This window comes from Bidens hawaiensis, unplaced genomic scaffold (assembly GCF_021521415.1).
Source record: "Bidens hawaiensis isolate Kalapana, Puna unplaced genomic scaffold, B.hawaiensis_p1.1 tig00016475_1, whole genome shotgun sequence".
In the NCBI taxonomy this organism is placed as follows: Eukaryota; Viridiplantae; Streptophyta; class Magnoliopsida; order Asterales; family Asteraceae; genus Bidens; species Bidens hawaiensis.
The window spans coordinates 25,225-97,313 of NW_027492515.1; the positions used below are offsets into that span (position 1 = coordinate 25,225).

Genomic DNA, 72,089 nt, shown 5'->3' on the forward strand with positions numbered 1-72,089 from the left:
AGTCAATATGGAATTCAACCTGTCGGTTCGGTGGTAATCCAGGTAGATCATCGGGAAAGACATCGGGGTATTCACGTACAACGAGGATATCTTCTATGCGTTTCTCATCAGGGTTCTTTATAGTCACGTTTGCCAAAAATTCCATACAACCTTGGCGTAAACATTTCAACGCTTTAAGATGAGACATGAGAGGTAAAATCGAACCAGACTTCTCTCCCTGTACCATAATCATTTCACCATTCGAAAAGGGAATTTTAACTGTCTTGTCGTTACACACAATCTCTGCCTTATTCTTGGTTAACCAGTCCATGCCGACAATAACATCAAAACTTCCTAACTCTACCGGGAGTAGGTCAATAAGGAATGGGTGGTAGGTCATTAAGAATAATGGAACAGTTTTGGACTATTTGGTTGACGGTTATAGAGTTACCATTAGCGAGTTCTATAGTATAGGGATTTGTTAGTTCACTAACTGGCATATTACCCAGGGCTACAAAGCTAGTGGAAACAAAGCTTCTATCGGCACCCGTGTCAAATAATACAGAAGCATATTGATCAGAAACAACAAATGTACCTGTTACTACGTTCGGGTCTTGTCGTGCTTCTCCAGACCCGATAACGAACGTGCATCCCCGAGGCGCCCCAGAAGTCGATGCTTGGTTCCGACCGGTGACTGCTCCTTGATTCAGCTTGGGGCAGTCTTTTCTAAAATGCTCCGTGCTACCACATTCATAGAAAGCACGACGGTTTGCTGGTGCTGTGATTTGTTGGATAGGTTGTTGACGAATCAGTTGCGGTCTAGGTGGTTGCAGACGACGAGGTTGAGTTGCCTGGATTGGTCGGTTGACAATTCCCATACTGACTCTACAACTAGGGCCATTATGCCCCGTTCTCCCACACTTCTGAGAACTTAACGGTCTACACTCACCCACGTGATGAAAACTACATTTATCACATTTTGGCCATGGTTCCTTGTACCTTTCTCGTTTCACCTCAAAACTGCTCGTGACATAATTTTGTATTGTCGGCCGTGCACGCTTATTTGCTGGCCTTCCTTGTGATCCTGATCCATAATTGGTTCGCTTCATACCCGATGATTCCCCGGCCATTCTCAACACTCCGCTTCTTACCAAGTCAAAAGTCACAATGCCGGCTTGAGTCACGGCATTCTCGAACGATGTGTGACCCACGGAGTTTACCAAACTCCTCACTTCTGGGGCCAAACCCCAAATATAACGTTCAATTTGTTTGTCTTCGGGAGTTACTAATCAGGGTACTAGACGAGCCAGTTCATTGAAGCGGTTGGTATACCCCAGAGTTCGTGTTCTAACCTTTGTATTTCGTTCTTTGGACAGAAATGATCTAGTATTAATGTTTTGAGTTCAGCCCAAGTCATGCGGTTAACCGTATCTTGCCCTTTTATCTGAACTGTAGTGTTCCACCACATCAAAGCGTGATTCGTAAAACTAGAGGTAACATGCTTGACAATACTCTCGGGTGGACAATTACTAATATTGAGAACAGATTCCGTCTTTTCTATCCATTTAATCAGCCTGTTTGGCCCTTCGATACCTTTGAATTCGATCGGTTTACAGGCCATAAAGTTTTTGATCGAATATTCCCTTCGAGGGGGATTAGGGTTGTTATTGTTATTGTTTGGGTTCGGTGGAGGATTATTGTTGTTGACATTATTTGTATCCGGTGGGGGATTATTGGCATTGGGAAGGGCATTTGTATTAGGTGGGGTATTATTATTTGTAACTGTTTCATTGTTGGTTGGGGGAGCATTATTGATTTGTTGCTAGTTTGTTTGTATATTGGCATTAACACCTGCAGTTACTTGTGTTACAATAAGTGGTATTGCTGCCTGCATTTGCCGAGCAATCATCTCGGCTATTTCTGCTTTAGTCATGGGGGTTGCTTTCTTTGGGACCATTCTATAATGATAAACAAATATAGGCCAATTAATACTAATTCCAGTCTACGGCACTGTATAATAATAATCACAATAAATGTTGTACAGGTAAACCAGATAACATACTGACATTTCACAAATTGTTCTGTACATTGATAACAAAAGGTACATAGACTTAGCCTGATAAAGGCCAGTGCTTGCATGTATATATCAAAACCTGTCACTAAGTGACTGTTAGACTTAACCCTGTAAGGGTCAGTACTTGTAATAATGTACAAAATTGTGCCCCATGTTAACATAATATACTACTATATACATACATGGAGTATCAAAAGATTACGTACACATATCTGTAACATCCTACATCTATATGTACAAACGTTTGACTAACCACAAACATAAAAACAACAACACCGTAATCATCCAGTAACAGTTCCACAGTCGAACTGTCACCCTATCCAAACACTTACGGTGGTAGGCATCTGACTGCTGCAAGTTCAGTACTATCTGCTGTAACATCAATAAGCACTGGGTCACGTCCCTCCTTTCCTGGTTAATGTTAGCTATGGCTATCGAGTGGTCTATCACACGGTTAGTCAGGACAGCATCCAAGAGTTGTTTCCTGCGTTTAGGAGGTCAGGGCGAGGGGTAGGTATACTCAACGAACGGGAAGATGAAGTATCCGCCTTAGGACGTAAAGGTCCTCCTCGGTAGTGGGTAGATCTGAATGGAATCGAGGTAGGGTCAATCAGGGTTACCCGAATACGAGCAGTCTGTCGGACTCGTGCAGTAGCTGAAGTCGTCGGGGACAGATGAATAGGCGGAGTAGGTGATCTGGCTACTCTAGCAGGTGAATGGTACTGACTGTTAACTTCGTTTTGATATCTGCGTGGTGACCTGGGTGGATAGCTATCGCATCTGTAGCCGGACAGATCAGGCACATTCCTGGGTAGCTCTCTACAAATAACTTCTTCCACCTCTTCCTCATCCTCCTCCGGTTCCTCTTCTGGGTCCTCCTCATCTGGATCCTCCTCTGATTCCTCCTCTTGATCCTTCTCTGGATCCTCCTCCTCAGTAGAGATTACCGGTTCTTCTTCCGGTACGTAGTTGTTATTCCTTGACATGACTCTGCACAAAGGTTAGTTATAAGAATAATATCTATTGCTAGCGCTAACTATTGTCGGGACGATTAATTAATTAAACCAAATTTAATATTAATTATATTAGAATATAATATTAGTTTTATAAAAATTTTAATTTTAATTATTATTAAAATCAATACTGAATATAAATGAATATAATATTCATAATAAAATTTACCGTCATCAACAGTATCGTACGTACACGTATTCATACACTTTGTTCCAAATAAGCACGTATGATTGTTACACACACACACACACACACATATATATATATATACTTACACATTACCTTTTATACACATATGTTGCCATTTTTACCTAACCACACGTTCCGCAACTTTTCCCCGAATTCCCTCGTACAAGCAAGTCTGTTATTATCTTCCGGACCACAATAACTCACTTGCCCAACAAGTTCATCCTGGCATCCATCAGTATATAATATTAATTTTATTTAAATTTATTAATTTATTATTTAATTATTTCCCAAAGTTTGTGAGTTTCACGAGTTTCAAGAAAACAGTTATGAGTATTCACAAGTTAACACTTGTAATCATGATATAAGTATATGTATGTATGTAAATGATGTAATTATGCTAAGCTAAAATGAAGCCTTGACTGTTTGTGCTGCGTGCATCCATTTCCCACGCGCAATCAACCACTGTGGCCCCTTTCCGCCCACAACATGCCCCGGTAGCTATGTCTAACACTACATAGCCTGTTTGTATAAATATGGTCATGTGCAAACGGCGCTATGTGACACGGCAACCAGGCCGATTCCGTTTGGGTTTGTCAAACCAATATTACTATTCACAAGCCACCGGCTCGAAGTTAATCACTGTAATCGTGGGGACTTTCGTGTGTTAGCACTTAGATAATTCACATCAATACATGTTTCAAGTATGTATATGTAATCAAACATGCTTTTCACCCCAAAAGTTCGTAAAATAGTTTAAAAGTTGGGTCATGAAACTCACGGTTTAGTAGATAATCAGTACTGTATCAGCTCTTGGTTTGTTCGGTCTGCTATCAGTAGTTCCTATAATCAATATTATAATAATATTAATACTTTAATATTATTATAATCTCAACACTAAACTGGGCTGTATAACTAATCTGGGTATATCTGGAATGCCTAAAAAGTGGTAATAAGCTTAGGTTGTGATGTTGTTCAATGTCTTATACTTAAAACTGAACTTGGCTCAGATTCCCGTTTTCTCAGCAGGGCCAAGTTGTTCGTTTACGCATTCAAAAAGCAGTTTTGGGAAAATAAGTTTGGGTAAATGTATTGGTTAACAAAATGATTAAGTTATAAAGAAAGATCACATACTGGGGTCCCGGATTAGCCACGGAGCCCGTTTCCGTTTACTCAGTTTGATTTAAGAAGAAACGCGCATAATCCATCCGGATTGTCCAGGTTTTTCATAGAAAAGTTCGTTTTTACTTAATTAGTCCAAAAATATGATTTTTGATCACTCTTGGTGTTTTGATATTCCCGCAGATTCGCTAGTCGCAAACTTGCCGGTTTTTATAAAAACTGAATTTGTTTAATATTCAAATTAGCATAATTAATTAACCGTTAATCATTAAAATATGAAAATTTAACCACTTATCAATTAAAATATGTAGATTTTTATAAAAATATTTCTGGAATTTATTTACTGATTTATTAATTTATAAAAATTCATTTTATCAGCTATATTTCGCCTGAAAATCGTTCGTTTACCCCAAACAATTTCCAAAAATTCCACAAAAATTCCTGAATGCTCAAATCATGTCCCAAATTAACCTGTATCAATTTCAAAATATAAAAGGTCGTTCGATATTCTTTTCGGCCCAAATTCGGCTATAAAAATTCACACGAACGCATATAAAAAAACACCTTTAAACTTCTCCAAATGATCCCAAAATTCATATGTGATCAAAATAAATCAAATCTGAGTTCTCATAAAAGTTTCATAATTTTTGAAGTATTTTAACTATTTTTCCCAAATAAACGTCCCAATTCGGTAATAAATTCGCCTAATATTCTCGGATGGTCGAAAATTACCAAATTTGAACAGGGACTCAATGACATGGTCTCTGATGTCCCTGAAAAATTTCAAGGCCTAAAAATATGCACATCACAACCTTAACCTAAACAGCCCCTAAGCGAGTGTTTCGGCATTACCTTAGCGGGTTTGGCTCGTTTCCGACTTTCTAATCAAGTTTTCAGGTTCTTGTGCTTCTAAGAAAGCTATGTAAAAGTCCTATATCACAAACCAAGCAATTTTTCATCAACATAACAGCCCTTAACTTAGGGTTTCGGCTAGTGCACAAAAACGAACTTTTGAACTGTAAAAACGCCGTTTCAACCCTTTAATCCGTGTTTATGGCAAAAAAAAAAAACTATCAAAACAGGTTCCTTACCATGTGTATGATCAAAACATGTTTATGGACCATTTTTAGGATTTTTACACGGTTAGGAATGATTTTTAGTAATCAATACATGTTTTTATGGTATTAAACGAGTTTAAACAAGACGAAAATCGATTATTTAAGACCTCTTTACCTTGTTTCTTGCTGGTTTCTGGCTGGAGCAGAACTTGTGTCCAGAGTTTTCAAGAAATGATGTTAGAAATATCTTGTATCTAGTTTATATGTGAAAGGAAAAAATAAGGGGGTGGGGTGGCGGCTGCGGCCGGAACCCATGGGCCTCCCCTTTGGGTTGTTTTGGCCCAATAACCTGGTTTCTCAAGCCCAAATACGAAAAGCCCGGTCCAAATTTAGTTCGGGTTCGGTTTTTGACGCGAAAAACTTATCGGGTGCGTTAAACAGCACGAAAACGAGTGTTTTTCGGCTAGTTTTGTGTAAAATTATAAAAACATACTTTATGTTTGTAAAAATCAAAAATATTTTCACGGATCGCTTAAAACATTTCAAGTAAGTGTTTGGTAAGTCTTTTTCAGCTTAACGGATGATACAATGCTTGGTTTGTAACTATCTTTTGCGTTTAAATCTATAGCGGGTAGTTAAACGAGCATATTTTCGTTTAACTTGTTTGCCTCGTTTAACTACCCGCTATCAAACTAAGACCATTTTTCTAATATTTTAGCTTGTATAGATCGTATATCACATATAGATGGCCCCCCGAGATATCTGGGTCATAACCCGACCCGTTCGGTTAATCGTTCGTTTGTTACGCAACAGGCGTTTATTTGCTTAATCGATAAATACGTACTAAGGTGTACCTTGTTTTGGCTCAAATGTCACATTTCATCAATAGAACAACCCTTTAACTTAGGGTTTCTGCTAGGGTATAAAAACGAATTTTTGAACCGTAAAAATGCCGTTTCAACCCTTTAATCCGTGTTTATGGCAAAAAAAAACTATTAAAACAGGTTCCTTACCATGTGTATGATCAAAACATGTTTATGGACCATTTTTAGGATTTTTACATGGTTAGGAATGATTTTTAGCAATTAAGACATTTTTAGGATTTTTATGGTATTAATCAAGGTTAAACAAGTATAAAAGTTGCTTATTTAAGTTGTTTACCTTAGGGTTTGAAGGGCTTCCTGATGAAGAAAGGTTTTTTTTCCAAAATTTGCTTGTGGATGAATGTGTAAAAATATCTTAGAACTAGTTTATATGTGAAAGAAATCAAGGGGGGGTTCCATTGTTGCGGCCGCAGGTTTGCTTGGGCCCCCTTGGGCCCATTTTGGCCCAAACACGAGAAGCCCAGTCCAAATTTAGTTCTGGTTCGGTTTTTGGCACGAAAAATTTATCGGGTGCGTCAAACAGCGCGAAAACGAGTGTTTTTCGGCTAATTTTGTGTAAAATTATAAAAACATACTATATGTTTGTAAAAATCGAAAATATTTTCACGGATCGCTTAAAACATTTCAAATAAGTGTTTGGTAAGTCTTTTTCGGCTTAACGGATGATACAATGCTTGGTTTGTAGCTATTTTTCGCGTTTAAATCTATAGCGGGTAGTTAAACGAGCATGTTTTCGTTTAACTTGTTTGCTATCGAACTAAGGCCATATTACTAATATTTTAGCTTATATTAAACGTATAACACTTATAGATGCCCCCCGGAATATCTGGGTCATAACCCGACCCGTTCGGTTAATCGTTCGTTTGTTAAGCAAAAAGCGTTTATTTGCTTAATCGGTAAATACGTACTGAGGTGTACCTTGTTTTGGCTCAAATGTCACATGATTGTAGTATATGCTTTAACCTTAAGTTTCAAATATAGAAGGAAAACCTTTTTGACTGGGTCGGGTAGGAACGGTTCCGGGTATAGTCGAGTATTTAACCGGGTTTTGTGGGTTTTTACGGGTTTCTAGTAGGGTAGGGTCAGTTTTGACCAGGTATTTCCAGTTCCGGCAATTCCGGGTGAGGCTTCAGGAAGAAATCCTATACCAAGTCATACCTATGAGTTGAGTACGAATAGAAACCGGTTCCGGGTCCGGAACTATGCACCTCTAGTCATACACCACTAAATGGGCCCTAAGTTTTTTCCTTGTTAGTGTTTGAAGTTGAATAAGCAATTTTTTTAGTGAGCCCAAAGTTTGTGGGCCCATTGGGCCAGCCTTTTATGCCAACTTCGTTAATATTATTATGTTTTTTGAAAACGCAAATTCTGCAGTCATGCTATCTCGCGGCACTCAGCCAGCTCTGGTCGCGGGAGTGAGATCCGCTTCAATGGATACTCCCGCGGTAGCTCATAAGCTGACATACCCCGAGACACACTTGACCACTCTTTCTAACGGTCTCCATGTTGTCACCGAGTCCAATGTGGCCTCCTACGAGACGGCTACAAGTGTCAGGGTGTGCATGGATGCCGGGTCACGGTTTGCTGTTGCTTTCAAAGGAGTGTCATGGACAGATCCAGATTTTGTAGTTTTAACGCTCATCCAAGCTATGCTTGGATCATGGATCGAAACCGCCGAACATAATACAACGTTCGTTGCTATTGTTATTGCTATTGTCGTGTATATTATGGGTTGAGTTCCTTTCAGAACTTCAAAAAATTGAACAACTTTTAAAAACCAACAATTTTTTTATTTTTTATTTATTTATTTATGTTTTTTGTATATTAATACTATCTGATAGTAGTTTTATCAGTTTTATATATAAGTTTGGTGATTACATATATGAATCATGAGTTTACACATGTGTAACTTTGGAAACTATGACAGCTATATTGGTGAGGCTGCTGAGAGCATGATGGCTTTCAACACCAACGATAAATCTTCACTGCTTCTTAACACACATGGAACCAATGCTGCCGAAGACATTGGACGACACGTTCACGGACACTTAATCAAACGCTACATGTGACCTTGATGCAAATTAGTAAATATACAATGTAGAATCATTCGTGTAATTCTCCACATGTGACTTGATCATGTAAATACACTATGTCATTGTCTTTCTTTGCAGTTTATTACATATGGGCGTAGAATCCCCATTGTCTAGTTATTTCCCAAAATCGATGCAGTTGATGTTGCTACTTGCTACCTTCAAACGTGTCGCTAACAGATTAATATTTGACCAGGTAATGCCTCACCTATTCGTAGTTAGAATATTATAAACTAACATATTCAAGATTTGATTGCAGGACATAGCAGTGGTAGTATCCGGACCTATCAAGCCATTGCCTGACTACAACATTTTACGTTCTCGCACTTACTTATTCCACGCTTACATTGTTGAAAATGACTAGATATAGTTGAAAAGGCAGGGCGATCGACCCAGTGCAGTCTCTCGAGAGGCCTATAAATAAAATGACTCGTCGATGTAATGGTTTTTACCTAAGAAGTCAACGTGTCAATGCTCTGTCTAGTATAAATGGAGGCATATTTTTTTCATCACAACGTCCGTTGGGCCTCGGGGCCTAAAAGGCCACCCTTATTGAAGACAAAGGATTACAAAAATTTTGCTTTTTTATTAGTGTACTTTTTTTTATTTTTAAATGCTTTATTTTAGTTAAAAATTTTTATTTAATTTAAATGCATATTTTAATATTTAAACTAGCATAAGTGCCTACGCGTTGCGGCAGGGTCGTATTAAGGTGTTGGCAATGATGTATTTGTTGGTAAAACCTATATCTGAGATCGGGTCGTTAAAAAGCTCGATCAAGCCGAGCTTAAGAAAACCCGAGCCCGAGCCTAAAACTAAGGTCATTTAATAAACAAGCCTAAGCTCAAGCCGACTAGTGAGCATGTCATTAATATAATTTTTATAATACATATTTAATAACTATTAATTAATCTATATATTATAAAAAAAATAACAAAATGATATATATTGTGTCTTATATAAAACTATAATTGTAAAAAATGTATATAAATAATAATAAGTATATAAAAGTTCATTAAGAAACGATAAACGAGCCGCTCGAGGTCTGTGTAACATCTCTTTTGAATCTTGTTTTGGATCTTGAATCAGTGAGTTACATATTGTGATTGATCCTAAACACGAAGCATCCAATGAGAGCTTCTTGCGTCTCGGGTTAGTGAAGCAATTTCCGTCATTTGATTTCTTTTGAGCCCTTAACAAGTTCTCCTTTAGTGCATACTGTGCATCAAGATCATTAACAATGGTTGGATCCATAATTTCATGTTGTGGATTCTTGTTGGAAAGACACAGTTTCTTTGAGCTAATTACTGGTGGCTTGTTATATTGATCACATTCAGAGTTGACCACGGTCAAAACATGATCTTTACCGGACTCAAATGACATGTCTTTTGAATTTTGTTTTGGTTCTTGAATCTGTGACTGGCATAATGTGTTTGGAGTGATGTCATTATTCATGTCCGTATCGCTTTCCCTCGTGTTTGATCCTGAACATGCATCCAATGACAGCTTTCACTTATCCCTGAAAGCTTTTTAAAACTTAGACAATAAAATTTACAAAAACCAACACAATTATGTGCATTTACATGAGAGAAAACCGCCAAATTAGACATTTGACCACCTTTTAAGCCAAAATAGGCATCGACTTTTAGCCAAAATAAAAAAACAAACATAACCATAATCAACCAATCAGAAAATGCAAATAAGCTTTTCATATTTGGCTTATCTGATTGGTTAGTTTTGGATGTGTTTACTTCTTAACGGCCTATAAGTTAATGTCTATTTTGGCTTTAAAGGTGGTCAACATGTCTATTATGGTGTTCACAATTAACACTACGTGCATATCAAATTATGCCCGCCGCAATTTAACCCCATAATTGAAAATTTTATGCACCAAGATGTTGCCTTTGACTTTTTGGTCAAACTGTACCTATAACTATTTTTGAATTAAAGGTCCCGAGCCTACAAATTTGCATATAAAATAGGTTTGGGTTAACATGTATCTAAAACTATGGATTCGGGCTGACATGTATCTATGAATATGGATTCGGGTTGGGTTGCCCTATATATAAAATAGGCTTGGGTTGGCTTGTATATAAAACAGGTTTGAGATACACACAGTTTTGATATATATATTTGTAATGTTTTCTATATATTAAAAAAACAATTTATATCACTCATTTACTACACCGACATACGCGTTTTCGATTTTTTACACACACAGGAACTGGATCCCGTTTCGATCAAACAAAACTGCAAAATGGTTTGAAGGGGAAGCGTTTGAGTTTGAGGCTGGTTTGCAAAACTGAAAGGATTGGTTTGAGTGCGCATTATTGTAATTAACTCATAGTCTATTCTAACTATGTGTAGGATAACAGTATGCCAAAACTAATAATCGTTTGCTTAATATTAAATAATTTAAAATAAGAGAGATGGTATAAATGAGAAAAAGTCTTTGATCAAATGACATTCAACAGTAAACCGAAAAACATGTGCACATGCAGTAGATTTTGATACTTACAGTTTAGTCCTTAAACAGGTAACCACATTCGTATTTGAAGCCAAAGAAACTCCACCTAGTTACATGTGTGGGTAGTAAATTCTGCTACTTACTATGTAAACACAAAAAAATAAAATTAAAAGCACACTAATATAATATAAACAAAAAAACCATAACCTAGTTACCTCGCATTCAACATCAAGAGTGAATTTAGAAAACGTTGGTCGTTATTGACGTCCTACGAATCCATGGTTCGTACACCTTGATTCTGCCCCGGAACCATAACTATTGAACCTGTTGTCTCAATCTGTTTTGGTTACAACACTGTTCAGAAATATATTCAGTTAAAGTCATCTACATAAACATAAATGTTGTTGGATGCATACCGCGTATAGACCTTTAAAACCCTCCTAGGAAACAATAAGTCGGACCGCATCAGGAGCTAAAGCAAATTGACGAGTCTGCACTCTTTGTTTGACAACCTAATTTGCCAAATTAAATTTAGAAAAATATAAGCATACCCATTTGTATAAAAAGGAGTCAATATTTGTTGTAGTGTATTGATCACGGGTCAAAAGTCACATCAAAATACCAACTACCTACAAGAGACCTAGGGGTGTTTGGAAACTGTTGAAATGACTTAACCGTCCGAACCAAAACAAGCTGGCCGGTTTGAGCAGATAGTTCTATTAATGGCCTAGTTTTTCGAGTTTTTGCAGTTTAACACTTCGGTTTAAAGTGAAACTTGGAATAAGGTGTATAATCTAAACGACCGTTGACCTTTATTATTTGTATATTTTGACTTCCTATTTTAACCAGCCGTGTAAACATGGAAACGACCATGTATATGTATCATAATTATGAACCATCCTTGTCATTCTAATTATTTTAGTAGAAACCAGCAATGAAAACTAAAGAAAAAATGGTTCAAACCACCAAACAGAGCTGTTAACCTGCGAAAAGGTAAAACCAGCCGCTCAGGTCGACCAACCCAGGCCAATCCGAGTGGCTGGTTTGTTGTTTCCCGGAACTGTATTGAGTGATTTGACTTGAGGTTGACTTTTCATGATTGTTTGACTATACGTTGGTTGAGGTTGGCCATTCGTTTTCGTTTCGCTTAAGTTTTATAAGTTTTTTATGTATAAATTTGATTAAAATTTTATATTATCATGATAGTAATATGTTGTTTTGTTAATAGATTTAAAAGCATTTAAATACACTCTGGCTCAATTTCAACTTGCTCAACTTCAAAAACTTTTTAAAGGTTACCCATTTACTGCTGACGGTAATGTCTGCATTCTTGGGCCGTGGTAAATTGGCAACCAAAGCCAAATTAGCCACGAATCCAGACATTACTAAACGGGTCAGAAAATACCAACTACAAGGTTAGTACCCGTCTACAAATCCAGGCAGCATGGTGTAGTTAACCGGGTCAAACTTTGACTTTTGTCATTCCAAGTGTTCTTGTTGCTTTGTAGGTCAATTTGATAACATTTCTTACAAAGCTGAGTTGTTCGGGTCAAACCAACCACGCTGCATACTCAGGCTGTGAAAAAATATGATAATTTAATGAGCAAAACAAGTCGAGACAATCGGGTTGGAATTAGCAAAGTTGCAGCATAAATTCGACGAGTCTAGTTTTGTTTTATGAATAGTGCAGAGTGAACCAAAAACAAAACTTAAAAAATGATTTAAAAGCAAAATAAAATAAGAGGGGAAATACCTTGAATCACACAAACGATGACAATATTGAAATATTGCATGTTAATTAATTTAACTGAATATGTTGAGAATGAAATAGCGTACAAACCACACATGCCCAAATCTCAGAATTAGGATTAGGAAATAGCTTTGTCTGCAACATGGAGACACGACTGACGACTCTTCCTAACGGTCTCCGTGTTGTCACCGAGCCCAGTACTACGGCTAGCGTTGCGGTGTGCGTTGATGCCGGGTCAATAATAATATGATTCATGGGCATACCTCCAAAGAGCACACTGCTTATTACTCTCAAGGCGCTGGATACTCTATCGGATGCATTGCAGAATCCCACTTTTCATCAGGAGCGTCATTCCATTCTTCGTCACATGGAAGAACAAAAGGTTTGTTTTATTATTATTATTATTATTATTATTATTATTATTATTATTTATCAAGTTGTATTATTTTTTTAAGCCTATGAAGTTTATAGTTGAATACTTTATTTTCCTATCTTTGATGAGAAGGGACAAATTCAGGAAAACCGAAAATCAAATTCAATTTGGTTATAACCGAAAACCGAATTCAGAATTCAGTTTTCGGATCGATTTGCTGATGTGGTTTTATTTGAATGCGATTTGTTCAAGTTTTTGGTTTAACTGAATTAATCAATTAAAATTGGACTGTATTAATTATTTTATATATTAGTCATGCTTTATTTATCGTCCATATCCATACTCCGTATTCCATATCAGCTCCAGAGACCAAAATACTAAATCTCATCAGGATTATAAGACTATTCGTCATTTTGGATATTTTATTATGTTGGACTTTTCCGCCTTGTATGGCTTGTTTATGGTAATATGTTTAAGACAATTTAACTGGCTGGATGTTTTTTATGGCCTTTAACTTTTGGTTTTAAGACATATATGCTGTCTTTGTTTGAATATTTTTTATGTTCTACGGACTCCTAACGGCTGTCCAAAACACAAACGTAAAGTAAATATAGGCAAAGTTAGTTTGAATCAGTTTGTTGGTTTTAAACGAAACCGAACCAAATTGAATTAGGATCAATTACGGTTTGAATATTACCTTTCTGAATTAAGTTAGGTTCGATTTTTTATTACAGGTAAAAAATCTTATAACCGAGTGAATCAAATCGAATAAATCGTTAACCAAATGAATAAATCGTATACTAAATGCTGGTTGGTTTCAGGGGATTGAACAAGTAATGCTAGATCATCTGCATGCTGCTGCATTCCGAGGCAGTCCCCTCGGTAGGCCGATTCTTGGACCTGCAGAAAACATCAAGAAGATCACAAAGAAAGATATTCAAGACTACTTTTCAACACACTATGCACCCCACAGAATGGTGATATCAGCCTGCGGACCCGCAGTTAAGCATGAGGATGTTGTTGAGCAGGTCAAGAAGTTGTTCACAAAACTACCTCTTAATCCTGTTACTACATCACAGTTACTGGAAGAACAACCTGCACTATTCACTGGCTCTGAGGTAGGATTTCATTTTATTTTATTTTTTGTATTTTTTTTTTTCTAATTCTTACTTAATTATAATAACAACCAGATTCGTATGAGGGATGATGATTCTCCTCTTGCTCATTTTGCTGTTGCTTTCAAAGGAGCATCATGGACTGATCCAGATTTTGTAGTTTTAATGCTCATGCAAGCTATGCTTGGATCATGGAACAAAACCGCCGAACATAATGCAAGGTTCGTTGCTATTGTTATTGTTATTGTGTGTGTGTGTGTGTATATATATCGGTTGAGTTCCTTTCAGAACTCCAAAAGAACTCTTAAAAACCGACCACTGTTTTAAACTTTTTCTTTATATATATTAATACTATCTGAGTAAATTTATCAATTTTTTATGCATAAGTTTTTGTGAATCATGAGTTTACACATACTATGACAGTAAACTGGCAATGTATATTGGTGAGATGGCTGAGAGCATGATGGCTTTCAGCACCAGCTATAAAGACGCTGGACTATTTGGTGTCTATGGTGTTACTATGGTGAGTTTAGGCTGATAAAATTTATATTATATCTGATTACTGATTGCTAGCTTAATGCAGCCTAATCACTTGGAGAATGGGTTGTAGAATAATGGAAGAGATATGCTGCAGCCTATATCACCGGGTTGAAGATGATGATATTATTCTTGCTCAAAATCAGGTACTTCTGTTATACCTTGACAAAGCAGATCATATTATCATTTATTTAATAACAATCTTCGCAGCTTAAATCTTCACTGTTTCTTAACACACATGGAACCAGCACTGCCGCTGCTGAAGACATTGGACGACAGGTACACCGGATACTTAATTATAACCAAACGCTACATGCAACTTGTTTGAAATAATAAATACGCAATGTAGAATCTTTTTAGTAATTATTTTTATGTATAAATGTAATTACAAAGTAGACGTCTTTCGTTGCAGTTTATTACATACGGGCGTAGAATCCCAATTGCCGAGTTATTTTCCAGAATCGATGCAGTTGATGTTGCTGCCTTCCAACGTGTCGCTCTCAGATTTATATTTGACCAGGTAATGCCTCACCTATTAAACATGGTATTAATTAATGAAGCATCCTTAATGTGTTAAGCGGATAAAATGGATATCATAACTTACATATTCAAGATTTGATTGCAGGACATAGCAGTTGTAGCATCCGGACCTATCAAGCCGTTGCCAGACTACAACCTTTTCCGTTCTCACACTTATACCACGCATACATTCTTCAAAACCATTATTTGTAGTTGGAAAGGGGCGGTGAGTCGTGACTGACCAAGAAGTATCTTGAGAGCCCTATAAATCGTTGGAAATAACTATATATAATTTTGTTTTAAAACATAATCCTACGAAACACATGGTGTAAAAGCAAGAAATGCACTTTTGTGATTCTGGCAGATGAAAATGGATTATCTAGGAATCTTAAAGCTAACATAAAGATGCAGGTGTTTATAAATTATTATACTAGAAACACGCTTTTATCCTTCTATAAAGCTTAAATATGATATTCGAATAAAAGTATATAAAGTTGTTTAAAAGGAAGACTAATAAACATCAATTGTTTTATTGACAAAAGGACAAGATAACAAATTAACGAAAAATGTAAGTTTAAATACGTTTTGAACGAAAAAAAAAAAGACACCACTTGATAACGATGATAATTTTTACAAAAATATGTGGAACGTGAAGATAATAATTATTTTTACAAGTAAACGACCATAATGATATTTATATAGTCGGTTCATAAACTTATTAACAAAAATATAACTATACTATATCTTGTTAAAATATAGGTCTTGACACTAAGAAATATGATCTAGAATAAATATATAATTTTAATATGTATTTATTTATTTATTAATTACTCGAATGAACGAGTCGTGTGCATTAAGGCAACCGAAAAATAAGTAAGAAGTAAGAAACCACTAGTTAATAAGAAGTATATTCTTAAAAGCAGAAAAAATTTATCAACAAGTCATCCCAAAATAAAACGAAAAGATAAGTTGGGTGAAAGCGATTAGTATAAACTGACTTGCGAGCCGATGACTAGCACTAACTGACTTTACGCGTTTAAGACGCGAATAGCTACGAGAAATCGAACTTAAATGAATTTCCTAGCCGACTGAATCTGAGCTCACCATGTGAGTTCTTGGCCCCTTTTTACTCTTTACTGTTTTATAACTACAGGGGGAAACATACTCAACTATTTTATGCGATAATGAGGAAACAAGGTACAAACCTTTATGCGAACTTGAGTAGACGCGTGCAGTGCCTAAAGTCCCGAGGCATGTATACTATAACCATATTCAAACCCATGTTGATCACGTCAGTCGACTAATAGAATCCGTAAATTTAGCAGCTCTACAGGTCGTATAAACCCATACAAGCTGTATAAAACCATACGGGCCGTAACGAAAGAATTTATTAAAAATATGATGGCATAATAAGACCTCAAAGAATTACAAGGCTGCCATCAAATTATCAGGCATCTGCATGTGACCCAAAACCATAACTCCAGAAGTGATCTAAAACAACTGAGATTTCTATAAATGTATACAAATGATCAATTTAATGTTTCAAAATTTATAAATTTATCGGAACACGAAGCCCGTCATAACTGAGTTGCACATCAAGACCTTCGGTTTCCTTTAACTTCAAGAGTCCTTCATTCACTTTCTCATGATCCATCAAATGCATCATACCTTCATTAATCACAAAAAAATAATAATAATAAAATATATATATATATATATTGACTTCAAAATTGATGCAGATATTAACAGTTAACATAAAGAAATATTGATATAAACGGATATACCTGTAAAAAGGGTTCTTTTAGGCTTGATTTTTCTAACTTCTTCCAAAGCCTGGAATTAAAACCGACTTTAGAAATTAGAAGTGATATGATTACAAAATGACGATGAAAACACTGAAGAAAATTTTAGAAAATATAAAACCTTTGGGAGTCCAAAGTGTGTTGAAGATGATCGATCTGGCCTTAACGCATCCTGAAAACACACGATAATAATATATCATGACTAGAAGTCGATATTTCATATGTGAAAATGGATTATTACCATTATAAGGATTTCACAGTCTCTTAAAAGGGGATAAATCTCATCAGGTATTTCACTAACATCACTGCAACAAATGGAAAAAAATATGTATTCAAATGCAGGATGCTTTAAATACAACTGTGTATATGTGAGTGTTCTTGGATAACCAAAGTTTTATATACTTTTTAAAATTAATATGATACTACTATTACCTGATGTAGCAAACGTCGCCAAAGCGGAAGCCAAGTGAACGGTAATTAAGACCATGCCACACGGGTAGTGGAGTAAACTGACAACACAACACATAAATGACCGCATCAGAATAAGGTACCATAAACGAAACATAAAAACCCTAAAAGCAAAACCTTTTTATGCATATTCTACTAAAATGGTGTAGGCAACGGGAAAAAAAAGCAATATTAAAATTTTCTTCAATATTATTAGAAGGTGAAATCGAACCTTAAGATCATGTACAATGAATGGTTTTTCATGTATGATATCAAATTGCAACTCTGAGACTGCAGCTCCAGGTGTGACAACACTCGTGTCTACTAAATAATAATGTGTTTTTTTCATCACCTGCAATTATTTTACAAAACACCAACTTATTGTCATTATTTATATAATAAGCTTATTATTGAAAATCCACTAACGTTTCACCTCAAAATCACGCTTGGCTACATAAATTGGAATATGCGGTTGGACATTATTTGTCCAGTCACGAAGGTCATCCAAACCTAAAATGTATATCAACCAGTTTCAGTTGTAATAATAACTAATATAATGATGTAAAACTAACACAAAAAAGCTTAATAATGAGACCTCCGATTGCATCAGCATGAGAATGAGTTATCACAACCGCGTCTAGTGTTCTTATCCTGAAAAAGGTAAAATTTAAGAGGTCAAAAGGTATTCAGTATTCTTATAGCAAAAATATGTAAGAAAACGAGTGACAGCATTATTGCGTTATTACCCGTAAGTAGGAAACCAACGAAGGGCACTTTGGTAAAAGAACCTGTAAGATGGAAAAAAATGAAATGGAGTAAAACGCGTAATAACAAAATGAGAGCATTTTTTACATTCTTGCCAGCATCTATAAGAATGTTGCATACACCAGAAGGTTTTGGAACACGAATAAGGATGCTCGTATTAAGTCTCCTGTTCTTATTTCCCGGTTCCATGGCTTTTGTGCAGACCTGAAAAGCCAATGAGAGAGAAAACAAAAAATCAAACAAATATATATTTAAGATCCCATTTGTTCTTTTAAACGAGTTTATTTAGTTTAACGATTACCGGGCATTTCTTTAAGGGGTCGGTAAGACAGCTCACTCGTGGAATTCCTTCACTGGTTCCTGTCCCCATAAATATGATTTCGGGCTGCTCGATAGATACTTTTTGTACACATTCAACAAAATTAATAATTTTACACACTATCAAACAGTTTTATCAAAACACAATAAGCAGATTGATTGTTCAACTAGCAACTACCAATTTAAACACGATCACACAATTCATATATAAATAGGGCTGTAAACAAGCCGAACGTTGAGGCCGGAAGTTTGTTTGTTAAATTAATGAACGAACATGAACAAGGATTATCTGAATGTTCAATTATTAATTTTTGTTTGTTCATAATATTTTTTAATGAATTTATTAACTATAAAACAAAAACATACATGAGTATTATGAGCAGACCATTAAAAGCAAATAAAACTTACTAGAAATCGAGCTTCGAGGTGCAGCTGAAACAATGGGAGGGGTGAATTGAGTTCCATAATATCTATTATATCTAGGGTTTCGGTTTGTCTGGCGAGCTAAACGGGTCAGGGTAGACGGAAATGGGCCATGTGTTAACATCATTCCAACACGAATAACAAAGAAAGTAAAACTTGTGATTTTTGACTTACTTTTGGTTGCTTATCTTTTCTTCTCTCTCTCTTTTATAAGTTTGTTTTATTATTATACTAAGTTAGTTGCCCGGTTTAAGAAATTTTATTTTATAATTCTAAAAACATTTGAAATATTTGAAGAAACAATGTGGTATTAAATATTAAAGGTAGAAGCATATGTTTAATTTACTAACACATTAATCTTAAATATTATATGGTTGGACACAATATAAATGGTAACATAAATGATAGATTTATTCATGTAAAGTGAAAAAAGACACAAAAACTGATAAATTGTTGAAACTAAGGAAGAAAGTAAGTTACAATCAAATTTGAAAAAGTGAAACATAAATTACAAATCTCGAAATATCTCTTTGTAAACAACATTAGATGTCTTATTTGTAAGTTTGCCATCTGCGTCGAATATTAATAATTTGACTCCGTCTCTACTCTTCACTCTTGATAGTGCCACATACAACTGTCCATGGCTGAAAACCGGATGCTTTAAATACAAACCAACTTTTGATAGTGACTGTCCTTGGCTTTTGTTGATCGTCATTGCACAACATACTGAAATTGGAAATTGTCTTCTCTAAAACTTGAAAGGAATCTTGTTATCTGTAGGTATCATATTTACTCTGTGAATATATGTGCGAGTACCAATATTACCTCCAGATATTATTTCAGCTACTACGACATGTTTTTAAAGAGATATGACTCGCAGCCTAGTACCATTACACAAACCAATTTGATGGTCAATGTTTCGGAGTAACATAACAGGAACACCCACCTTTAAGACCAATCTATGATTTGGCAATCCGGAAATTTTAAGATCGTTTAACACGTCGGGCGAGTATAAATTTGCTTGCAACGGATCAACGAAGTCTTCTGTTGGACAGATACTATCTGAGCTAAGGTACTCCTTTTCATCTCTGGGAAAAAGTGAGATCAATCGATCATTAATGTCTTGGACATCTTCATTGGTAGGTGCAAGTATTGCTCTTTCACGAAAGAATTCAATATTTTTGATATTTTGTAGAATTGAAGGATAAACAAAATCAATTAAACTTTGAATCGGATCATACGAGTCATTGATCAAAAGATCATGAGGTATGTCTATTGTTGCTTCACCATCATTTGAACCACCGACATTTCCCTCGCCTATATCCAACAGCCATTTAGCAAACTGGTTTGTCTGCTCAATATCATATGCTTGAGCTCCGATGGTTAACCGCATGTTTTTTGTTAACCTAAGAAGTTTGCATTTACCCCAAATATAGGAAGAACATAAAGATGCATTCACAATCTGTTGTCTGCTTCCGTTTGTAATAACAGGAAGAACTTGCCTAAAATCACCACCAAAAACAATAACTTTACCTCCAAATGGGATTCCCGAATTGATAGAAGTATTAGGAGTTTATACGTCCATCATTGTTCTATCAAGAGCTTCAAATGCATGTTTATGTATCATTGGGGCTTCATCCCATATAATCAATTTTGTTTCCTTTAGTAAATGCGCATCATCACTTCCTGGTTTTATGCTGCAAGTTGAGTCCTCGTTAAGATTTATAGGAATATGAAATCTGGAGTGTGCTGTTCTACCTTCTGACAACATCAATGATGCAATACCACTTGAAGCAACATTCAATACAATTTGACCTTTAGATCGTATTGCCACAGATAATGTCTTCCACAAAAATGTCTTTCCTGTTCCACCATAGCCGTAAAGAAAAAATACACCTCCTTTGTTAGCTTCAACTGCGTTCATGATTTCGTCAAACACTTTTCGTTGTTCATCTGTTAATGAACTTATAAGGCTGTGAGACTCATTTTGTAAAGTGATTGTGTCATAAGAGAGTTCGTCAACAATTAAACGATTGTTTGAAGAAGCTATAGAATCGTGATCAGGATACGGCATAGTTTGAAATCTACGTAGGCTTGAGTTATTTCGAAGTAGGTACTTCTCAATCTCACACAAAGTTAAGTTCTTAATTTGAGTTTCTGGAAGTGATAAATCTGCAAAATTGTATTAATAAAATATAAACAGTATTATATGAAGTACGTATATGAACAAAACATAAAAACGAAAAACCAAATTCATTAAGGATGGTAAAAATTGAAAATTTATAATTAATCTTCATTTGAAAGTATAATATGGTTCATATATTTTAGTACTGAATAACGAATTGGAGTACCTGGAATATTCAATATTCTTTGTTGTGTGTAAATAATGCCATCTGATAGATATTCCCATGTTTTTTCCCACACAAAATCAGGTCTAGAAAGAGAGCTGGACAATAACATTGATCCAAATAAAGCACGAAGATAATAACCAGAACCGGATGCACTCGCCTCCTTAATTGCTTCGATATATTCCATGTCATCATCGAGTAGTCCACGTGCATAGCAAGCATCTCTAAATGTAGGATATGTCTGGCCATCTACCGTTCGAATATCATCAAAAGATTTTGGTCCTTTGACTTTGTTTAGAAGAATTCTTAAGAAATACGCCTCACCGAGAGACGGAGAAACTTGATGAATTCTTCCAATTGAAAAACCCTGCTTTCGTCGTTCCCACTTTCGTTAAGTTTCCAAACAAACTTAGTAGGAAATTCAACATAAGTAAGGTTTCGTGCTTCGTCATTAATTTGGTTACACAACATCCAAGCTGAAAACATTGATGAAGAAACTGATGGTTTGTTAAGGACATCATCAATATCATCATCGGGCCCGTACGTAACCTGTTGTTGACCAGGGAGATGGAAAGGAAGCCTAATTACTGAAGGCTAGTTGTAATGTACTTCAAATGCAAATATCCTCCATGCTGCTTCACACGCAGAAAGGTATCGACAATCATAATATTCTCTAATTTCATCTCTTGCTTTATCTTGATCATCTTGATTGTCAGCGTCTACAACAGCAACTGTAGCCCTGTCAGGACCTTTGTTAATGTATTTGAATAAATACTTTATGGATGCAGCCTGATTACACCACTCAACGTTAATATGTGCTTGATATCTTTTCAGAAGCGTTTTATTATATGGCACGACACTTCTGTTGTCTAAGTCCACAGCAGACTTTTTAACTGTGCATCCAGAATCTCTTCTTCTGTATATAGGATAACCATTTGAATCAATAGAATTGTGAGGTGTAAACTTTTTAGGGAACTTTTTAGAACACCTTCTATTAATCATGCATGAACAGTTCATGTTATCATAACCACAAGGACCATGCATCATGAATTCACTCACAAGGGAATATAATTCATGATCTTCCTTCTTGTCTGGAATCTCGGCCGAAATAAACGGGTCAATATGATCAACGGTAGGAAGCTTGTGATCAGCATGCATGAATAAACATATATGGGCATGAGGCAACCCACGCTTTTGAAACTCTACGGTATAAACAACTACATAAAAAATGAATATTATTAATGTTCGATATAAATTGAAAGTTGCTAAAAAGAAGACTATGTTTAACAAATACTATTATATTAAGTAAATAATAAAGTAAATCACCTGCTTGAACCTTTCCCAGAACTTCGTCTTTTTTTAAGTCTTTGATTATTGCATCAAGCTTAACTTTAAATAATCTACACATGATGTCAGGTCTGTCTTCAGGATTAATGGTGGTACTATTCAGGAATCTTTTAACTTCAGGCCATTTAGGATTGCATGTTATAGTTATGAAAAAATCTGGATATCCATACCACCTACAAATAGCCATGGCATCTAGGTAGTTTTGCATCATGTACCGAGAACCTCCGGTAAAAGATGAAGGTAATATCACACGTTGACCAACGCGGGACATGTCTTGGTTTTTGGTGTTTTTTAAGTTATGAATATTCTCATATGACTCACATCTAAGAACCTTTTGTTTTTTACGTATGTAGTTGAGTTTTTCGGTTTCAATCATTGTGTATATATCAACTAACTGTTGTTGAAAAAGTCTTCTTCCATTCAGAGGCAATGAGAAAATATTTGGCCTATCTTGAATTATGTACGCAAAAAATTCTCTCATGGTGTAGTTTGGCCGTTTACTTTTTTGTAAGCTTCTAAAATCTCTATGAGGGATGTCAACCCTGTAACAATCATCACCGTAAATATAGAAAAGTGGATATTGAAGAGGAACGTATGAAGGATGCAATTCACTTATATGCTTTAGACTTCCCGTTTTAGTTTCAACAATAATGTCTCGAGGCTCAATATTACCAATATCACCAACAATCAGCGCAGCAACTTCAGAAGAACTCGGCAAGTTGTATGTTCTTCCATCTTGTTGTCTTCTTCCAATAAGACGCAACTTAAGGTTAGCATGAGGATTTTCTTGAAAACGATCTCTTGCCATCCTATAAGATTTCACCAGCTCATTATGAGAATCTAACATACGCTGTAGATCCTTTATTATCTCAAGATCTAGCAAGTTGGAACCTCTTGTAGATTGTTTTTTTGATTGACTGGTAGGAATAAGAATATTCGTTTGTCATTATTTAAAAAAAATGACATAAGGTCAAATGTGTAAAAATAGTGAATTAATTGAGTTAATACATACCTAAATAAGCATTGTCTATTTGAGACTTCATTTTCCGTGTCATATATGTATACTTGCGAAAACTTTGGTTTTGATCCATTCTCTGGCAAAAGACTTCCAATAGAATGATAATTCTGACTGCTAATCCTAAACACGAATGGAGCGTTACCTCTATTAATGGAGGAATCAACCTTTCCGCCCATTGATGTAAACGCGAACATAGAATTGTAGCGTCTAATGTTCTTTAAGAAAAACTTGCTTTTAGGACCAACATTGCTAAATAGATCTTTGTAAGCTGGCGGAGCATCTTTAAATTCAGGTAGCTCGACCTTACCGTAACCACAACATAGGAAATAAGTTGTTTTTCCTTCTTTTTTTTTTCCTATTCCACCCTCATTTTTCCACAATTTTGCATGGCATAATTCACATATAAGATTCTGATCACCATGATCCAAGTAATCTGTTAAATTAACTGGTGGTCAAAAAATGTATGTGCATTATTAATTGGAATTGTTGTATTATAAGTACCTGTTGAGATTCCTTTGAATGGGTCTTTAACCAAAACTTCGACATCAACTTCTTCATCTGACGTCAAGTCAAGCATAGGTATAGGATTTGTAATCCGCGAGTTACTTATTAGTTTACGCTTTCCTGATGATAACTTTGTTAAAGAAGTAGATGCACAATTGCTGGATGCCATGATAGGTGAAGAAATATAAACTCGACGAGTATCACATAATGAGGTAGACCTGTTGTTTTTGGAAGTAGATGCCCCTGGGGAAAAATTAAGATTTAAAATATGGTAACATGAGCAAGTTGATAATAATTGATATTATCGTTTATGTTTAAATTATGAAAAATAACCAGTAAACGGGTATCTTACCACTATTGATATCACCTAATGAAGTTGGATTCTTTGTATTTTCATGAAAAGTTTGCAAACTGCTTTGATTTGTAATCATTGTATTTGGTGTCACATTTTCTTTGCCCTGTGTAATTGATGTAGAGTTTATTGATGACGAAAAAGGTTTATTAGACTTTTGGGTGTTAGGAGCAATATTAGATCTCCTGCTATCTAGAAGTAGCTTTCTTGATTTCCTGGCCTCTGAAGCATTTAACTTACGAACGTCGGCTGAAGATATAGCGGTTCTTTGCATGTCCCCTACATAAAGAAAATAATTGTAGAAATGTTGTTCTACACGGACAAATTTAAATTTTCTGAATTACAAAAATGAACGTAATATAATACAAATTGAAAACTTACAATTTGAAGCATGACCGTTGACAGGCGCTTTAGAGGATGATGCTTTTTCAGGGGTGTTGCTTTTAGACATTTCCTTGTATAATAGAGTGCAAATAGAAGTATAAGAAATAGATTTACAAAGTAAAAAACAACTATTTAATGTTATCTATTGATTTTATGATATCGATAAATTAAAATGTTTTTGTAATATGACTTCGTGTTTTAAAATCACATATACAATTTCATTTAGCATTTACAGTTGAAAACTTGAAATTCATGCTAATGACGTAAAGACAAGGAAAATAGTTTGTAGATATTACAAAGTACAAAAGTTTTATATCTAATACGAAACTATAATAATTATGTTATATATATATATGTATATATATTTATATATTAAAAATTAAACTTGTATTTGTGTTTTAAATCTATTGTAGTTAAGGACAGATTGTATATTCTTTTAAAGGTAAAACGTGTATAAATGACTTGAAAAAAATCGATGCTAAAAACTAAACACATTCCCAGTTTAGACGGATTGAAACTTATAGCAGTGGGAGCAAGGAATTATTTACTTGAACAATATTGGATTTATTGATATGTAGATCTACTTTCCTGAATTTTACCGCCTCTGAAGCATTTGCATAACGAACGTTGTTTACATAAGCTATAAAAAATAAAAAAAATAAAATAAACATATTATTAGATGATGAGTTAAGTTTAACATAAGTAACAAATAAATTTATTTACCATTAGAAATGTCAGATAAAGTAGTTCTTTGCATGTCCCCTACAAAAGAAAAGAAAAAAAAAAGATAAAAAGTTGTTGTAAGGGTTATATAATACAAAATGGAAATCTTACCATTTGAAGAATCGCCGGTATGTGACGCTTTAGAGGAAGATGAAATTTGAGGGGTTTTCCTTTTAGCCATGTCCTTGTATATCTATAAGGTGCAAAATAATTAAAGTCAACAGTATGCAGTCAAAGACTTTATATTTAGAGGTGATGGGATTCCATCGTTTGTATTACACGATTGAGCTTAATTAGAATACAAAACCTTAAAAGTTATAAAATCGAAAAAGGATTTATTAGTACTATATTTTTAACAGTTTAGATGGTATTGGTTAATAAATGCCACTAAAAAAGGTATTTATTTAATTCTTATTATTGTTAATTAATCTTTGTTTTGTTATAGCATATGCATGCAATCATACGGAAGCATAAAATCAATAAAAAAGCCTTTTTTTATATAGGTAACATATGGGTATTTTAGTGACATGAGGACTTAAATATTTCCTCTTCTAATTTAGGTCTAGAGTGTTATTTGTGCAAAAACACTACGCACACGAGATATGTAGGAATGCGTGTTTGTTTTATAACTTTTATTTTTAGATATCAGATATATGATCAAAGAAAAGAAATAGAATATTATTATTAACATGTATCAATTAGAAAAAATATAATAAAATTCTAATTTGTCTTGTAACATATTAAATTTGTTATGTGAAATTGCATATATTTATAGGATTATTCGTCCGAATAGACTCACATCATTAACCACTTACAACGATGAAAAGTTATCACAACTCTAAATGCCTAACAAATAATTATATGCATATATACGACAACTGAATATAGTTGTTTTTGAAGCATAACGTAGTGTTATAATGGTCTATGGTGTGCCCTTGATTGGTGTAAAAGCCAAGAAAATAAGAGCAACCAAGATTACAACCGGAATCAAGAGGAGCAGTTGCGGTGGCAATACCAACGGTAGAACAACCAACATGAATGCCTAACTTATTTAATGTATAAAGTATTTATTATGAAATATAACATTTTACTAAATAAAAATAAAAGAGTAATGAATTAGTTACTTGAATGACGAACTTTGGTGTAGTACTATGATAAAATATCACACCCGGTAGAGAAGAGCTTTGTGGAACACTCTGTGTAGAGAAAAGCTTTGTGGAACACTTTGTTTATTAAAGAATATAAAGCAAGGGCAAACAGTTTACATATATATGCTATTTAAAGTTAAAATTAGTTAGGTAAACTTTTCCATATAGGCTTACGTTAGGTAACAAAATTATTTGATATGACAAACATATTCTTTTATGTTAACAAAAATAGATTAAATTTAAAAGTTAAAAATCAATCTATGCCCATGATTTACGTTAGTAAATTTTGTCCTTAATTGAAACAATTATAAATTGGGGTAAATATATATTTATATAAGTCAAAAGTTAACATAGATAATGGATTGAGCATAAACCAGTCAACCTAAAAAAGTATATATTTAAAATAAATTTACCTAATTAAAGAATTATTGAATGGGCGTATATTAGTCCGAATCTTTAGCTGCAGGAGTATTGAATTTTCGTCATCATAAATTTAAATTTAATGTCTATACGAAAAAAATTCTGTATTATATTGTTTTTGAATGTCTATTTTTTTTTTAAGTTTTTCGTGTCTCATGTTATAAAAAAAATTCTCTTTTTAAAAGTCCAGACTTAACAGAGTAATTTGATTGAGCATAAAAATAGAATTTTTGTCATCATAAATATAAATTTGATGACTTCAATGAAAAAGTAATATCCATGTATGTAGTTTTTTGTAGAAATATAAATTTTGTTAAAGTTTTTCGTATTTTATCTTAATTTTGCATGTAGGTACTTTAAAGTCATACATATACCTACTAATGTAGAATTGTATTTTAATGAAAAAATTAATTAATAGTAATTGAAATATTTTTTGTAGTAATTATACTTTAAGGAAGTGAAATATTATTTGTCTATAATATTAATTTGAAGTTTTGCAAAACATATGTACCACATAAAAACATAGCAATAATCAATCATAAAATTTTATCAAAAAAAGGAATCTCCATGTAGTCAAACAAAAAGAAAAATCCCCAACACAATCAAAACAGAAAATATAAAGAAACATAGTCTCAGCAAACCACGCAAAAAAAGACAATAAAAAGGAAAGTTTTTTAAATTAAATAGGAACCGACTACTACTTCTCGGTTTTAGGAATCAACAGCGTCTCATTCCAATTTGCATCACGCAAATCCTTTGTGTGAATCTTCTGTTGTTTAGTTGATGACAGAGCGGATGACTCAACAACGTCGTATACAACTTCAAGATTACGCTTCAAATCAACACTGGCAGCCGTGCCCATACTTTCATTGCTATTGGAAATCGGGGTCCCATTGTCAGCGGTACATGAAATAGAATCCTATATAATAAAAAAAGTAAGGAATTATAAGTTCAATATAGTTAGTTTGATTTAAGTAGATAGCGAAAACATAAGTAAAAATAGTAGATAACCTTCAAAGAAACATCCGTCTGTAATGGCAACTCTGAGTTACTTGGGTTCACCGAATCAGAATCTTCAACCTTCATTTTGTATGTAAACTCACATGCTTTACATGTACAGTTTTGACCGGTTTATTATATATAAATGAAGAAATTAACAAATTACCTGATTATTATAGAAATTCTTTTCGAGCTTTGAAATAATGTTTAGATCTTCAGTCAGTTTTGTAATGGAAAAATACTCAGCATTGTTATCAAGATTATAGTTCTTGATCTCGATCCTAAAGGCGAACTTTCTTTCTAATAAAACGTTGAAGGCAGCAGGAAGAGTTAAAAATTCAGCCGACTGTGAAAAGCATCAAATGTTTTAATTTCAAATATAAAAAGTTATAGAATTTCACTATTATAGTAATGTTATTATAAAACGATTCAAAAAAGACAAAAAGTTTACTTGTTCCTGTTCGTCCAGCACGTCTTTAGCAATTCGTCCTATAAGCTTGTTAGCCTCCCGCTCAAACATTGTAAGAGTCACAGTCCCTGTGCAATCCTGGACTCGTATGGGGATCTTGTATCTTAAAAATATGATTAAAATAAATTAAAAAGATAAAGCATGGTTAATATTGTAAAAAAAAAAGTTAAAAGATTTGAGAACCTAATCATAGGAGATGATACAATAGTCTGAGTGCAATTGTCATTGAGACATTTGTACTGCTTCGCCACTTCAAAATCGGCTGGATTCTCTCCCTTATCAATTCTGACGGTTGTGGTTTCAACTCCATTTTTACATAAATCACAACTACGATAATTCCATGATTTCTCAATGCATAGAGCTTTGATCTTACCAACAACAATAAGGGATTTAACCTATCCAGAAATAAGAGAATTTTAATAATGATGTTTCAATGAATCTAAAAACAAAAAATTTAAAAAACAATGACATACCTCTTTGATTTCGTTAATTTCACGAATGTTGATGAAATCAATATCATTAAGAAATTCGTCTTCCAGTGACGAGACCATAGAGGTACCAACGGACCGATGAGAGGATGTTTCTTCACCAATGTTAGACAGGAAACTGGTGTGATGAAACATTATTTGTTATAATGAGTAGGTAACTTTTAATAAAAAAAATCAAGACTTGTGGATGGTCTATTTTCATGTGTTACCGTGTTTTGATAATAGCTTTTATCAAAACAGAATCAATTTTTAAATAATACTATTACAATTGTACGATCACAAATTTGGTATGGAAGAATGGGCTGTACAGATTATATTTTTAAATTATAGCATTACAATAATAGTATTACCTTTAGAAAGTAAAGGTAAATATAAATGGTAATTATTTTAAACATATATAATAACAATGTACCTTTTCTTAAATTCTAGGATTTCATCAATTGGTGAATTTATAAACAACCGCGTCGCATCATAAACATTAGAAACAGTCCTGTTATCTGTAATAACATAAATTCGTTAGTTATTTAAAGTACAATGAAATAATGACATGATTTTTTACTTACGTCCGTATATATGCAGATTTCCGAATTGAAGAATTAGGAAAACATGAGCCTGTTGCTTATTTTGCATGTAGTTCAACATTTGCTGACAATATTCCTCCCACAAGGTTAATATGATGTGTCTACCTCTGTAAGATTGTTGATATGGATAACATAAATACAGTTAAGTGCAAATGAATAAAAAAAAGTAAAATTTGAGTTGCTTACTCCAGATCTTCTAATTTGATCTCCATCTTGATTGCTTCTTTGCCACCTCTTACCGGTTTCTTCTCCACCTCATAGCATTTGTAAACATATCCAATAATATCTAGTGTGAAATAAAGTTAGAGCGTTAAGAGTTTTAATGTGTGTTAAACAATTAAGAGTAAATAATAAATAAAATAATACGGTATCTAACCGAGTCTAGTGTACTGAGGTAGAGGGTCTTTTAAAATGGAACCATTGGTGAATTCAAAACCATACTTGGAGCCTTTGAAGGTGGTGCATTTTTTTAGGTCTGTTTGCCAACGGAAAGAAATTTTCTGGCCATTGTCCACATGCTTGATTTTTACGTCATTGTCGGCCAGTGTGGGCCTAAAAATGAAGTAGCACTCATTCTCTCGGAGATGTTCTTCAAACTTAGGAAAGTAAGTTTTGAACACGCTTGCTGCATCTTTGTTCCCTGAAAATTTATGTAGTTGAGAGTGCTGAATATTATAAAAAGAAAAAAAAATTTGGTAAATATTTACCTCCTCATCCATTATAATCATTTCAATCGACCAAATTTCGTTAGGGTTCTTGTTGTTTGGTTTTCTCCATAGTCTAACAATTCGAACTTTGATTGTATAGTTTGTCTTGGTAGCATCAAGTTCCCTAAGTTTGATCAAATTTTTTGGCTCCATGTTTCTGTGTATTAGAGACATTGTTAAAAAAAGGTGTTGTATTTCGTAAGTAATAAGATATAACAAACTATATAAATTAAAGGGAGAGAACAATTGAATTACAATGGCAGTTAGATCGACTTCGATGGTGATGAGGGTGGATTGTTATTAAAGAATATATAGCAAATGCAAACAGAATAATTTGATATATATGGCAAACATATTATTTTTATGTTAACAAAAATAGAAGAAAAATAAAAGTTAATAACCAATCTGGGGCCTTGATTTTCGTTAGTTATTATTTTCCGTAATTAAAAGTATTAGAAATGTGTTAAATACAAAGCATAGTCAAACAGAATATTTTCATATATATGCCAAACAGTTTACATATATATGTTATTTAAAGTTGAAATTAGTTAGTTAAACGTTTTCATATAGGCTTACGTAAGGTATCAAAATTATTCTGTCACATGATTTTATTTAGTTATTCCTTTTATGTTAACAAAAATACATTAAATTTAAAAGTTATAAATTAATCAGTGCCCATGATTTACGTTAGTAAATTTTGACCTTAATTAAAGCAATTATAAATTGGGGTAAATATATATTTATATAAGTCAAAAGTTAACATAGATAATGGATTGAGCATAAATCAGTCAACCTAAAAAATTATATATTTAATATAAATTTACCTAATTAAAGAATTATTGAATGAGCGTATATTAGTCCGAATTTTAAGCTGCATAAGTATTCAATTTTCGTCATGATTAATATAAATTTAATGTCTTTACGAAAAAAAATGTGTATTATAATTTATTTGAATGTCTATTTTTTTTATAAATTTTTCGTATCTCATGTTACAAAAAAAGATTCTCTTTTTAAAAGTCCAAACTTAACATAGTAATTTGATTGAGCATAAATTAATCAAGTTAACAAATTGTATATATAAAATAAATTTAACGAACAACGAATGTATTCAAGTTGATGACAGAGTAATATAACTTGATCTAACTTAATTATATAAATAACTAACGAACACCGAAGATGACGCTTATTAATCAATTAATGCCTAAGTAGATAATGAAGTCGATTTAGTGTTTATATAAATAATTAAAGAACACCAAATCAAATGAGAAAGCAACTATAACATACCGGCGGTCCGAACCTGCTGCTGCAACACCGGAGAAGTGGAATCGATTAATGCCTAAATACATAATGAAATCAATTTAGTGTTTATATAAATAATTAACGAAGACCGAATCAAATGAGAAAGCAACAACTATAACATACCGGCGGTCCGAACATGCTGCTGCAACACCGGAGAAGTGGAATCGATTAATGCCTAAATACATAATCAAATCAATTTAGGGTTTATATTAATAGTTAAAGAACAACGAATCAAATCAGAAAGCAAAAACTATAGCATACAGGCGGTGGCGGTGGCTGGTGCGGTGGCGGTGGCGGGTGCTGCAACAGAATAATATATAAAATAACTTGATCTAACTTAATTATATAAATAACTAACGAACACCGAAGATGACGCTTATTAATCAATTAATGCCTAAGTACATAATGAAATCGATTTAGTGTTTGTATAAATAATTAACGAACACCAAATCAAATGAGAAAACAACTATAACATACCGGCGGTCCGAACATGCTGCTGCAACATCGGAGAAGTGGAATCGATTAATGCCTAAATACATAATGAAATCAGTTTAGTGTTTATATAAAATAAATTTAATGAACAGCGAATGTAATCGAGTTGATGACAGAGTAATATAACTTGATCTAACTTAATTATATAAATAACTAACGAACACCGAAGATGACGCTTATTAATCAATTAATGCCTAAGTACATAATGAAGTCGATTTAGTGTTTATATAAATAATTAACGAACACTAAATCAAATGAGAAAGCAACTATAACATACCGGCGGTCCGAACATGCTGCTGCAACACCGGAGAAGTGGAATCGATTAATGCCTAAATACATAATCAAATCGATTTAGGGTTTATATTAATAGTTAAAGAACAACAAATCAAATCAGAAAGCAAAAACTATAGCATACTGGCGGTGGCGGTGGCTGGTGCAGTGGAGGTGGTGGGTGCTGCAACAGAGTAATATATAAAATAACTTGATCTAACTTAATTATATAAGTAACTAACGAACACCGAAAATGATGCTTATTAATCAATTAATGCCTAAGTACATAATGAAATCGATTTAGTGTTCGTATAAATAATTAACGAACACCAAATCAAATGAGAAAGCAACTATAACATACCGGCGGTCCGAACATGCTGCTGCAACACCGGAGAAGTGGAATCGATTAATGCCTAAATACATAATGAAATCAGTTTAGTGTTTATATAAAATAAATTTAACGAACAGCGAATGTAATCGAGTTGATGACAGAGTAATATAACTTGATCTAACTTAATTATATAAATAACTAACAAACACCGAAGATGACGCTTATTAATCAATTAATGCCTAAGTACATAATGAAGTTGATTTAGTGTTTGTATAAATAATTAACGAACACCAAATCAAATGAGAAAGCAACTATAACATACCGGCGGTCCGAACATGCTGTTGCAACACCGGAGAAGTGGAATCGATTAATGCCTAAATACATAATGAAATCAGTTTAGTGTTTATATAAAATAAATTTAACGAACATCGAATGTAATCGAGTTGATGACAGAGTAATATAACTTGATCTAACTTAATTATATAAATAACTAACGAACACCGAAGATGACGCTTATTAATCAATTAATGCCTAAGTACATAATGAAGTCGATTTAGTGTTTATATAAATAATTAACGAACACCAAATCAAATGAGAAAGCAACTATAACATACCAGCGGTCCGAACATGCTGCTGCAACACCGGAGAAGTGGAATCGATGAATGCCTAAATACATAATCAAATCGATTTAGGGTTTATATTAATAGTTAAAGAACAACGAATCAAATCAGAAAGCAAAAACTATAGCATACCGGCGGTCCGAACATGCTGCTGCAACACCGGAGAAGTGGAATCGATTAATGCCTAAATACATAATGAAATCAGTTTAGTGTTTATATAAAATAAATTTAACGAACAGCGAATGTAATCAAGTTGATGACAGAGTAATATAACTTGATCTAACTTAATTATATAAATAACTAACGAACACCGAAGATGACGCTTATTAATCAATTAATGCCTAAGTACATAATGAAGTCGATTTAGTGTTTCTATAAATAATTAACGTACACCAAATCAAATGAGAAAGCAACTATAATATACCGGCGGTCCGAACATGCTGCTGCAACACCGGAGAAGTGGAATTGATTAATGCCTAAATACATAATGAAATCAATTTAGTGTTTATATAAATAATTAACGAAGACCGAATCAAATGAGAAAGCAACAACTATAACATACCGGCGGTCTGAACATGCTGCTGCAACACCAGAGAAGTGGAATCGATTAATGCCTAAATACATAATCAAATCGATTTAGGGTTTATATTAATAGTTAAAGAACAACGAATCAAATCAGAAAGCAAAAACTATAGCATACCGGCGGTCCGAACATGCTGCTGCAACACCGGAGAAGTGGAATCGATTAATGCCTAAATACATAATCAAATCGATTTAAGGTTTATATTAATAGTTAAAGAACAACGAATCAAATCAGAAAGCAAAAACTATAGCATACCGGCGGTGGCGGTGGCTGGTGCGGTGGCGGTGGCGGGTGCTGCAACACCGGAGAAGTGGAATCCGGTGAGAAAACGGGGTTGGCGATGGCGGTGGCGGGTGTGGGTGCGGCTGCAACACAGGAGAGGAGACGAACGGAGATGAAGGCATTCTACAGCCTGATTACACCACTGAGGAGGACATGAAGGATGAATTAGGGTTTGTTTGAAAGATCTGGTGGTAACAATTAGAATCGGGCCGGGTTAATGGTTTCTAAATGGATTGTGGACATAGGCGGGAATGGATGAGTGAGGGTGGGCTAAATGAATGACATGTGGCTAGAGGAAAGCTTTATTTATTTAATTGTATAGATTATATTGGCATAGGTTATTCCAAACCATATAGGTTACTTGGACACAAGGTGGTGCGTCTATACGGCTCGCTCGTATAATAGATGCATAAATTTGTTATTTTGTGGCGGAGAGTATTAGATGTTTTGAAGTCTATACGAGGGCTACATGGCCTATATGAGCTGAAAAAACCGTTATCATGTCATCTCTGTACATTAGTCAGTCATGTGAGGACACCGAGAGGAAGGGGGTGTTTGAATATAACGACCCTTTATATTTCACCCTTCAACTTATATGAAAATTTCAAATCTATCCTTGTTATAAGATGGCACATCAATGAACGCTCGATAATATAGATATCAAGAAAGATTTTGTAATATTTACTTTTATTTTCCATATAGTTTATCTCCGTTTAATTTTAGATTATATAACCTTTTGAATATTCAAACCGGTTGTTATGAAGATTAATGCCTCATGAGTCGAATTATACTAGTTTCTTACTCATAAATTTCAAAGGTGATTGAATGCGGCCTATTCTTGTATCTCCACTTGGTTTAAAAATTGACGCCAAGTGTTCATTGATATTTTATTATATTCTAATATTGAGATGAGATTTGACTCTACACAGAGAGTTATTGTTTCTTTCAAATTGGGCTTAGATGACCTATACTCGCTTAAATGATTGTAACCCAAGGTCTCACTTTCCACGTATGCTTAGAATGATGATACAACCTATAAAGTTAGAATATTGTCAATTTCATAATTCTCTCATGTTTATATTTATATTTTAAAGTAGAGTAGCTCTTGATTAAATAATAAAAAAAATAATTGAATGGTATCTTCCAAAGTGTTACCATGTATATTGAGCGAAATACTGACATGGTGTACGGGTTAACGGATCCATTTGTTTACGTTTCGTCTCATTTTAATGTATACGCGTGTTTTGACGTTAAATATTATGTTATGTTCGGTTTAACGGTCCCACAGATCCATTTGTTTTACGTTTCGTCCTCATTTTAACGTATATGCGTGTTCTAACGTTAAACATTATCTTATGTCGGTTTAACAGTCCCGTGCAACGCGCGGGTCTAAAATACTAGTTTAGTATATACTTGTTTTCTTTTAATAATGGCAAGTAGAGTGCAAAGCTCTGAAACCAGACTAAACCCATACTGAAGTTAGAACTGGTTTCAGTTTGATTCATTGGTTTCAACGGTCTGTAGTCATAATCATAATCGTCCGAACAACTTATCAAGTTTCACATCAAATCAAGTAATTGGATGCACAAGATGATTAAGCAACGTTGTTAAACCTCAAAAGATAGTTTTCAAAAGACGACAATCACACCAATATTATAACAATTCAAAGGCCACAATCGGTTTAAGTCTTTCAAAACACAGTTCAAATACACAGAAGCTCTGATCTGAATGAGTTTAGTAGCGGTACTTGGTGGAGTAATCTTTGGGAGCAATGACCAAACCACGGCCCTTGCGGGCCCCACGGTAGACGGTCTCAACAATGTCTATGAACTCTTGTTTGTCCTTCATGGCCCAGTTGATCTTATTGTTGTTACCAGTGCCAAGATCAATCATGATATGTTTGTTCCTGAAAAAGAACATTACAGTTGAGGGGTCGTACAGTTCATACATGGTATTGAAGTCGGGTACTTCTGTGATGTCCACCAAGTATATTACAGCAAAGTTTTTTATAGTCTCTGCAACTGAAGAAAGCACTTCATCCATCTGCAAGTTAGATTAATACATAAACAAAAACTGCATATTGATTGTGCAAATAGTTAAATAGCTACGCCATGCTTTGACTCAGCACAGTTGGTATTGTGGTTCATTTATACACATACGAATTGGTTATATAAATTAACTTTTAAATGCTTGATAAGTTGCGTAAAGAAAAGGAGTCAAATACAACTAGATAATCAAACAAAAGTGAAGAGTTGTACATTGCAGCCCAAACCGTGAAAATATGATTTCTCCTTGTTCAGAATTGCTTAAATCAGAACCATAAATTTATATCTTTAAACAGTAAAGGTATGTTTGCAAACCATAAAACTAAGAACTTTGACAGAACTTTCATATTCAAATTCAATGCTAAGGTGTGTGTAGTGTATAATTTAAGTAAAACACTCAAACAAGCTAAGAAGGAAGGTTAGAGCCTCAAGATGGATGACTCAACATGAATGTTTAAACTTGTATTAAGGTTTATAATAGCACCATTCCATTCTGGATGCATGGTTTCATTAAATTCAGGTACTTAAACAATAACAAATGTAATCATATACTAAGGAAACTCATTTGGTACCAGTGGCGAAGCTTGGACTAAGACACCCGGGGGGGGGGGGGGGGGGGGGGCAGACTCAAAATGTATAAAAAAATCCACAAACGATGGGGAGCCGGACTCAAATTTTCGGCCGAAAACGCCTAAATTTACACTACGCATAAAAAAATTTGGGCAAAAACGAGTAAATTTACACTACTACGCGAAAAAACCGGGGGGCCGGGGGTAAGCTTCGCCAGTGTTTGGTACTACACAATTACACAAACTTAACTTGAAAACCAATCCCTTGACCTTGACTCTCCATTAGATACTTATCACAATTACTAGATGCAAGCAGCATAAGGTCTCTATGAATCACAATCTACCCTTAAACTAACTTCTATACTACAATAAACAATGCTAATTAGGGCTGTTCAAAAAGTTTGCGGCTCGCTCGAAAAAAGCTCGATTCAAAATGAGCCGGCTTTGCTCGGTTTTGGGTCTGCTCGGCTCGTTAACTCAGCTCGTTTAGATTAACCCCTAAATTTTAATATCTATATATAATAATAGCATACCAAAAAAAGAAAAAATAAAAATAATGCATATGTTATGTCACTCGATCTTTAAAACATTATGAAAAAAGAACAAAAATAAGATTATATTTTTGTATTTTATATATAAAATCTGTAAAAATAAATAAATAAATTTTTTTTATAAAAAGTTAAGGGGGCTCGAGCTTGATTTTTCAGCTCGATAAAGTAAACAGGTCGAGCTCGAACCAGCTCGTTTAAGTTCGAGCTCGAGCGCACCCTGGCTCGGCTCGATTACAGCTCTAAATTGCTAATATACAGTGTAATCACAATTACAATCCAATTTGCACCAAGAAAAATGCTCTCCTTCTATATAATATCAATTACTAAATTATATACTGCAATTCACCTAAGCTATAGGCATCCCCAATTTCAAAATTAGGGCACCACAGATATAACAGTCCATAATAACCTACAAGCTGCAATTGAAATAGAAGCAAGCAGTAACATAATAATAATAATAATAATAATAATAATAATAATAATAATAATAATAATAATAATAATAATAATAATAATAATAATAATAATAATTAGGTTATAACCTGCATACACGTTTCGTCCCAATCATGACCGAAGCGGATAACGACGAGACGCTCTTCCTCGGCGAGAATCGCCTGATCGACGGCCCAGCCGGAGTGCAAATGCGGTAGCAAGTACGACATCTTCTTTCTTTCACGCTGTGTGTGTGTGTGATTGTTTACAAAGCTATGGATCTCGAGCTTTGTAAATGACGGTGCTTAGGGTTGAAACACGTTTATTGACAAAGTTACGATTAGTTGTGGTTTGGGTTTTAACCGGTGTTTGCTAGGCTTCAGTTTGGTTAATGGTTTGGGATCGGTTTTGTTGAAGAAAATTACAAATCGGTTTATACATAATCGGTTTCAAACATGTTCGGTTTCGGTTTGATTTTCGGGTTGGTTTGGTTAACCTGTTTATTTGCCCACCTCTACTTTGGGGTGAGGCTGATATCCATAACCAAAATTGATTTGGTTATTTCGGTTACTATGTCGGTTCAGTTAATAACCAAAACCAAACTTGGGCTAAAATTTTAAACTGAACATAATGAGCCAATCACCTTTTTGCGTTATTTAAAATACATTAAATGGATATGAAATATAAAATAAATGAAATAAATGTATAAATGTTAGAAATATATGAAATATGAATGGTTTAGTTTAAAAAAACAAAAGCGTAATCGGTTTTCTGTTAATTTGGTTTTTGGCTAATTCTCCGGTTCAATTTCGATTAACAATTTGGTTTTTTATCACCCCGAGACTCATTGATCAACACCTCTGTCATATTTGTGTTATACGGTTGCTTAAAAGGTTAAATGTAAAGGCAAATGGTAACTTGCTGTTTAACAACCCACTTACATGGTTATACGGTCGTTTAAATAATGAAACTTATTTGCTTGTATATCGCTTAACTGGAATGACCAAAATCTAAACGGTTTCTGAAAGTTGAAACAATTCATGTGATGGAGACACCGTGCGTGCACATGTAGAGTGCACAACTAAAAAGTGATGCGAGTATAAAACATGTGAAGATCATTTTAGAGGCTTTTGTGTAGCTCGGTACTACTACTCTGTCTCTATCATCCTCTTATGTTTACCAGGGTGGACCGCCCTTTGAGTACCCACGCATACTACTTATGTTAAACAATTTATTCAAAGTGGATTCACCATCTGGTTGGGCCATACGTAATGGTTAACTCATGCTAAACACTTCTACACCTGCAATTCTCTCGCTTCTAAAGGCGAATAAGCCATATGACAAAAATGGTCTGTCATTAATAAAAATTTGATGCACCAGTTTGGTAAAAATGGCATGACCATAACATAACATACAAAACTAAAACCATAAATATATTTCATAAGTTGTGTTTCTAGAGTTCCACAAAAGCTAGACATCTCAACCGACAAATATATAATAATCAAAAAACAGAGAAAATAAAACCACCCAAAACACCACCACCAATAGAGCACCAAGTCTGTGCACCCTGAAACCTACTGCTGCTTGCACTCGGGTGGCCGCTCACCCTGTTCACCACCAGCATGAACTATACCACCCTTCTGCAGTTGACAAAAACATAATCAGTTTATGTATACTTTTTAAAAATAAAAACAAAAATAATCAGGGTCGTTATATCACCTTTTGTCCGGAAGACTGCAAACCATTACATGAAACAAAACCAAAAGAATAATGAATTAGCATATTTCCATATCAACAAAGACACAAAAGAAACTCGGTGCATAAACTATTTTGTAAGTCAAATAATTAACTTCGGGTTTAAAACGCAAATTAATGACCAGCTTAATATACTTTCTCCTTTTAATTTAGATAATTTGCTGATGTGCTACTTGGTTAATACCAAGTCAGCATCGCATCATATACAACATATGCTAACAATGAATCAATGATCATTTAGAAATAAAATTAAAAAAAATAGTTTGTTCATAACTCATAAGATTAAAATATGTTTATCTTTCAAAACTTATACTTAAGAAACAAATATCGTATGCCACATTAGACACCACAGAACATCTAAATGCCTACAGAACATCTAAAATCAATATAAATGTTACTTGGTGATTGGTCGCTAAAAAATATAACATGTAGCGCAGTTAACATATTGTGCTTGACTAAAGTTTGGTTAAATTAGGAAAACATGTAAAGTTTGACCTATAATCTAATAAAACATTGAGAAAATTGTACCTTCTTGCTCTTGCCCTTGGTCTCCTCTTCGTCTTCATCATCGTCATCATCCTCATCTTCATCATCCTCGTCATCTTCATCATCATCAATGTCTTCATCATCATCTTCAATGCCTTCAAACTCATCCTCTTCTGCAGCTTCACCCGTGAACCAAGAGACAGCATGAGGGATTATTTTATCCCGGATGGTTGAACTGAGTAAAATAAGCATGTCAAGTTTAATTTAACTATTGACTTTCAAATTACCATTTAATGAAATAATTAACAATAATATAAAATATATAAATAAATAAAAGTGTAAAACTCACCCAATGTCATAGTCTTGTTCCATTTGATTCTGAAGTTCTTCAGCCTACCAAGGCAAATAATTTCAGCAAATATTGTAACATGGATTTAATCAATAATTTCAAATGACCACATTAGATTAAAATTTTACCTGCTCTTCGTCAATGTCTTCCTCATCATCTGGCACTTGTGGAGGGTTAAAGAAATTGAAAAAACTTTCACAGTTTTCTGTTTTGGTTATAGGCTTGGCATTCTTTGATCCCTTTTTCGGCTTCTTTTTCAGTATCTTCTGTGTCAAGCATTTCCCAGGTAACCATTCAATTTCAGTCCTGCAAAATGCAATAAAAATATAAAATGATATATAACAAGAAACTAAAAAGAAACATAGCCGAAATTGTATACAGAAATAAGAATGTAATGAGTTACCCTATGGCCTTTTCCAAAATAGGCTCGTCATCATCAATCATATGATATGTTTTGGTCAAAACAGAGTTCTTAAAAAAAGGATTGGTGTCAAAGAAGAACTCAAGCTTAAAACCCTTGGGATCATCTATGCGACACCACTTAATATCCTTCAGATATTTGAGAGCTTCTTCATCTCTTTCTGAAATCTGATGATAATGTGCAAAAGTCAAAAAACAGTGCAAAACAAAACATAAGGCCACCGCTTTTTTGAAAAATTATTTAATAGCGGTATAAGTTATTAACACAGTTTATACCTCCTCAGCCAAAATTTCATTATTCTTCATTGCATTTAACCAGAAACTTGGCACACCTTTTTCTGCAAGAGAAAGTTTGCAGGAGTTACATTTACTTAACATAAACAATAAAGGTAAAAAATTCAAGAATTTCGTTACCTTCACTTTCTTTATCATCTGCATCCATTGCAGTGTCATTAGCTCCATCAACTTCAACGCCATACACTATATCATATCTCTGCAGTTTCAAAACATGGTTAAGTACACTTGTTTATATAAAAATAAGTTAATACTGTTTTGATTCTTTTGGTATTTGAATTCTATCCTCAAAAAGAAAGCATGCTGATTTCAACAACATGTAGAATGGGGTCTCAGTAATATTACAAAATGTCAAAATCGTTAATACACACCTTTGAATATAATGGAGCGTATAGTTTCTGGTATTTTGCTTCCAGGGCTGCTCTTTCTTCAAAAAACTTGGCCTCAAGCTCATCATGTTCGCTCTATACATAAATAGAGCAGTAGCATTAGCATTGTCATAAAGAATATACACATTTATAGATGACCATATAAATACCATCCTATTGACATAAAAATCAACAAGCATGCATTTGTACAATAATCAAGAACAGACTACAGCCTAACCCTTCAAATTTTGTCAGCCTAATTCTTTACTTACTGGTTTCTTCAAAGTAAACGTTAACCTTGACAAGATAACATCCATATTCCATACAAACAAATAACATTTTAACTATACATGTAACACAAATAATCACATCAACATAAAAAAAAATAAGAAACAATTACAAGTAAAAACAACTAATAACTGTTAGATGAGAAACTTAAAACAATAAACATCTCAAAACAAGTACCTCGTAGTGTTGCATAAGCATCTCAATTTACTGAATCGCTCACCGTTAGCCAATACCTAAACTCTACCAAACACTTTCCATGTTCATAATAACATCAGTAAAACCTACTTCTCATCACCGAAGTCTCGTTTATCTCTCACCAACCCCTAGTGAGTCCACTCAAATCAATTGCCCAAGATAAAGTTTCTACACAGAACTCAAATCATATTACACATTCTCAATTAGCAGGCATTCAACTTCAGGCAAACAATCCTCAAAACCAGTTATAACAAGTATCCAACAATCCAAACTAATTATAACAAGTTAAACCAATAATCAGCTTCCAAACACTGAAATTACACTTCCTGAATTAGCAGACACAAAACAAATCCATTTTTACCTGAATTTCTCTTAAAACCTCAACTCGCTTCCTAACCGCCGGACTCAAACTCTCGAGAACATCCGTGTGGTGCCCCGCAAGGTTCTGAAGCTTATCCTGCAAACAAAACACCAAAACCCTAACTTAAATCCAACACAATACCAAAACTAATTAACTATAAATCACAATAATAATAATAATAAACAACCTTTAGTGCGTTTACAAGGCCAGCACGATCCTCAGCACTGAGAGCTGAAACAATAACCAAACGAAACAGAGTTTTAAATTAAGCTGACGTGGCAGTAAATTAATTAGGGTTTTGAGATAAGATGTGAATAACGTACCTGCGGCGGCGGCCGGAAGAGAGGCGCTGAGATCGGAGACGTCGAACTGTTCCTTCTTGTTGTTTCCCATGGCGGACGGCTGAGTGAAACCCTAACGAGTGTTGATGACGAATGAAGAAGGTTGAAGTGAAAGATAATGGAATGAATGAATATTGTTATTATTATTAGGGTTTATGTAGTCATCAGGTTTATTATATTAACCAACCACTTGAGCTGTTGGTGGCTGGCTGGCTGGCGCGTAGAGGTTTGTTTGTAAATTGTGAGACCTGGAACTTGGGCTGGTTTCACGTTTGGGCTTGTGTACAAATCGGGGTTGTTTAATACCCGGTTTGAATAATCGGGTTTGGCCATATTTAGGTTGAGTTCGGGCCTGGATATTGTATCTAAAAATCATACCATATGCACCGGCCACCGAGTTCAAGTCAGATGTAGAACATGCTATTAAAAAAATTTGTATTTGAACATCCTATTTTTGGATATTAAAAAAACTTTTTTGGGTTTTTTAAGGTGACGCACTTTTTGGGTACTTTTTAGGTATTTTTCGAGTATTTGAGAAGCCCGGTTTCGGGGATTGGAAAAATCCGGTTCCCAGGTATGGAGCCGGTTTCGGTTATCGGGTTACAAATCGGGTCCGGTTTCAGGTACGAGTTTTGGTACTGAAATGCATACCCTATCCGTACCCTGATAGTAGGGTTGAGTACGGGTTCGGATAGTAAACACCCAAGAATAAAAAAAAACCCGGTTCTGGGTTTTTTCCGGGTCCGGTTTCGGCTTCGGGTTTTTTGTGCGCATCTAATTAGAGGTGCAAAACTCAGGGTTTTTTTAGAAACTAGTTTCGGGTATGTTCCGAATTTTGATCATTTTGTCCGCTTTTATCAGTTTTTGCCAGATCGGGACCACGTTTTGACTAGGCAGAGATGGAAACGGTCCCGAGTTCAGTTACAGTTTCTCTGAGAAACTGGATCTTCGTTTGTACCCACGAGTCGGGTAGGATTGGTCAGGTACATCGGGTCGGGTACGAAAACGACTATAGAAGTTTATTAAATTGAAATTACACCATTGATTACATTCAACATCATGGCACTTAGATCTATTCTTAGATCCACTAGAAACTTAGTATCTAGACCTTTTCAACAATTTTATAAATAATCTTATAAAATGGAAAGGTATGCATAGGAGGTATTGATGTCAAATACATGCCATATTGACATTGCGTAGATGAGTAACTCGAGTGGCACTTGTGCATAGAGATGTTAAAAAAAAATCTGAATTGTACACCTCTACTTGTGAATAAAAGATGGAAGAAAAGGGGCATAATGATGTATAGTGTGTTGTAAGCGTTAACGAGTAATTTTGTATCCACTCATGGACCATTGGTTAATAGTTTTTCTTAATATTAACTTCTCTCTAAATTCGAAGTGGCAATCATTACAACTCACATCTCTTAAATACATGGTAATTAGGGCTGGCAATTTATACACGAGACACGAATACACGACACGTACCTACACGACTTTAACAGGTAACGGTAAGGCCTTAACAGGTTTCGTGTACTAAACAGGTAGACACGAATTTACCTGTTAATTTTCGTGTCTAAACAGATAAAATACCTGTTTACCTGTAAGTATCTGGTTAGATTTTTATAATTAAATATATATATAATATTATAATTATAAACTATTATTATCCATTTATCCCCAAACCCTAACTCCCGTTTCCACTTTCACTTTTCCACTTTCACGTTTCCAAACCCTAACTCACTTCTCCATCGCCGCCACCACCTCTCCGCCCAAACCTCTCTTCGCCCGCCGCCCTTCTCCGTTGATTCCTCTGCCACCACTTCTCAGCCAGCACCACTTCCTCACCGGACTTTCTCAGTTTCTCCTCTCCATTGTCAGAGTCGCCGCCGCCCGCCGGTGCTTCCTTCTACTTAGTAATGTTGCTTGATAAAACTATATGAATATGCCCAATTGTCCATATGATTAATATGACTAATTGACTATACTTATTTTGTGTGTAGGTTTGATTGTTTGCTTGCTTGGAATTGAAGATTTGAGAAGAAAGACCAATTGTAGCTTGGAAGTTTGGAACTTGATGTTGTTTGATTAGAATTCGGATGCTTTATTTTAAGACTTTTATGAACTTTCAACGACTTTTGTTTGCTTGTTATTGTTTGCTTCTATGGTTTTTTGTCTTAAAATTGTTAAGGATCATGGATTTATGTTTTATTTTAAGACTTTTATGAACTTTTGACGACTTTTATTTCCCTAAACAGGTTGTCAAATATGTGTTACTAAACAGCTCTTATCGTGTATTACAGGTATTAACAGGTTCGTGTTTAGGATACAGGTACACGAAAAGTTTTCGTGTCGTGTACAGGTATACCCATTTCGTGTTCGTGTCTTATCGTGTATGGTTATACACGATATGCCAGCCCTAATAGTAATAATCGATTCATTTATTTAGCATGCTACAGACATTGAAAAAGCACGTGTATGTTTTGACCTGACAAAGTGAATGGTGACCAAAGTGTAACGACTCATTTTATGCTATATTTTATAAACGTTTGAATATTTTTGTTATTATCTACCTGTGACGTGAAACTAAGCGTGGTAAAATAAAGGGAAAATTCCCAAAATAAGCATTTATGAAAACAAATTTCAAATTTTAGGTACCATTTGCAAAAAATTCCAGAAATAGGTATAATAACTAGTCGTGGCGATTAGTTTGTAGAACCAATTAAAACCTACCGCGTGTCCTTAAACTAACCGTAACGAACACGTTCACTAATCATTTACTCTTCACGACTAAATAAGTTTCATGCCTCGCAATCAAAGCCCGCGAGTAATTCATAAGTCCTTTAGTCGCGACGACTAGTTTACCCGGTTAACATTCCCTACACGAGTAGTTTATTAGTAGTTAACTTGTTGCGACTAGTTTAACCTTATAATCTACTCGTCGCGGCTAAAGGAATGATGAATTACTCGTGGGCGTTGATTAAGAGGCATGAAACTTATTTAGTCGTGACGAGTAAATGATTAGTGAACGCGCTCTTTACAGTTAGTGTAAGGGCACATGGCAAGTTTTAATTGGTTTCTACAAGCTACTCGTCACGACTAGTTTATAATACCTATTTCTGAAATTTTTTGCAAATGATACCTAAAACTTGAAATTTGTTTTCATAAAATATTCCTTAAAATAAACCTTCGGGTTCGGGTAAAATAAATGTTTGCTTTTCTTTACTTTTTTTATTTGAAGAGTTTTCGCGTTGCAACTTTTCTTAACTTTTTTATTTTCGTTCTGTTTTCTTAGATACCCGAAACCCGATTAACCCAACCTGAAAAAACCCGACCCAAATTTATTAACCAGAACCCGAAAAAACCGTGAGAGATTTGGGTTGGTTTCGGGTCTAAATTAAAACTTTGAAGCCCAAATAACCTGACCCGAGAAACCCGATACACCATGTCATATAAAGCAAATGCTTTCACTCTAAAAATCACAAATAAAATACAAATAAAATAAGCAGATGGCATAATCAACTTATTGAAAACAATATATTTTTACCCTAAGGTGTGAACTTGTAAACTTGAATCAGATTAAAATCAACACTTTCAAACACCATAAAGTATGCAGATGACTACCAGCAATTGTATCATCCAAACACTTACCGCGTATCTGCTTAAAACTCACCGTAAACAGATAAGCTGTTCTATGAATTCGTTACTCATAGAACGATATATTTTTAAAAAACCGGTTGGCTGTAACATTATCAAGTTTCATTATAACAAAGCATAAACAGAGCAATATCTCAAATTCCAAGCCATGAGTATTATAAAACAACAGACAACATTGTCTAAAAAAACCAAAAACCATAATTCATGTCTAAAAAGATAAAACACCTCTATAAGCTATAACATAAATATTTCCAGCTGACAGAATATACTAATAAGCAAAACCATACCTGTCTCTGATAACGGCGATCATAACTCGACTTACTTTAGTTAAAAACTTTAAAGATGCATTAGCAAGATTATCCACTTTTACTTATTATTGATATCATCAGTAACATTATCCCAAAAACAGATGCAAGACGCAGGCTTCACGGCTTCCTTTTGACTATTTGACCACGAGAACTCCCCCCCTTACGAACCAGATCCTCAGCGTTTATCATCCATGGGTTGTCTGGTCCGGGCGAACTGATATCTGCGGGGTTCTGGTTCATCACGCAGATATCAGTTTGGACCGGGTCAGGCCTCGGTCCAACTGTTCGGTTACCCGCCTGCCAAGGGAAAGGAAACACAAAGGAATCCACAGGCTGGAAAACGCCAGAAGCCAACGGCGCACCTCTTGGCCTCACCACGGGCTGACTAGAGGAGGTCAAATTAGCATTTTGAACGGGTCGAAAACCGCTAGTATGCGAGGTTCCAATTGGATTGACGAACGAGCTAGTTCTTTCAGTCACGATTGAGCCGCCATGACTAAAGGAAGAAGAATTCGGTCTCGGTTTCGGTTTTGTTACGCTTGTTTGACCGGTCAAACTGAAAGGTTGATGACTTACCTTCCCTGCATCCATTAAAGTTAGCAGCTGCATTGCGGGTATGGCTTCATTTGAATACGAAGAATCAAACGAACGCATAAGGTTTCGGTTCACATCTAAAGATTCAAAATTGTTTTGCTCGTCCGCCACAAGATTTAGATCCAAATTCATCATGTTCTTTCCCTTATCTTTTTCCGAGTATTTTGCATACGGTTGACCAAACGGCATACCGCCTGCTTCATGCTGACGCATACCGCTGTAGTACTTATTAAAACCTTCAAGTACCTGCATATTAGTCGGATTATAAAGATGAGTTTGAGGCGTTTTACTGTTCCCATTCGACACATAATGATAACGCGAATCATAATCATAATCATAATCATAGCGTCTCTGAGGCCCCACGTCCGACATCCACACACCATTAAACGGCTTCTTCTGATTCGTTGTGAAATTCGAAATCCGATCTTGATGGAAGAATCCACCAGGTGGACTTCTCATGGGACTCACGTTCTCACCCGGTCTTATCATGTTGAGATATTCAGGATGTGACAATCTCATCTGTTCATTCATAGGTTTGTGAAAACCGGATATTATCCCGTTATTGTTAGCTTCAGATAAACTCCTCTCATACTGATTTTTCGCCATAAGCTCGATAACTTCCCGTTCATCCGACCTCCCGATTGAAAACATATTTTCTTGTCTTTGATTATTATTATTATTAGGCCTTGTGAAGTCAGAGTACCCTCCAACTCCTGTATTGTTCCTCTTGTATGGATCAGAAAAATCCTATAAAATAACAACAAACACGAGATTAATCACATAACAACATATTAATAACGTTAAGCGCAAAATTAAATATAGCAGTACCAGTTTCTGATGCCCTGAGCAACCGCCATATGAAACTGGTCTTTCTAACAACCTCATCGGATCTGGTTGAATCCTAGTTGGATAGTTACTCATTTCCGCCGAGAAAAAACCAGGCTTTCTACTGAAATCTTGGTTAGACAGTTGATTCAGAGCGGACAGTTGAGACTGAATGTTGGATTGCGGGTCATAATTTAGAGAAAGATCGAGCCCAAGCCCAGTACCTGCCCGACTACCATCCTGCATCCTCCTTGAATCCTCGACAAAAAACTTACTTTTAATCGGGTTGCTCGGTATCTTCTTTGAAGGGTGGACTCTCTTGTCTGACTTTAGTGAATTCATGAAGTTCGGGTACGGTTCTGCTCCTCTGCTTCTCGGCGCACTGTAAGTAGGAGGAACCCGGTTTTCGGTCCTTCCCATATCACTGAAGATTGACCGCCAAGCTGTCATTGGATCGCTTCCAATTCTACCTTGAATCGAACTCCTCTGCGCCCCGGTTTTGTTCCACTCGTATCTGTTAATACTTTCTTCAAACTCACGAACTCCTGGATTTCTAGAAGGTTCCGTCACGTTGGTTTCTGGAACCGCAATCGCCTTTGAAGACTTTGACCTTTTAGGATCATGACGATCATCATCATGATCGTGATCGTTATCATTGTCATGATCATGCAGCATTTTTCGTTTAATCCGAGGAGGTGATGAAGGCAAGTTGTCGTCCTTCTGTTGCTGATTTTCGGCATTACCACATAATAATTCCTTCAATAAACGGATTTTTCGAGTCTTTCGTTTTGGATGTCCGTTTTGGTAATCAATCTCTTGACCAGGCTCGAGGGGTTGACTTACGGTCTCGTTGACTATGCTTGTGTCTTGGGAATTCTCGTGATCCATCAACTCGTTGATCACCATTTTACCAGCAATATTAGTGTCGGTTATACAAAGTCTAGTTGGTTCTCGACGAACCATGGCTCGATCAGTCATTTCTTCAGAAGTTTGACTTTCATCAGCTTCTAAATCAACAACCATGGCATCATCAACAGCTTTACTACCTATAAAAAATAAAGAAACATTAATTATAAACGAAAATTGGTGAATTTAAAATCTTAAGACTTGTTCAAATGTAAATACCTGAAGTGCCCTCACCGAAAGGAACAATTGCTGCTCGGTAAATATCTTGTCGAGGACGCGGATTAGCAGAAGGTGAGAATGCATGGTGATCATCAACAGAGATTAATGCGGTCTCAGTTGAAGCATTTGCAGTTTCGTTATAATTCTGCAAACACTTTTCGCAACGCCAATATCTAAAGTTTGGGACTTCCATCGGTGGCAGCTCTTCGGTGAAAGATAACAAGTTTCTGTTACCATTGTCACGCATTCCAGCAGCATAGCCTCTGCATTGACCAAATATAAAGGTCAAATAGACGGTTAGATAATGCTATATATGCATGCTAAAGAAACGGATAATAGACAGCTGAATAGATAACAGATTAAGCCCGAAACTGAAAATAACTCAAAAAATAAGTAAATAACATATATGCTAATTGCAAAAGAATCAGATTAGTACCACAGACCGTAAGTATCATAGACAGCTTACTAGAGACACTTATAAAATAAAAGACTTGCAGGAAAAATGAGTATGAATTCACATCAAGCAAACATATTCAAATTGTAGATAAACAGACTAATATAACCAGCTAGCTAGTGATTGTGTGAAGACTATTTCTATCAACGATAGATAACAATGTCTAACATGCATAAAAAGGCATAAAAGAAAACATTTGTTATCAACATCTCGAAAAACATACGTGAATATTACACCTTAAAAGACATTACTTACAGCAGCCTTATAACTTGTTGATATTATAACTTCATTCACAATAAAATGTCTACTCAAGAAACCATTCAACTTTGTGCATATAACTAACAAGCTAGTGATTGTGGAAAACCATTTCTATCAATGTATAACGTACAAAATAAAGCATAAAAAGAAAGCATTTGTTATCAACATCTCTAAAAGCATGCCTTAGTATAACTTATAGCAGCCGTATAACTTGTTGATATTTTAATTCCATTCACAATAAAATGTCCTCTCAAGAAACCATTCAACCTTGTGCATGATCATGCGCTTAAACAAAGCAAATGCAACAATAAAGATTGTTAATCGAATATTAACAACCAACAATTTATCTACTTCATCCACTTCATAACACGTAACAAGAACCGAAACAGTAAACCTTACCGTATCGAAAAATGGCTACACTTTGAGTCATCAGCCTTCTCCTTCCTAATACCAAGTTTGATACATAAGGAATTGATCTTAACAGTTGAGTAGCTGGAGTTAAACGCTGGGACAATGCCCCTCTCGTCATTGCCGTTCATATTGAAAATATTGCTGTGACAAGAGAAACATATATGTTTAATTAAATGTTAACAAAAAATTATAATAAATATAAATCAAAATATAATAGCATATGATTACAAACAGTTTTGACTTAAATCTTTGACAAAAACATGCATGAAAAATTGCATTACAAAGGACCAGCCTAAAAAATCAGAAGTAAAACTAGAGCCACGCATATAGACACCATACTGTGGTCACAGCTAAATTTTACCATCAGTCACACATAGCATAGATATATAGGAACAAACAGATAAAAACTAATTAAAACACTGTGACATGACTGTTGGAAGACAATCAGAAGTAGATACCAAACTAAAAATCTAACCTTTTACAACTCAAGAAACATAAACTCATAAACTTAACACAAAAATCACATCATTATTCATCATACACTTCATGTACATATGTTTAAAGTAACTTCATAATATGCAAACTCAATGTGAACACACAAAGACATTAATGCAGAAATTATAAACAGTATCTTTAACATAATAAAACTCAGTTAATAGACTCAACTAAATTTCACTAAACTTGCTGCAAGAGAAGTGCATACACTATAGAAACAAAATTAATAATAATAATAATAATAATAATAATAATAATAATAATCCAGCTGATCCTATCACCTATAAAGCATACATTTTTTGTAACCCTATTAGATAAGGAAACTATAGCATAAAGATTGACAAATATTACCATAAAAATTTGTTTTTTAAATTATTAATCAAATAAATAAACATAAATATAAGCATAAACATAAACAAACCCTAGTAAATAGCAAGCTAGAAAAAAAGTCAACAAGTCAACCCAACAATTAGGGTTTTCTTTATACCCGGCCGCTCCCACTAAAAAAAGTAAATAAATAAAAAATAAAAAATAATAATAATAACAAAACCTGTACAGTTATCAAGAAACCCCAAATTCAAACCCATCCATCCAATTAACCCCAAATTTCACAACCGATTTAGGTTTACAACACACCAATCAAATCCATAAACATGTAAACAAGATTAATCAACACAAACCCATCATCATAAGCTGAACCCAGATCATAACGATATTAATAATAATAAACAAAAGCAAACCCAGATCTGAATCCAACCAGTTTCTTCATTACTCAACCAAAACGGATGAAACAACATCCACTAGATCAAGATTTGTATAAAGATTATAAAAATCGAAGCTTTACTTACAGATTTGAAATGGGTGTTGAGTAATTAGCCCGCGAATGCTCCGAAAACCCTAGTCGTCACACTTTAGGTTTCCACGAAATGTAGAGAGAGAAAGCATAAAATCAAGTGAGAGAAAATGAAAGTGTGTGTGTGGGTTTCTAGAGAGTAATAATAATAATAATATATATAAATATAAACAAATTGCCACGTCAGCATGTGTATATAGTGTGGTGGGTGGGTGTATGTATATGTTAAAACCCTAATTAAGTTCACGCGCACGCGACATGTTTTGTCATTGGTCTTGTCGGATGGTCCAAAAGAGCCCAGGCACTTATCCTTAATATGATTGGTGCGTGGGTCACACGTGCTCTTGAATGAGTGTGTAATGGTTGTAGACTTATAGGTTTTATTACTCTTTTTAATGTATTGATTGTGCAACAAATTTTCTTGTTTTAGATTTTTGGGAAGGGTAAAACCGGTATAATGGAGATTGGTAGGGGAAAGTATTAAGTGAATTAGGGTTTGATTATTGTGTTTACTATGTATTTTTTATTTAATTAATAAGTTGGTACATTTTTTTGCAAAAAATTAGAGATTGTAAATATGTAAATATATCAAGTATTACTTATTGATTGTAAAATGATACAATTATATTAAACTAATAAAACACATGTATAGTTGAAAATTTTTTATTAGTCCGTGCATTTCACGGTATTTAGAATGCGCGTGTGATAGTTATAGACTTCAACCGCTTTTAATTTTTTAGAGTTTTTGAAAGGTGGGCAGATCGGGTATAATGGAAAATTGTTAAAAGAATTGGGGTTGGATATTTGTTAAAAAAATGATTAGTTATTTAATCATTAATGCGTTGATACGTTTTTTTAATGAATTGGAAAAAAGCAAAAAAAATAAATTGGTAAATGTTAAGTATTAATTATTAATATTTAAAATGAACTCATAATTTATTGGATTAGTGGTATGATGCCCCTCATACAAAAGTGAGACGGTGAGTTTAAATCCTTACAAATTTTGAACTACTAAGATCAAGGGAATGGATGTTACATTTTAGGTTCGGTATGATTGAATAAGACATATAATTTGATACTTGCATTTTAATAACTTAATTTGAAGAGTTCTTGAACTTAAACAATATTTTTTAGAATATATGACCAACAAATAATAATTAGGCTTACATGAATAATATAATTGAAATTGTTTTAGATTTTTGGGAAGGGTAATTTGATCATTATCAATTTGTCATTTATTTATTTATTAATGAGTTAATACATTTTTAATGAATTAGAGAAAAACAAAAAATTAAAGTTGTAATAATTAAGTATTAATTATTGATATTTAAAAGGGGGCATTTATAATAAAACAATAAAAAATTTGCAAAATTTGGTGATTCGGCGAATCACATGGTCATAAAGTCGGTCATAGTGACCGGTTTCATATATGTTTAAACTTTTAATTGGTCGTTCAAAAAAATATACATAATTCTTGGTGATTTGACGTATCCGGTGGTTATAAAGTCGGTCATAATGATTGTTTTCATATGTGTATAAAATTTTAGTTGGGTGTTCAAAAAAAATACATAATTTTGATAAATCATCAAAGTTTGTTTTTATATTTATGATAAAGTATTATAAGCTCTGAAAAAAAAAAAGAAAATGAATGATACACTTTAGGTTTGGTTATAATAAGGTTAGTGATTGTGTAAGATATATAATTTGATAATGCATGCATTTAATATGTTTGAAGAGTATGTAACTTTAAATAATTAGGTTTACATGTATAATAATAACAAAGCAACATGAAATTCTAACTTGGAACAGAAGTATACATTCTCAATTTTAAAACTACGAGATCAAGGCAATGAACTTTACATTTTAGGTTGGTAATAAAGGTTAGCAATTTTTAAGATATGCCGTTCAAGAAAAAGATATAATTTAATACTTGCATTTAATAACTTTTGAGGAATAGATATATATATGCTTAAATAATTAATAGGTTTACATTTTTTTTGATAGCTTTACAGGTTTACATTTATTAATAATAATAATAATAATAACAACAACAACAACAAATCCGCACTTCTAATTTAGAACCAAACTATAGCAAGCAAACACAAATACTTCGTAAAATATTATTCATACCAAAAGTCATTACTAGGGTTTATCATTTGTGTTTGTGAGAGGCCGTGGAGCGGCCCCACTTGAAACATTAACCATATAGAAAGTTAAATTATTGTGATCATCTTATTATTGATAGCGACTATTTTGGGATTAATAAAATATATGGTATTTCCTGTAATATAGTACGTGGAGACGCATATTCGAATTCTGCTTTGACCGGTTTAAAGTACTGGATGAATAGACGAATCAGGGTTTGAACTTAGGACCGGCTCAACCTTTTTGGTGGCTTAAAACGATATCTAAAGACGAGGCGTTGTTGTAAACGCCGCGCAAATCACACATTACAAATTAAAAAATGTATAATTATGAGTTTTGTTATGGAAATCGAAGGCCTTAATTAGGAGGTGAGAGCCTAAAACCTTAACTTTATTTTGTTGTCCTTAGAGACGCCTTGTTCGAACCCGACAACGGACGAGGGTTTACGAATTTAATTTGGTTCCAGCGCATTAGGGGGGGGGGGTATGATCTTGTAGCAGTCGATGAGTCAACCTTAAACATAGCTCCGAACAAAGTAGGTATACGTGTTATCTCCTCATCTTAAAAAACCACAATAGTTACGCGTGAAAATTATTTTAGGCTTAATTTTTTCAAGAAAAGTATCATACACAAATAATTATATTCTAATTAATATAAAGATGTCAAACATAATTTATTCCTTACGTGAAGACGTAAAGTTGCAAAGCTTGTCATTTAGGGCATTGAACAGTATATTGAATACCTTTTGTTGGTTATGCATTATAATATTACGATAATAAAATACCAAAAGATATCATGACATGACCAAATTAACTCCTAAATCAATGATAATTTTTTTATCTGCATAAAAATACCAAAATTTCATAAACTAATCTTCCTTTGAGTTCAAAACGTAAATTCAATTACTAAAATAAATTGTTCTTTGGTTATAAATGTTTTTCCATAACATTAAAATTGTATGGTTATTATGTATATATAAAAATAGTTTATTTGATAGTTTCAATGTGTTTCTTTAAAACATTTTAATAAAGTAAATTATTTAAGAAAAAAATTATTAAGGTATCATGTTTTGTCACTTTATGAAATCAAAGAAACCTTCACGTCACGTTGTTTTTTTAGTTAAAATGATCATAATGCACTAAATGACAGTTTTGTCAAACTTTAGGCCTTTTTTATGTGGAACACAATCCATTTGATATCTTAAATGGTATGATGATATTTAGATATCTTTTTAATTAATGTACTCTTATTTTAATTAAATAAAGTTTCAGCATCATTTATCGTTATATACTTTTATAAGTTCTTTATACTAATTAGTGTAAATGCTTATAATAAAAAATAATAATAAAGATATTTTTCGCCCGGTAATTATATAATTAAGATGACAAATAATAACTAAGATTATTATTAAATCGTCAATGCGGCAATGCCAGAGCATATTGCACGGAACGATTAGGCTATTACAACGAATATGATACTTTTTATCATTTCTTATTTACAGACAGTTTCAAGATATAAATACTTGTCATCTCTTACTTTAAACGTTATGAAATAGTAGAACGTTGATTTCAAGACTTTGTTATTTTGTTTTGGTTGATAATATTCGGATATTTATATCAGTATAGTGTATCTTTCCCAATGGACCGAATCAAACATATTTATTTTCCGATAAAACTAGTACATAGTGTCAGCTTATAAAAGGAATTTTTAGAATTAAAGATATGCAAACACAGTACAAAATTAAATATACCCACATGCAATTATTATTTTGCATTTTCAAACACGATAATTATAATATTATGATAAACATTTTCAAGAAAGCTATTGATGTTATACGTATAGTCGGTACATCAAAGTTTTTTTTTTTTTTTTCAATATCTATCAACTTTTATTAAAAACACTGGGAAGACGATAGAGGCCAAAACAATACAACAAGACTAAAACGAAAACTTACACCAATTTTTCCAAGACAAATATTTGGAAGGAGACATATTTTTAATCCACAAAAGTAGACACTTGATCCTCTCCAACACTTCAACACTTCGGGGAGCTTATTCCGAGCAAGAATTTTCTCTTTTTATTATCAAGCGGTGCCGAGAGATGCAGAGTGAGTAAATCCCAAACAGAAAATGCATAAATTGGGGAATACACACCACACACTTATCAGGTTCCAAACCGAGGTTGCAAGAGAACATGAAATGAGGAGGCAGCCAAACGTTACAAAGCTCTCGCCGCACACAAACTGCAAGAAATCGAACTCACTTGAATAGAACGGGCCAAAAGAGCTTCACTAGTCGCCAACCTATCCATTTCTGTCTTTCACGCAAAAATATTTACTTTATTGGCACCCAATTGTTCCAAGACATAACGGAAGGAGCCGTACACGTTAAACAATACTTTCTTCATATATAGAGGCGACTGTATGAACCTACCCGATGGTTCTTCAAGCCAAAGCCATTCATCCTTATTATAACCCAATTCACTTGCAACCTCAAATTCACTTGCATCAAAGTTGTTAATAACTTCAATTCATTTTGTAACAAAAATATATGTATTTTTTTTTATTTGTAGTGCAAAACATATATAATGAGATAATAACACGTGTCTTATCTCTCTGCAGGGTATCTAATATGGCTCATAAAAAAGACATAAAGGTTCATCTTTTCATATAGACATAAAGATGTAGGCCAACATAGTAATTAGAAGCTCTCATGAGTTTGGTAATAGTAATTAGAAACGTCCGTACGTCCAAACAATTTACTAAAGAAATAATCGAACTTGATTGCTGGAAATTTAGAAATAAAAGTTTAAACTAATCAACTCGAGCTTGAGGTGTTTTAAACTAACGAATTACGCTCATGCTTTGACAAGCTCGACTCGACGAGTCGTGTTCACATATATCCCTGATCAAAATACATATATGCTCGATCTTTCACTCTTTTCGTAATTGCAATCCGAACACCTAGCTGGCTAGCTCCCCACGTTTGTGAATAATTTAAAGGTTGATATATACTTTATAAAATAATTATCCGCCAACTATCATGTTCAACTTTTACACATATTTTAAGTAATTATTTATTTTAGATCTCTTTTAACTAACACATATTTTTAGTAATTTTTTATGTTGGTTCTTTTTAAATAATTTATTTACTTGTAATCTTGCACATACACCAAAACAACACAAATAGTTTATTAACGTGAACTTATAATTAATGTTTATAATATATAGTTAACTTCTCTTTTATTATATTTCTCGATAAAAGAGAAATTAATTTTATTTGGATTTTGAGCTATTATCTTGTTGGAATTCCAGCCAAATTAACTAGCCGGTCGGGTCCATGGAGTCGTATTGTCAGACCTGACTCGGTTTCGTCTTAGACTGGAGTTGAGTTGAAGAGTTGCTTCCATCATTTGATAAAAAGGTGGGTGGCCGTCACGGTTTTGGTTAGACACCGTTGAGTGCTCGGTTCCCAAAACTGTTTGGTTTAGAGAAGTTAAAAAAGGTGTGTTTTGTGACGGATTGGTTGTTCATGCAAGATGGTGGATATGTGGTCAATGGGATTGGTCTAGATCGCCGGTTGGGTTTAAATCCTTGTGGATATACTTGTCGCTAAAAATGGGTGGGTCATCCGGTATGGGATTTTGTGATATACTCGTTTATCTAATCCAATTACCAATAGCATATAATCTCGATTATCGATTTGGTATATATGATATATAATATACCTGTTATAAATCTACCTATTCTAATAAAGTAAAATAAATGTGGACACTCGTCATATTTTGGTTAATTCTTAGAATTCGTTTCACTCCAAAACTAAAATCTTAATTGGCACTAAATCAATAATTATTCACTTTTCTTTTACACTTATATTATATTTATACATTTTTATACAAATAAATATTAACATATTATTTTAATATATATTCCAAAATACTTGGTGAAATTCAAAAATCAACTACAAATCATGTTTGTCAAGGATTGAAAAGAATATAATTTCAAATGTTATAATTAACATATCGTACAATGTATATTATAGAATATTGTAAAGAAAAACAAAACTCGAATATGCTTTCATTTTACAACTTAATTTTTAATCATTAGATTATAATTATATGCTTAAAAGTCAATCCATTTTTTTAAAATCAACCCATTTATCTATTATTATTATTATTACTATTATTATTATTATTATTGTAAATTGTCATATAAATTTATAAATTATATATATGTGTGTGTTTTAAATCTATCCATTTATTTTTCGATAAATTTAGCAAACTATTTAGTGCTAAAATGTGAGGATAATACATATCAATCACTTTTAGACATAACAAAGTTTATCATTTTAATTTCTTAGTTTTTTTTTTATCAAAGGTTGTTTCGGGTTTTTTGTGGAATCTAAATTTGATTTTTATGGGTCAAAAGTTGGTAAATAGATTGTTTGGTACAAGTTAACTACATTTAGATCAAAATTTGTTACTGGTCAAAAATAGAAAATCTTAGTATTTTTAAAAGTTTGAGAATGCAAATAGATTTATCGTCAAATTTGTTAAATACTTGGTGAAATCCAAAAATCAACAACAAACCATATTTGTCAAGGATTGAAAAGAATATAATTTCAAATGTTATAATTAACATATCGTACAATGTATATTGTAGAATATTGTAAAGAAAAACAAAACTCGAATATGCTTTCATTTTACAACGTAATTTTTAATCATTAAATTATAATTATATGCTTAAAAGTCGATCCATTTTTTTAAAATCAACCCATTTATCTGTTATTATTATTATTATTATTATTGTAAATTGTCATATAAATTTATAAATTATATATATATATGTTTTAAATCTATCTATTTATTTTTCGATAAATTTAGCAAACTATTTAGTGCTAAAATGTGAGGATAATACATATCAATCACTTTTAGACATAACAAAGTTTATAATATTTAATTTCTTAGTTTTTTTTATCGAAGGTTGTTTCGGGTTTTTTGTGGAATCTAAATTTGATTTTTAAAATGGTAAATAAATTGTTTGGTACAAGTTAACTACATTTAGATCAAAATTTGTTACGGGTCAAAAATGGGAAATTTTAGTATTTTTAAAAGTTTGAGAATGCAAATAGATGTATCGTCAAATTTGTTACGGTTTCAAAGTATTGACTTGAAAAGGTCAAACAAATGAAAGTTAGAATGTTAAACATGATTCGGGTTTCAAATTTATTTTCAAGGGCATTTTTAGTTATAATCAAAAGGTTCAGGATTTGATAAATTGATTATTTTTCCCTCGACTATTAAAATTTAAGAAAAGATTGTGAAGGTTTTCGACATGCCACCCCCGGACCTATCAATGCGAACACTTTCTAACTTTTATCAAATTTGAAATATTTGTGTAAGCATTAACTTTTCCTTCAATGATGATCAGAACGTTGTATGAGAATCATGTCACGAAAACTATGCTCAAATGAAGCAAAATATTCACAAAATTGAATGAGTTAACATGTTATTTTTTATGTTGTTATTATGACAAAGTCGAAATGCCCTCTGAAACTTATCAAAATCCTTTTCATGATATAGTTCAGAAAAATATAGTTCTTGAAGAATATTCGTCGTTACAATTTAATGTTCTCATTTCCTTCAATAGGTGTTAAATTGATAAATGTATCAATAAAGGTAAAGCTACTTCTGTATTTAGGCTGAGTGGTTAAAGTTACTATTGTATGAGAAGTCTTATTCTCGAAATTGGTTGATAATCAAAATTTTTTTAATTATACATATATGACACTGAGAATTAAATTTTCAATAGAAAGAGTGTTCTCGGGTACGTTTTTGCACGTGCATTTTTTTTATTAAGTTCATTTAAAAAAAACATTTTATGATATAAATAAAATCAATTTATGTACACATGATATAGATACAAACATAGATGTAATACCATTTTTTATATAGGTTATGTAATTATTTGCTCTACTTGTAATTTTATAATTTGAATCATCCCGTGTGTGACACGGGCTCTAAAACTAGTATATTAATATTATTGTAATCAATACCTAGTATAGATTAGCTTTCTCCTAAGTTTTCCTATCCTATATATACACATTTATGCCTGTTGGCGTCCATTTTTGTCTTTTAGACTCGGTTTTATCTATTTTCGTCCATTTATGTCTTTTTGCTGTCCATTTATGCATCTTCGCTACCATTTATGGCTTTTTGACGTTCGTTTATGCCTTTTGAACTCAACTTATGCATTCTCGTTCATTTTTGTCTTTTCGCCACCATTTAAGTCTTTTTGTCACCATTTCTGTCTTTTTGGCATCCATTTATGCCTTTTAACGTCCATTTATGCCTTTTGATGTCCGCTTATGTCTTTTGGACTAAATTTATGAATTTTCGTCCATTTATGTCTTTTAACGTCCATTCATGCCATTTTGGCTCAATTTATGCAATTTCGTTCATTTACGCCTATTTGTCGTTCATTTATACCGTTTCGCCACCATTTATGTCTTTTAACGTCCGTTTATGCCTTTTGGACTCAACTAATGCATTTTCGTCAATTTGTGCCTTTTGATGTCCATTTATGCCTTTTAGACTCAATTTATGCTTTCTCGTCCATTTACGCCTTTTAACGTCCATTTATTTTTTTTGCCACCATTTATGCCTTTTGATCTCAATTTATGCATTTTCGTCAATTTATGCTTTTTTGCTGTCCATTTAAGCCTTTTGGCCATAATTTAATCTTTTTGTCACCGTTTATGTCTTTCGAGGACCATTTATACATTTTTGTTTCCATTTATGCTTTTTGGGCGTTAATTTATGCCTTTTGTACTAAATTTATGCATTTTCGTCCATTTATACCTTTTTGCCGCCCATTTATGCCTTTTCGCCACCATTTTTGTTATGTTTTCACCACAATTTATTCTTTTTGAGGTTCATTTATGCTTTTTGGCTTCCATTTATGCGTTTTCGCATGCATTTATGCCTTTTTAGACTCAATTTATGCATTCTCGTCCATTTATGCCTTTCCATGACCACTTATGCATTTTGTCGACCATTTATGCATTTTCACCACCATTTATGTCTTTTGACGTTCATTTATGCCTTATACACTCAATTTATGCATTTCATCCATTTATGCAATTTTGCCCTCCAGTTATGCTTTTTCGCCACCATTTATGTCTTTTGCAGTCCATTTATGCCTTTTCGTCCCTATTTATGTATTTTGGCAATCATTTATGCCTTTTCGCCACCGTTTATACCTTTTCACGTCCATTAATGTCTTTTGGACTCATTTTATGCATTATCGTTCATTCATGCCTTTTTGCCACCATTTATGCCTTTTCACCACCATTTGTACCTTTTCACGTCCGTTTATGCCTTTTGGACTTAATTTATGCATTTTCCTCCATTATTCCTCTTTTTACGTCCATTATTCCTTTTGGACTCAATTTATACATTCTCGTCCATTTATGCCTTTTGGGATCAGTTTATACAATTTTGTACATTTATACCTTTTTGTCGTTCATTTATGCATTTTTGTCACCATTTATGTTTTTTTACAATCATTTATGCCTTTTGAACTCAATTTAAGAATTTTCATCAATTTATGCCTTTTTTTTGCATCCATTTAGCCTTTTTGCCACCATTTATGCGTTTTTTACGTCCATTTATGCATTTTGGACTCAATTTATGCATTCTCGTCAATTTCATCATTTTTTACGTCTGTTTAATGTTTTTCACCACCGTTTATGACTTTTGATGTCCAATATGTCTTTTGGACTCAGTTTATCCATTTTCGTCCATTTATGCCTTTTGTAGTCTTTTACATTTTCGCCATCATTTATGCCTTTTGGACTAAATTTATGCATTCTCGTCCATTTATGCCTTTTGGACTTAATTTATGCATTCTCGTCCATTTACACATTTTGCCGACCATTTATTCCTTTACGCCACAATTTCTGCCTTTTCGGCGTCTATTTATGTCTTTTGACGCCCATTTATGTCTTATCGCCACCATTTATGCTTTTTCGCAACCGATTATGCTTTTTCGCCACCGTTTATGCCTTTTGATTTCCGTTTATGTCTTTTGAACAAAATTTACCAATTTTTGTCCATTTAGGCTCAATTTATGCAATTTACTTCATTTACGCCAAATTTGTCGTCCATATACCTTTTCTCCACCATTTTAGCCTTTTTGACGTCCGTTTATGCGTTTTGGACTCAACCTATGTATTTTCGTCTATTTATACCTTTTGACGTCCATTTATGCCTTTTGTACTCAATTTATGCATTTTGACGTACATTATGCCTTTTTGCCACCATTTATGCCTTTTGGGCACAATTTTTGCATTTTCGCCCATTTATGCCTTTCTGTCGTCCATTTATGCATTTTCGCATCCATTTATGCCTTTTAGCGTCCATTTAAGCCTTTTGACGTCTATTTATGTCTTTTGAACTCAATTATCCATTTTCATCCATCTATGCCTTTTTGCTGTCCATTTTAGCCTTTTAGCCACAGTTTATGCTTTTTCGCCACCATTTATGTTTTTGAGGTCCATTTATGGATTTTGGCTTTCATTTATGCTTTTTGGAGTTAGTTTATGCATTTTCGTCCATTTGTATCTTTTTGTTGTCCATTTATGCCTTTTTTTCCACCATTTGTGTTCTTTGTTTTCCATTTATGTTTTGGATGTCCATTTACATCTTTTGGACTCAATTTATGCAATTTGTCAACCATTTATGTCTTTTCATCACCATTTATACCTTTTTACGTCCATTTATGTCTTTTGAGCTCAATTTATGCAATTTCGTCCATTTAAGCCATTTTTCCGTCCATTTTTGCCTTTTGACGCGCTTTTAAGTTTTTTGGATTCAATATATGCATTCCCGTTCATTTATGCCTTTTGAACTCAATTTATGTATTCTCGTCCATTAATGCCTTTTGACTTTCGTTTATGTCTTTTGGACTCAATTTTTGCATTTTCGTCCATTGATGCCTTTTTGGTGTCCATTTATGCCTTTTCGCCGTCCATTTATGCTTTTTCGCTACCATTTATGCCCTTTTGACGTTCGTTTATGCCTTTTGGACTCAATCTATGTATTCTCGTTCATTTATGCATTTTGGCAACCATTTATACCTTTTCGCCACCATTTATGCTTTTTGACGTCCATTTATGCATTCTCGATACCATTTATGCCTTTTGTCAACCATTTATGCATATTCGTCATCATTTATGCCATTTTACGTCCATTTATGACTTTTTGGCTCATTTAATCATTATCGTTCATTTATGACTTTTCGCCATCATTTATGCCTTTTGCCAACCATTTATGTCTTTTTCGTCACAATTTATGACTTTTGACGTACCATTTATGCCTTTTTCGTCACAATTATGACTTTTGACTTCCATTTAAGTATTTTGGGCTCAATTTATGCAATTTTGTTAATTTACGCCTATTTGTCGTCCATTTATGTCTTTTCGCCACCATTTATGCCTTTTAGACCTCCGTTTGTGCCTTTTGAACTCAACTTTTGCATTTTCATCCATTTATGCCTTTTGATGTCCACATATGCCTTTTGTAACCAATTTTATGTTTTCTTGTCCATGTATGCCTTTTTGCCATCATTTATGCCTTTTAGGCCCAATCATGCATTTTGGTCAATTTATGTCTTTCTGCCGTCCATTTATGCCTTTTTGCCACAATGTATTCCTTTACGCCATCATTTATGCCTTTTGAGGTCTATTTATGTCACACCCCAACCTACGGCAGAATATATCAGGACGCGACATAATTGTATCATAGCTCAAAAGACACTAAAATAAATCCCTAGTTATACGTGTATCACATTTGCACGTATAACTAATTGAGCAATATCGTATAACGCAAATAGTGGAATTGTAGTGAAAAATGATTAACGCATAACGCCCCCAAAATGTAAAACGGTAAAAAAGGGGATGTGAATTACTTACCTTTAGTGCGTGGATTAGTGAGGACGAGATAATAATAAAAGAAAATGAGGATGAATACGTTCAAGCCTTCGAGACACGTTAACAAAGATTCCCTAATTGTTAACGATAGTATAATTAATAAATGAGAAAAAGAATTAATAAGACATAACGATTTGATTTTGATGGGATGTTATTAATTTCAATGTCATTATTTTGATTTAATCGGTTTGAAATATTTGGCGTCTTTTAGGGTTTTAAAGCATTATATTTATTATTGTTAGTATTTATATTATCATTATTATTATTATTTTCATTAGGTTTTTTATAATAATAAAATAGATGTTATAATATGTATATATAGGCATATATTAATGAAAAGTTAAACGCGGGGTTCTTATTGAAAGAAAGGAAAGATTTCGGTTTGTTAAACGAGTGGTGAAAAATGTTAGTTCCTTAATCTTTTATTATATTCTAATAAAATCTAATATATATATATATATATATATATATATATATATATATATTAAAAGATTCATAGACGAATACAAGTTTCAAGACAAAAGCCAAAACAGGGTTTGGTTTATTTAAAAAATCATTTAAGTAATATTATATATACATACTATTAATAGGAAAAACATTTAAAATGGGTTTTAAAGAAAAATACTTAAAACCAAGCCTGGGAGGCTCTAAAATATCATTTAAGTAATATTATATATACATACTATTAATAGGAAAAACATTTAAAATGGGTTTTAAAGAAATATTATATATACATACTATTAATAGGAAAAACATTTAAAATGGGTTTTAAAGAAAAATACTTAAATAGGAAAAACATTTAAGTAATATTATATATACATACTATTAATAGGAAAAACATTTAAAATGGGTTTTAAAGAAATATTATATATACATACTATTAATAGGAAAAACATTTAAAATGGGTTTTAAAGAAAAATACTTAAAACCAAGCCTGGGGAGGCTCGAACCCAGCCTCCAGGCCGGTTCCGGCATCTACACACGCACACAAACCATCAGGACAGAACGCTAATTCGTTAACATCAAGAAAACAAGTAAATAAATAAATCAGTTCAATTGTTCATATTCATTTAGAAAAACCCTAGCTTTCAATTCCGATTAATTGTTGATGATTGTTAAAATTGACATGGGGGTTTTGCTTCTGCATTAAAAACGATTGTAATGCATATAAATATTACCGAAATCGATGACGGCTTAAGGGAGAACGATGAGCTAGACTTAGCGGCTCAAACCCGAACTCGTTTAGGGTCTGGACGAGCTTGTAGAATGAAATCAAGTTAGGGTTTGGTTCGTGATACTATGAGGAAGGTGAGTGCAAGTTTAATTGAATTATAACAGTGTATATATAACGTTTTAGGGGTCAGTTAAGCCGCGGTTCACATTGATTGTATTCGTTGTAAATTTGATTCGTTTTCTATAATTAAAGTGTCGGTGTGATGCGTTTTTTGGTAACAAACGATATTGTGAGATCAATTTTTGATTATGTCCGAGAATTGAGGATCAAGCAATGGAGGGGGGGGGGGGGGGGGGGGGTTATACAGCCGGCGTGAAGAAGGAAGGAAGAAAGGAATATTTTATTATTATAATTTGAATAGCATTTGCATATTGGTCCTTGAACTTTAGAAATGGGTGCAAAAGGGGGATTAAGGTTACTTTAGGGGTTGTTTTTGCTATTCTTGATAGTTTAATAATAAATATATGTAAGAAATAATTAAATAAAATGAATCTTTTATTAATAACTCACCGAACACGAACCGGGTCGGGTAACGTTTACAATTGCAAGAAAACGGAAAACCGAAATGTTACAGTTTATGCCTTTTGACGTCCATTGATGTCTTTTGGACCCAATTTATCCATTTTCGTCCATTTATATATTTTTGTTGTCCATTTAAGCCTTTTCGCCACAATTTATGTCTTTTCACCACTATTTATGCTTTTTGAGGTCCATTTATGCCTTTTGGACTCAGTTTATGCATTTTCGTCCATTTATGTCTCTTTGTCGTGTATTTATGTGTTTTCTCCACCATTTATGCCTTTTCGACGTCCATTTATGCATTTTAGACTCAATTTATGTATTTTCGTTCATTTAGGCTTTCTAGCGTCTATTTATGCCTTTAGACGTCTATTTATGCCTTTTGGACTCAATTTATCCACTTTCACCCATTTATGCAATTTTGCCACCATTTATGCATTTTGACGTACATTTATGCCGTTGGGATCAATTTTTGTATTTTCGTCAATTTATGCCTTTTTTACGTTCGTTTTTGCCTTTTGAACTCAGTTTATGCATTCTTGTCACTTTATGCCTTTTGGTGATCAATTATGTCTTTTCGCCGCCATTTATGCCTTTTGGCTTTTATTTATGTCTCTTGGGCTCAATTTATCCATTTTCGTCCATTTATGTATTTTTGCCACCATTTATGCCTTGTTTCAACCATCTAAGTCTTTTCGTCACCATTTATACCTTTTAACGTCCATTTATGCATTTTTTTTCCGTCCATTTATACCTTTTCGTCACAATTTATGGCTTTTGGCGACCATTTATGTCTTTTCACCATCATTTATGCATTTTGACATCCATTTATGCCTTTTGACGTCAATTTAAGCCTTTTTGGCTCAATTTATGCAATTTCGTCCACTTATGCCTTTTCCCGTCCATTTATGTCTTTTTGCCACCCTTTATGCCTTTTTCACGTCCATTTATGCCTTTTCGCCACCATTTATACATTTTGTCAACCGTTTATGTCTTTTCGTCACCATTTATGCCTTTTTATGTCCATTAATGCCTTTTGGGCTCAAATTATGCAATTTCGTCCATTTATGCCATTTTGCCTTTTGACCCCTTTTAAACCTTTTGGATTTAATATATTCGTTCTCGTCCATTTATGTGTTTTCGACACCATTTATGCCTTTTGAGGTCTATTTATGTTTGGCATCCATTTATGCCTTTTGAAGGCCTTTTACGCCTTTTTTACTACAGTTTATGCCTTTTGAACTTAATTATGTATTCTCATCCATTTATGCTTTTTGGACTAAATTTATGTATTCTCGTCCATCAATGCCTTTTAACTTTCATTTAAAAGCATAAAACCCAACCTATGGTAAAACAAAATAATACAAAAGGCAGGGTTCATTATAAAAGTGGGCCTTACACCTCACAATTTTTATTTAGTCACACAATTAATCTTACAACTTCTCATAGTTCTATTAGTTACATAATTTCTTTTAACGACGAAATTCTTTCATTTTGAAGACTTGAACCCAAGGTCTCCCAATCCCTTTGGTGCTTTAACTTTTAAACGTTTTGGCTTTAACCACACAACTTTCTTAATATGATAACCCCAAGTTCCAAGTTACTCAAACAACCCCACAAGTTTTTTTATATGATACGAACCGATAATGTAACGAACCGAGCCATATCAACCGAGTTCCACCCATGTCACGACGTAACATGTTGGCCGGTTTAAAGCAAAAGGTTTTACATTATATCTTGTAACAGTAAAACACCCACCCCTCACCCCCTTTGTCCCTTCTTCACCATGATTTTCGTTCCCTCCCGGATTGCCGGTCTTCGCCTTCGGCCCTATGCCCGTTGTGCCGGAGATGGTGGTGGTGGAGCTACAACGCCATGGGAGCACACATATTATTATTGTTCGGTAGGTTCACACTCAACAGAGAATACAAAGTCATGTTGTCGTTCCTTCTTTTATTTATACTATATAGCCTTTCAAAAGAAATTAAAATATATATTATAAAGTGGTTATATATGTATATCTTGTTCCAGTAATTTAGAAAAAAATTATGTGTCATTTCAGACGTGGGCCAGTACATGCCACTCAATATGTCTTTTGAGTAGTATTTAAAAGCTAGCTTAAAGTTAGTCGACTGCAGATATATAGCTTTTATGATTATTTAAGTAACAAATATTCTGTACTATAGATAATATTTATAGTTTACCTAGTTTAGGCTGAGGGGTGTGGAGCGTGAGAAAGGGCGCAAGAGGACAGCCGCTCGCGCCCCGGGGCGCGAGCACCACACCACCGAGGCGCGAGAGGGGCACGAGAGGGGCGCGAGCGCGGAAAAAGAGGCAGGCGCAAGAGGGGTAGCGCTCGTGAACGGCATGGGAATGCGTAAATAGAGCCGTTGGGCTCTTTGTTTATTAAAAAAAAAAAATTTGTGCATTATTATTATTGTAGCCGGCATCGGAGAAGTACTTGGTCTTCCGGCGAGCTTCCGACGAACAAAAGAAAACCACCAGTTCACATCTTTCAACAGGTCAAGACCCCTAATTTTCCCGAAAATGGCCACCACTGCGATTGCTTGGACCCATCAAATCAGATATGAAATTCTTGGTCGCGGCACCGGATTTGAATCAACAGTCAGGAAGTACGAGTACAGAAGTTTAGTGGTGATGTCGGTATTGGGGTTAAAGGGGTATGTGGAAAAATGGTTGGTCGAGGTTGGAGGGTTGCCGGAGAACAGATTGCCGGAGTTGGTGGTGTTCTTACCGGCAGAGCGGTGCTTGGTCGGGGAAGAAGGTCTACAGTTTGTGATTAATTTTTTTAATAATACGTTTTTTTAATACATTTATAAAAAAATAAAAAATAAAAAACCGCTCGCGCCCCCTCTCGCGCCCCTCCACACCATGTCCCGGGGCGCGAGCACCACTACCAACACCCATCTTATCAAGTTTCTCTCTCTGCCACACGTCACAATATTATTGGCTGGCGCCCCCACTCGCGCCCCCCACACCCCTCAGCCTTAGTACGAGAGACCCTAAACTGATAATGATGAAAGCATAAAACAAAGTCAGACATGCGCGCCAACTGCCAAAATTTACAATATTTGTTCATTGTGCTTTGATGAAAAATTGAGAATACAAAATATTATTAAACTATTTAAAACATATATATTAAATTGTATTTCAGTTACCAATCTTTTGAAGTACTCAAATTAATTTACACTAAACAACATTGAAAGGATAAACTTAATTGAGATCCAAAAACCAAAATATATATAGGTGGTAACTATTTGCACGTATTTTTTAGAAGAAATAAAATAATTATGATAAACAAAACAACTTTAATATATACAAATAATTTTGTTTTCAAACCTGCATGTTCAAGGGGGGAACGGTCATGACACATGAATACATGATGACTCATATTGACGAAGACAATCAACAGAGCACACACATTAGCACTATAATATATACCGTATGTTACATGTATATGCCAGTTAACCATTTAACCGGCATGATTAATTATAACACATGCGTAATTAGACTGAAACGATCCAAAATATTTTGGCCTTGAGTCTAATAATTAGTATAATATATATATATATATATATATATATATATATATATATGGGATGGTTCATGCGAGAAGTTAAGTCACAGTAAGAAGTGCGAGAAGTCAATCTGGATCATTCATATAATTTTCAATCTTCCATCATTAAAAATATATGAAAAGGGTATTAAAGTAATATAAATTTATTTTCTCTAATCTACCTATTCTAATAAAGTAAAATAAATGGGACACTTGTCATGTTTTGATTAATTCTCATAAATTTTTTCCCTTCAAAACTAATATACCCTAATATATGTAATAAATCAATAATTATTCACTTTCCTTTTACACTATATTTATATAATATCTATATATTTTTATAAATATAAATATTAACATATTATTTTACTATATATTTCAAAATACTTGGTGTATTCCAAAAATTAACAACAAATCATGTTTCTCAAATGAAAATTATTTCGGGTTTTTTGTGTAAGTTAAATTTGATTTTATGGGTCAAAAGTTGGTAAATAGATTGTTTGGTACAAATTAACTAAATTTGGGTCAAAATTTGTTAAGGGTCAAAAATGAAAATTTTGAGTATTCTTAAAAGTTTGAGAATGCAAAATAGATTTACCGCTAAATTTGTTATGAGTTCAAAGTGTTGACTTTAAAATGTCAAAAATATGAAAGTTAGAATTTTAAACATGATTCGGGTTTCAAGTTTATTTTTAAGGACATTTTTTGAAATAATCAAAAGGTTCAGAATTTGGCAAATTGATTATTTTCCCTCAACTATTAAAATTTTAGAAAAGATTGCGAACACTTTCGACATGCCACCCACACGACTATCAATGATTCTAACTTTTATCATATTTGAAATATTTATGTCAACATTAATTTTTCCTTCAATGGTGATCAAAACGTTGTATGGGAAGCATGCAATGCAAAAATATGCTCAAATGAAACAAAATATTCACAAAATTGAATTGGTTAACATGCTATTTTTTATGTTGTCAAGAAGCCCTCTGAAACTTATTAAAATCTTTTTTATGGTTTAGCTCAGAAAAACATAGTTTTTAAAGAACATCCATTGCTACAATTTAATATCCTACTTTCCTTTGATGAGTGGTAAATTGATAAATATATCAATAAAGGTAACGCCTCTTTTGTATTTAGGCTGAGTGGTTAGAACTACAATCGTATAAGAAGTCTTATTTTCGAAATTGGTTCATAGCCAAAATTCTTTCAATTATACATATATGACACCGAGAATGAATTTTTCAATAGAAAGAAGCATTCTCGGGTACGATTTTGCACGGACATTTTTTTTTATTAAGTTTATTTAATTTTTTCATACACGTCTTAATTTTTTTCTACACCTTTTCAATTTCTTCGTACCTATGCTTTTCGTCATACACATCTTCAATTGTTTCCTACGCATATTTAATTTCTTCCTATACATCATTAACTTTTTCATATGCATCTTAATTTTTTTCTACACATATTTTATTTTCTCATACACAACATATTTTTTTCCTGCACAACTACGTTGTCTTCAATTGTTTCCTACGCGTATTCAATTTCTTCCTACACAACATTAATTTTCTCATACACATCTTAATTTTTTTCCTACATATATTTAATTTTTTCATACACGACATATTTTTTTTCTTACACATCTACATTCGTCGTACACATCGGCAATTTTTTCCTATGCATATTTAATTTCTTCTTACACATCTTCAAATTTTTCCCACACATCTTTAATTTTCTCATACACATTTTATTTTTTTTTCTTACACATTTTTAATTTCTTCACACACATTTTTTCCGTCTTACAAATATTTAAACTATTTTTATTTTTTTTTTCAAAAGAGTAATTAAAGATGAAAATACTATTTTGCTAAAATCTTATAAATTAAAAGTTGTTTATTGGTGAAAAAAAACAAAATTAGATCTTGCACTAACATTTAATAAAATAAATAAATTGTAACTTACAAATCATAACTTTTGGATATTTATGCTTTGAGCTTTTATTTAAGGATAGATGAGATAAATTAAATAATTAATTATTTTATTTACCTAAACTAATATTTTCATATTTATTTTAATGTCTTTCAAATTTTATTAATTACAATATATGCAATAATGTTTCAACCATTGATTAATAATCTAATGGTTGAGATTACTTCTTGCACTTCTCGCTATAAGAATCACTTCGGAAATAAACCTAATCCTATATATATATATATATATATATATATTTATTTATTTATATATTGGATCAGGATCATGTGAGAACTTTTTGGGAATTGAGAACTATGAAAACTATTTTGGACCACAAAAAAACAAAAAAAAAATCATAAACCAAAAAAAACACAAAAATAAAAAATGTAAAAAAACCAAAATTCTTATTTATCATCCCGGTTTCTTAAAAAAAACATAAGAAAAAAAATTCTTGGTTTAGCTAAATTATGCATATATGTATAATATATGCATATATGTACACACATGTTTTTTTTTCTATACACATATGTATAATTTAAAGTAAATGATAATGTACATATGTGTACATTACGTAACTAGAGATTAAATGAAACTATGAAAATATACATATGTGTATTGATATAATTCGAATTAAAAAGAAAAACAAATTTGGTTTATTTTTTATCTTTTTAAATGAAACCGGAATGAATATAAGAATTTTGGTTATTTTTACCTTTTTAAAATTTTCGTTTTTTTTTTTGTTTTATAATTTTTTAAATATTTTTTAGAGGTTTTTTTAGTGGCCCAAAATTATTCTCAAAGTTCTCAATTTGCCTTTGGTTTTAACCTATATATATATATTATATATATATATGAGATGGATCAAATACAAATAAAAAAACCGTACTAAACGTACAAACAAAAGAATTGAACGGTGGCAATTTTGTATTTAAA

At 33.5% G+C, this 72,089-nt stretch overlaps 7 protein-coding genes and 1 pseudogene across 8 annotated transcripts; 1 reads left to right on the forward strand and 7 right to left on the reverse strand.

The window, feature by feature from the left end:
* Positions 1–12,766: 12,766 nt before the first annotated feature.
* On the forward strand, positions 12,767–15,409 carry LOC143551626 (putative mitochondrial-processing peptidase subunit beta, mitochondrial; annotated as a pseudogene). Its single transcript, XR_013138535.1, has 8 exons — positions 12,767–13,006; positions 13,819–14,115; positions 14,188–14,333; positions 14,536–14,635; positions 14,696–14,795; positions 14,860–14,928; positions 15,062–15,169; positions 15,275–15,409. The product of XR_013138535.1 is annotated as a putative mitochondrial-processing peptidase subunit beta, mitochondrial (transcript).
* Positions 15,410–16,655: 1,246 nt separating this feature from the next.
* On the reverse strand, positions 16,656–18,578 carry LOC143551616 (putative hydrolase C777.06c). The gene is made up of 11 exons (XM_077042011.1): positions 18,484–18,578; positions 18,273–18,386; positions 18,164–18,204; positions 18,013–18,068; positions 17,851–17,927; positions 17,650–17,769; positions 17,403–17,479; positions 17,212–17,275; positions 17,092–17,142; positions 16,953–17,001; positions 16,656–16,836 (listed from the first exon to the last, which is right to left on the reverse strand). The coding sequence occupies exons 1-11, from the start codon at positions 18,550–18,552 to the stop codon at positions 16,718–16,720; spliced, it is 837 nt and encodes a 278-aa protein (XP_076898126.1). The 5' UTR covers positions 18,553–18,578; the 3' UTR covers positions 16,656–16,717.
* Positions 18,579–19,782: 1,204 nt separating this feature from the next.
* On the reverse strand, positions 19,783–20,316 carry LOC143551627 (uncharacterized). Its single transcript, XM_077042019.1, has one exon. The coding sequence runs from the start codon at positions 20,314–20,316 to the stop codon at positions 19,783–19,785; it is 534 nt and encodes a 177-aa protein (XP_076898134.1).
* A 180-nt stretch (positions 20,317–20,496) lies between these two features.
* LOC143551628 (uncharacterized) lies at positions 20,497–25,780 on the reverse strand. The gene is made up of 11 exons (XM_077042020.1): positions 25,711–25,780; positions 25,600–25,638; positions 25,425–25,516; positions 24,874–24,946; positions 24,493–24,771; positions 24,138–24,383; positions 23,631–24,069; positions 22,598–23,427; positions 21,881–22,488; positions 21,275–21,656; positions 20,497–21,095 (listed from the first exon to the last, which is right to left on the reverse strand). Exons 1-11 carry the CDS (start codon positions 25,778–25,780, stop codon positions 20,497–20,499), a joined length of 3,657 nt encoding a protein of 1,218 aa, XP_076898135.1.
* Positions 25,781–27,864: 2,084 nt separating this feature from the next.
* On the reverse strand, positions 27,865–30,564 carry LOC143551629 (replication protein A 70 kDa DNA-binding subunit C-like). The gene is made up of 11 exons (XM_077042022.1): positions 30,412–30,564; positions 30,081–30,369; positions 29,891–29,990; positions 29,687–29,811; positions 29,536–29,620; positions 29,109–29,241; positions 28,819–29,030; positions 28,618–28,738; positions 28,333–28,512; positions 28,179–28,247; positions 27,865–28,086 (listed from the first exon to the last, which is right to left on the reverse strand). Exons 1-11 carry the CDS (start codon positions 30,562–30,564, stop codon positions 27,865–27,867), a joined length of 1,689 nt encoding a protein of 562 aa, XP_076898137.1.
* A 5,257-nt stretch (positions 30,565–35,821) lies between these two features.
* On the reverse strand, positions 35,822–38,160 carry LOC143551623 (thioredoxin-like protein YLS8). Its single transcript, XM_077042018.1, has 2 exons — positions 37,996–38,160; positions 35,822–36,331 (listed from the first exon to the last, which is right to left on the reverse strand). The coding sequence occupies exons 1-2, from the start codon at positions 38,113–38,115 to the stop codon at positions 36,023–36,025; spliced, it is 429 nt and encodes a 142-aa protein (XP_076898133.1). The 5' UTR covers positions 38,116–38,160; the 3' UTR covers positions 35,822–36,022.
* Positions 38,161–39,297: 1,137 nt separating this feature from the next.
* On the reverse strand, positions 39,298–42,841 carry LOC143551622 (nucleosome assembly protein 1;2-like). The gene is made up of 12 exons (XM_077042017.1): positions 42,725–42,841; positions 42,589–42,632; positions 42,402–42,497; positions 41,561–41,653; positions 41,310–41,388; positions 41,172–41,233; positions 40,879–41,063; positions 40,604–40,781; positions 40,476–40,519; positions 40,169–40,361; positions 39,605–39,619; positions 39,298–39,525 (listed from the first exon to the last, which is right to left on the reverse strand). Exons 1-12 carry the CDS (start codon positions 42,792–42,794, stop codon positions 39,460–39,462), a joined length of 1,125 nt encoding a protein of 374 aa, XP_076898132.1. The 5' UTR covers positions 42,795–42,841; the 3' UTR covers positions 39,298–39,459.
* Positions 42,842–46,823: 3,982 nt separating this feature from the next.
* Positions 46,824–51,826, reverse strand: LOC143551630 (uncharacterized). The gene is made up of 5 exons (XM_077042023.1): positions 51,717–51,826; positions 50,362–50,514; positions 49,251–49,513; positions 48,129–49,171; positions 46,824–48,047 (listed from the first exon to the last, which is right to left on the reverse strand). The coding sequence occupies exons 2-5, from the start codon at positions 50,499–50,501 to the stop codon at positions 46,824–46,826; spliced, it is 2,670 nt and encodes an 889-aa protein (XP_076898138.1). The 5' UTR covers positions 50,502–50,514; positions 51,717–51,826.
* Between the last annotated feature and the right edge of the window lie 20,263 nt (positions 51,827–72,089).

Coding starts and splice junctions, on each gene's coding strand:
- LOC143551616 (XM_077042011.1), bottom strand. CDS start 18,552: ATGGGGACAGGAACCAGTGAAGGAATTCCACGAGTGAGCTGTCTTACC. Junction 17,480..17,649: donor TCATTGTACATGATCTTAAG/GTTCGATTTCAC, acceptor TTGTGTTGTCAG/TTTACTCCACTACCCGTGTG. Junction 16,837..16,952: donor TAAAAGAACCCTTTTTACAG/GTATATCCGTTT, acceptor TGATTAATGAAG/GTATGATGCATTTGATGGAT.
- LOC143551627 (XM_077042019.1), bottom strand. CDS start 20,316: ATGCGGTTAACCATCGGAGCTCAAGCATATGATATTGAGCAGACAAAC.
- LOC143551628 (XM_077042020.1), bottom strand. CDS start 25,780: ATGGCTAAAAGGAAAACCCCTCAAATTTCATCTTCCTCTAAAGCGTCA. Junction 25,639..25,710: donor TACCGGCGATTCTTCAAATG/GTAAGATTTCCA, acceptor TTTCTTTTGTAG/GGGACATGCAAAGAACTACT. Junction 24,384..24,492: donor ATTAGGTGATATCAATAGTG/GTAAGATACCCG, acceptor ATTTTTCCCCAG/GGGCATCTACTTCCAAAAAC.
- LOC143551629 (XM_077042022.1), bottom strand. CDS start 30,564: ATGGAGCCAAAAAATTTGATCAAACTTAGGGAACTTGATGCTACCAAG. Junction 29,621..29,686: donor AAATCTGCATATATACGGAC/GTAAGTAAAAAA, acceptor ATGTTATTACAG/ATAACAGGACTGTTTCTAAT. Junction 28,739..28,818: donor GTATCATCTCCTATGATTAG/GTTCTCAAATCT, acceptor CATATTTTTAAG/ATACAAGATCCCCATACGAG.
- LOC143551623 (XM_077042018.1), bottom strand. CDS start 38,115: ATGTCGTACTTGCTACCGCATTTGCACTCCGGCTGGGCCGTCGATCAG. Junction 36,332..37,995: donor GGGACGAAACGTGTATGCAG/GTTATAACCTAA, acceptor TCTAACTTGCAG/ATGGATGAAGTGCTTTCTTC.
- LOC143551622 (XM_077042017.1), bottom strand. CDS start 42,794: ATGGGAAACAACAAGAAGGAACAGTTCGACGTCTCCGATCTCAGCGCC. Junction 42,633..42,724: donor TCTTCCGGCCGCCGCCGCAG/GTACGTTATTCA, acceptor TTATTGTTTCAG/CTCTCAGTGCTGAGGATCGT. Junction 41,389..41,560: donor ACGCTCCATTATATTCAAAG/GTGTGTATTAAC, acceptor TTGAAACTGCAG/AGATATGATATAGTGTATGG.
- LOC143551630 (XM_077042023.1), bottom strand. CDS start 50,501: ATGAACGGCAATGACGAGAGGGGCATTGTCCCAGCGTTTAACTCCAGC. Junction 49,172..49,250: donor TTTCGGTGAGGGCACTTCAG/GTATTTACATTT, acceptor TATTTTTTATAG/GTAGTAAAGCTGTTGATGAT. Junction 48,048..48,128: donor GCTCAGGGCATCAGAAACTG/GTACTGCTATAT, acceptor GTTATTTTATAG/GATTTTTCTGATCCATACAA.